The following is a 72,089-nucleotide window of genomic DNA, read 5'->3' as shown; positions in this document are numbered from 1 at the left end:
TCCAAAATGTCGAGGGTCATCCCATGCCATGTAGCATGATCTAAGACTCTTCACCATGTCATACTTGTACTTATTCTTGCTGCCAGGCTGAGCAGCTTGTTGTTTAAAAGGAACCACTGCTGTACACCATTTCATATGTGTTATGATTATACAAAGGCACCACTTGCTCATAAGGAATTGTTCAAACAAACATTGCAGACAAAACTGGGGTCAATAGGAATTAGAGGAAAAACTCTCTGCTGGTTGGAGTCATGCCTAGCACAATGGAAGATGGTTGTGGTTATTGGAGGTCAATCATCTCAGTTCCAGGACATCACTGCTGGAGTTTCTCAGGGTAGTGCCCTAGGCCCAATCATCTTCAGCTGCTTCATTAATGGCCTTCCTTCCATTATAAGATCAGAAGTGGGGATGTTCGCTGATGATTACACAATGTTCAGCACCATTCATGACTCCACAGATATTGAAGCAGTCCATGTCCAAATGCAGCAAAACCTGGACAATATCCAGCTTGGGCTGACAGGTACAAGTAGCATTCACGCCACACAAGTGCCAGGTAATGATCATCTCCATTTATTAATTCCAGGCACATGTGAACAGATATACATGGACAGAAAGCTTGAGAACATTAGAGCTGCAGAGCTGTGTGCTGTGTCCTGCTCCAGGCCAAAGTGAAACTGAGTCTGGATCACCTGACACCCTTCCCTTAAAGTGATGGCATGCTGCAATCCCTTAAAGGCACATTACAACACTTTTAACCTCACATGGCTAAAATGATGCTAAATGGCTTGAAGGCCATCCTCTCCATCCTCCACAAGCAATATTTAAAGGGACAATTAACTTACAGGTTAGCTGTTGGATTATTCCTTTTGTCTGGTGATGCAATTCTATGTGTTTTCTATACTTGTGAAATGCTTCAATAGTCTGGAGGCCTGACTGATGCTGAAATGCTTTTTTGGTCCTTTAAAGCTTGTACGCAAACCAGTTGCTTCCAGACATGGCTGGCTTGGTAAAGTTTCCTCTCGGCATTCAGCATCTTTGGAAGAATGAGCAGAGGTCACATAGAGTAGGTGAATCTGCTAGAAGAAAGAGGAGGGGAGAAGGGGTCTCAGCAGCATGTCATATTTAAAGGGTTCTTAGGAAGCAATTCTTCTACCTGAACTTCAGCAATAGCAAATACTTAAGGTATTTGCGCTTTACTAAAGAGGTTTTGACTGGAATCTGCCACTGCTGCAGCCACAGCTACAGCCTGAAAGAAAAGGAAGGACTGCATTTGTCTATGGTTGTGAAAGTGACCATGGCTCTGAATTGTTTTGCATATGGTTCATTTCGTGCAGATGCTGGAATGCTAAGCAACATCTCTCAGTTAGCAGTCCACTGCTGTATAAAGGAGGTCACTAAGGCTCTCTGTGGAAAGAAAGATTTCAGCTCATTCTCTCCTGCCAGTGACAAGCAGGCACAGTGAACATGAGGATTTGACTGAATTGTAGGATTTCCCATGGTGTAGGGTGCCAGTGACTGCACAGACATTGTTTTTCATGCACCTCTTGTGAACTTAACCATGTACCTGAACCAAAAGGGATTCCACTCCCTCAATGTGCAGCTGGTCTGTGGCCAAAAGCTGTGCATTACGCAGGTCAATGTCTGGCACTTTGGCAGTAGTCACAATAAGCTCATTCTGCAGCAGTGTTCTGTGCCTGCTATATTTCAACTACCACAGCAAACAAAAGGGTAGCTACTGACCAACCAGGGATATTCACCCATGACATAGCTTATGACTCTGGTCCGGAATGCATGTGCAGCAGGCATGCAATGAGAGCCATGCTGTAACAAAGGATCTTATACAGCAGAGCACTGGCATCCTCAAGCAATCCTTTTACTACCTCAACTGCTATGGAGGATCCCTGCAGAGCTCAGCTGAATAGCTCTCAAGGTTCATCATGGTATGCTGGATGCGAAACTACTTTGCCATCATGAAGGAACAGCCCTTGTCTTCAGGTGAGAAGTCAGGAGCAGGTGGGAAGAAGCAGAAGAGGAAGGCTGCAACCTAGGCAGCCCCTTTCTTCCCAGGTTATATGTAAACCAATACTTCATGAGCAATACCAGTAACCTCAACCCCAATTTCCCATTCACCAGCAGGCCCACGTTCCTTACTCTTTCCTCTCTCACTGACCATCGCATCATCTTTTAACCGACAATGCAAAAATAAAAGCCGACACAAAATAAACATTACAATACAAATTTATAATTAAATCAAGCCATCATGCAGACAAATATAATCACCTTTGTGCATTTACTTACCTCCAAATCGCCCAATTCTGCCGGTGCCTAAGCTGATCTGCTGCTGAAATCCTATCCATGCTTTTGTTACTTCTGTAGTTGTTCCAATACACTCCTGGCAGGCTTCCCATATTCTATCCTCCATAAACTTGAGGTCATCCAAAAGTCTGCTGCCTCTGTCTTTACTTGCACCAAGCCTGTTATTTAAATGGAGAGAGAAGGCAGCATTGTATGGTATAGGGGATTCATGTTCTTGCACATGAATCATAAGTTAGCATACAGGTACAACAAATAATTAGGAAGTCAAATTAAATGTTGGCCTTTATTACAAGGGGATGGCGTATAAAAGTAGGGACGTCTTGCTACAACTGTACAGGGCATTGGTGAGATCACACTTCGAATACTTAGTACAGATTTGGTCTCCTTATTTAAGGAGAGATATTCTTGCCCTGGGGAAATTTCAGAGATGGTTCACGATGTTGATTCTTGGGATGAAGGGGTTTTCTTATCAGGAAAGTTTGAGTAGGTTGGACCTATTGGAGTTAGAAAAATGAGAGGTGATCTTGTGGAAACATGAGATTTTGAGAGCTTGACAGGGTAGATGATTACGGGATGATTCCTCTCATGGGGGGAACAAGAACTAGAGAGCATAATTTCAGCATAAAGGATCACCCATGTAAGGAGAGATGAAGAGGAATTTCTTCTCTGAAAATCTCTGAATATTTGGAATTCTCTACCCCAGAGAATCGTCCTTGTCCTTCTAGGTAGTAGAGGTCACAGGTTTGGAAGGACTTTAGAAAGAGCCTTGGTGAGGTGCTGCAGTGCTGCTTACATATGATACACACTGCTATCACTGTGCGCCGGTGGTGGAGGGGAATGAATGCTTAAGGTGGTAGATGGGGTGCCGACCAAGCAACCTACTTTGTCCTGGATGGTACTGAGATTCTTGAGTGTTGTTGTGCCTTGTGGATGGCTTTGGGAAGTTGAGACGTGAGTTACTCACCACAGAATTCCCAGCCTCTGACCTGCTCTTGTAGCCACAATATTTAAATGGCCAGTCCAGTTAAGTCTCTGGTCAATGCTAACCCCCAGGACGTTGATGGTGGGGGATTCCATTGAATGTCATTGAAAATCAAGAGGAGATGGTTAGATTCTCTCCTGTTGGAGATTGAAATTGCCCGGCACCTGTGTGGCATGAATGTTACTTACTACTTATCAGCCCAAGCCAGAATGTTGTTCACATCTTGCTGCACATGGGCAGAAACAGCTTCAGTATCTGAGGAGCCATGAATGGTACTAAACACGGCAATTATCAGTGAACATCCCCACTTCTGACCTTAGGATGGAGGGAAGGTCATTGCTGGAGCAGCTGAAGATGGTTGGGCCCAGGATACTACCCTGAGGAACTCATGCAGTGATGTTCTAGGGCTGAAATGATTGGCTTCCAACAACCACAACCATCTTCTTTTATCGTAGGTATGATTCCAACCAATGGAAAGTTTTTCCCCTGATTGCCATTGAATTCAATTTTGCTAGAGTTCCTTGATGCCACACTTAGTCAAATGCTGCCTTGATGTCAAGGGCAGTCACTCTCACCTTACCTCTTGTTTTCATTTCTTTTGTCCATGTTTTGACCAAGGCTGTAATGAGATCAGGAACTGAGTGGCCCTGATGGAACTCAAACTGAGCATCAGTGAGCAGACCATTGCTGTGTAAGTGCCACTTGACAGCACTGTCAATGACCCCTTCCATCACTTTGCTGATTGAGAGTAGACTGATGGGACTGTAAGTTGCCAGGTTGGATTTGTCCTGCATTTTGTGGACAGGACATATCTGGGCAATTTTGCACATTATGGGATAGATGCCAGTGTTGTGGTCATATTGGAACAGCTTTGCTAGGAGCGTGGCTAGTTCTGGAGCACAAATCTTCAGTATCACCGCTGGGGTTGTCAAAGTTGTTGTGAAACCATGCTTAATATCAAAAAATGATTTTTAAATTTACTTGCTGGAAACCCTCATTTTTTTTTAAAAGACTAAATCCACATTTCATTGACTTGGGAATGTTGTCAAAGATGGCTACTCAATTGTATCAATGTACCTTCTACATTCCAAAACTGTTGAAATTGAGACAACCTATCTGTAAAGCCGCACTAGGAACAATTGCCTTGATAGAGATGAACGGGAGTAATTTTTTTTTAATTCAATCATGGGATGTGGGCATCGCTGGCTAGGCCATCATTTATTGCCTGTCCCTAATTGCCCCTGAGAAGGTGGTGGTGAGCTGCCACCTTGAACCGGTGCAGTCCATGTGGTGTAGCTACACTCACACAGTGCTGTTAGGAAGGGACTTCCAGAATTTTGACCCAACAACAGTGAAGGAACGGCGAGATAGTTCCAAGTCAGGATAGTGTTTGACTTGAAGGGGAACTTGCAGGTGATTGTGCTCGCATGTATTTGCTGCCCTTGTCCTTCTAGGTGGTAGAGGTTGTGGGAATGGAATGAGGGAGGAAGAGAATCTAATTCAAAGGAGCCTTGGTGAACCACTGCAGTGCATCTTGTAGATGGTACACACTGCTGCCACTGTGCATCAGTGGTGGAGAGAGTGAATGCTGAAGGTGATGGATGGCATGCCAGTGAAGCAGGCTGTTTTGTCCTGGATGCTGTTGAGTTTCTTGAATGTTGTTGGAATTGCACACAAGTGGGTGTCCCTTGGCAAAGTATCCAGACAATCTCCTGAGTACTCGACTAGATGGAGGCAAACTATTGGACATAATCACTTGGACAATGGGACCTTGGCTGATAGAGGAACTTCCAGCCAAGATCTAATCAGGTTACAATTGGAATACACTAGCCATGGCCATATTTGAGTCACTGGACAATAGGAGAGAGATAATCATGTGACAAGCCAACCCTTTGTGTGTTTAAGTACCATTTTCTGTCTGCAGAACAGGACAAACAACTGAGACACTGAAGGAACAAGACGCTGAGTGGGTTCCTTCCTTCTCTCTCTCTCTTTCCATCCAAATAACAAGTTTTGAACTCTACTGATTTTGTCTATGCAAATGCCACAGACACATGTTTTAAAAAGAACTCAACACAGCGCTATTGTCTCAAGAAGAACGGATAAATTGTCACTCTACATCTTTAATCCGCCTCTACGCCGAAAGCAGCAGAACCACCGAGTGAAAGCTGCAGGATTGCTGAATTCAGCCTGAAGCCAGCCAAGTCACCAACCTTCAATGTATACCCCATTAATTTTGCTGGGCTCTAAATTACGTAGGCCTGTAACTTCTGCGCTCCCCCGTCGGATTTGGGGGTACCCCAAAGATGCGCTGGGGAATCCCTCTGGCAAGTTCTCGGGCAAGGGTTTGCACAGCAATTGTCCAGAAGTGCCAACTTCCTCTGGACAATTGCGCTGTGCTGGGAACTATCCGAAAATGCAATTTAAATCTCAAACTTCGATGCTTCCACCAGAGTTATACCAATAATTACCCAGAAAAGGTTTCGAGAATTAAAACCTCTTCTAACTTCTAGGTAACTACTGTAAACACCCAGGCCGACCACATGGGGCTCCCCTCACCCCTACCCTCCTCCCACGGGACTCCCCCCATATACCCCCGACCTCCGACAACCCCACTTCCCCCTCTCCACTGACCTCGGACACCGACACACCCCTGGCCTCGGACGCCGACCTCCCCACCCACCTCGGACCCCACAGCCTCTGAACGCCCCCATTTCCCCGCCTACCTCCGGACCCCAACCGACCGCCGGACCCCTCTGATCTCCAGACACCTGACCTCTGGACCCTTCCACCCGACCTCTGGACCGCCCCCCCCCCCCCCCTCCGCCCGATGACCTCCAGAGCCACCTACCCATCTGACATCCAGAACACCCTCCCCCGATGTCTGGAAGTGACTCACCCTCCAGGCCCCCCCACCACCCAACCTCCGAACCCTCCCCCCACCGACTTCTGGACCCTCCCGACCTCTAGACCCGCCCCCCCCCCAGATCTCAGGGCACCCACCACCCCCCCACCTCACCGATGATTACACAGAGTTCAGCGACAATCATAATTCCTCAGATACTGAAGCAGTCCATGTCCAAATGCAGCAAGACCTGGACAATATCTGGGCTTGGGCTGACAAGTGGCAAGTAACATTCACTCCACATAAGTGCCAGGCAATGATCATCTCTAGATCAAGAGAGAATCCAACTATTGCTCCTTTACATTCAATGGCATTACCATTGCTGAATGCCCCAATATCAACACCCTGGGGGGTTACCATTGACCAGAAACTGAACTGGACTAGCCACATAAATACTGTGGCTACAAGAACAAGTCAGAGGCTAGGAATCCTGCGACGAGTAACTCACCTCCTGACCCCGTCCCCCCAAAGCCTGTCCACCATCTACAAGGCACACCGCAGATGAAGGGACTTGAGGAAGGAAGGGAATGGGTGACCACCAGGAGTTCCAAGACAAACAGGCAAGTAGTTCAGGAGTCCCCTGGGATCCCGCTCACAAATCAGTATTCCATTTTGGAGGCTGATGTGGGCACTGGTTCCTCTAGGGAGTGCAGACAAAGCCAAGCTTCTGGCACCACAAACAGCCTGTCTGTACAGGAGGGGAGGAAGAGAGGGAGAGCAATAGTAATAGGGGATTCTATAGTCAGGGGAACAGACAGGCGCTACTGTGGCCATCAACGTGACTCCAGGATGGTGTGTTACCTGCCTGGTGCCAGGAATCAGATGTCACTGAACGGCTGCAGGGCATCCTGAAGGGGGAGGGTGATAAGGCAGAGGTCATGGTACATGTTGGTACCAATGACATAGGTAAAAAGAGGGATGAGATCTTGCATCAAGAATTCAGGGAGTTAGGCAGTAGACTAAAAAGCAAGACCTCTCGGATTGTAATCTCTGGATTACTCCCAGTGCCACGTGCTAGCGAGCTCAGAAATAAGAGAATAGCACAGATGAATACGTGGCTTAAGAGTTGGTGCAGGAAGGAGGGTTTTAGATTCCTGGATCACTGGGAACGTTTATGGGGAAGGTGAGACCTGTAAAAGCGGGACAGTCTACATCTGAACCACAGCGGGACTAACATCCTTGTGGGCGGGTTTGCTAGTGCTGTTGGGAGGGGTTTAAACTAATTTGGCAGGGGGAGGAGGCACAGAATGTTAGCAGAATAGGGACACATCATAATACAGTAAAACAATCAAGTCAGAGGGAGCACAGCTACATTAAGTTTCAAGGGAGAAAGGCAAGGCTGGGTGGCCGCTACTTTAAGGCCAGGAGTATTACAGGTAAAACGGATGAGTTAAGGGTGAGGATTGACATGTGGAATTGTGATATAGTAGTCATCACTGAGACATGGCTGAAGGAGCAGCAGGATTGGCAGCTCAACATTCCGGGATATAGAATCTTCAGGCGAGACAGGGGAGGGGGTAAAAGAGGAGGAGGTATTGCATTATTAGTTAAGGAGTCAGTTACTAAAGTAAGGAGAGATGATATCTTGGAGGGGGCAAAGTTTATTATGGACAAAGAATTGGATAAGTTGCAAAAAATATTTTGGATTGGGGGAGAGTGGATTTTAATAAAATAAGGCAGTATCTGGCCAAGGTAGACTGGGAACAGCTCCTTGTGGGGAAATCTACAGAGGAGCAGTGGGAGGCGTTCAAAAACGAAATGGGGAGGGTACAGGCTTAACATGTTCCCTTTAGGGTGATAGGAAGGAGTAACAAGCCCAGAGGACCATGGATGACCAGAGATATTAAGGATACGGAGAGAAGGAAAAGAGAGGCTTTTAGCAGGTACAAGGGGAGCAAATCAGCGGAGGCGTTAGTGGAGTACAGAAGGTGCAGGGTGGAGCTTAAGAAAGCAATTAAGAGTGCAAAGAGGGGATATTAGAAAGCTCTGGCTGGTAAAAGTAGGGAAAATCCCAAGATATTCCATAAGTAAATCAATGGGAAGAGGATAACCAGGGAAAGAATAGGGCCCATTAGGGACCAAAGGGGTAATCTATGGGTGGAGCCAGAAGACATCGGTAGAGTGTTGAACAAATACTTCACATCTGTCTTCACCCAAGAGAATGAGGATGAAGGTATCGAACTTGGGGAGAGAGACTGCGAGATTCTTGAGCAAATTGATATAGGGAGTGACAAGGTATTGGAGGTGCTGGCAGGCTTAAAAGTGAACAAATCTCCAGGTCCGGATGATTTGTGTCCCAGGATGCTGAGGGAGGCAAGGGAGGAGATCGCAGGGGCTCTGACCCAAATTTTTAATTCCTCTCTGGCCACGGGGGAGGTGCCAGAGGACCAGGAGAACAGCTAATGTGGTTCCGCTATTTAAGAAGGGTTGTAGAAATAAGCCAGGGAACTATAGGCCAGTGAGTCTCATGTCAGCGCTAGGGAAACTATTGGAGAAAATTCTGAAGGAGAGAATCTATCTCCACTTGGAGAGGCAAGGTTTGATCAGGGATAGTCAGCATGGCTTTGTCAGAGGGAGGTCATGCCTAACAAATTTGATTGAATTTTTTGAGGAGGTGACCAGGTGTGTAGATGAGGCAAGTGCAGTTGATGTAGCTTATATGGATTTCAGCAAAGCCTTTGACAAGGTCCCACATGGGAGACTTATAAAGAAGGCAAATGCACATGGGATACAGGGTAATTTGATGAGGTGGATTCAAAATTGGCTTACTTGTAGGAGACGGAGGGTGATGACAGGAGGATGCTTTAGTTACTGGAAGCCGTGTCCAGTGGCGTACCACAGGGACCTGTGCTGGGTCCCCTATTATTCATCATTTATATAAACGACATAGATGACTATGTGGGGGATAGGATTAGTAAGTTTGCAGATGACACAAAGTTTGGCCGGGTGGTTAACAGTGAGGTTGAGTGTCTTGGCTACAGGAAGATATAGGCGGGATGGCCAAATGGGCAGATAAGTGGCAGATGAAATTTAACCCTGAAAAGTGTGAAGTGATACACTTTCGAAGGAGTAATTTGACCAGAGGACCATGGATGACCAGAGATATTAAGGATACGGAGAGAAGGAAAAGAGAGGCTTTTAGCAGGTACAAGGGGAGCAAATCAGCGGAGGCGTTAGTGGAGTACAGAAGGTGCAGGGTGGAGCTTAAGAAAGCAATTAAGAGTGCAAAGAGGGGATATTAGAAAGCTCTGGCTGGTAAAAGTAGGGAAAATCCCAAGATATTCCATAAGTAAATCAATGGGAAGAGGATAACCAGGGAAAGAAATGAAATTAAATGAACGGCATGACACTAGGAAGTTCTGAGGAACAAAGGGGCCTTGGCATGTGTGTCCATAGATCTCTGAAGGCTGAGGGGCATGTTAGTGGAGTGGTGAAAAAGGCATATGGGACACTTACCTTTATCAATCGAGGCATAGATTACAAAAGTAGGGAGGTCATGTTGAAGTTGTATAGAACCTTGGTGAGGTCACAGCTGGAGTACTGTGTTCAGTTCTGGTCGCTACATTATAGGAAGGATGTGATTGCACTGGAGGGGCTGCAGAGGAGATTCATCAGGATGTTGCCTGGGATGAAACATTTAAGTTATGAAGAGTGATTGGATAGACTTGGGTTGTTTTCATTGCAGCAGAGAAATCTGAGGGGCGACCTGATCGAGGTGTACAAGATTATGAGGGGCATGGACAGAGTGGATAGGGAGCACCTGTTCCCCTTAGTTGAAGGGTCAGTCACGGGGGGACACAAGTTCAAGGTGAGGGGTAGGAGGTTTAGGGGGGATGTGAGGAAAAACTTTTTTACCCGGAGGGTGGTGACGGTCTGGAATGTGCTGCCTGGGAGGGTGGGTGGAGGCAAGTTGCCTCACATCCTTTAAAAAGGACCTGGATGAGCACTTGGCACGTCATAACATTCAAGGCTTTGGGCCAAGTGCTGGTAAATGGGATTAGGTAGGTAGGTCATGTGTTTCTCGTGTCGGTGCAGACTCGATGGGCCAAAGGGCCTCTTCTGCACTGTATGATTCTGTGAAGTCAGTAGTGTGATGGAATACTCCTGCTTGTCTGTGGAGCTCCCACAACACACAAAAAGCTTGACACCTTCCAGGACATAACAGTTCGCTTGATTGGCACCACATCCACAAACATTCACTCCCTCCACCACCGACATACAGTAGCAGCAGTGTCTACCATCTGCAAGATGCACTGCAGGAATTCACCAAGGCTCCTTCGACAGCACCTTCTAAGCCCACAACCACTACCATCTAGAAGGACAAGGGCAGCAGATAGATGGGAACACCACCACCTGGAAGTTCCCCTCCAAGCCACTCTCTATCCTGACTTGGAAATATATCACCATTCCTTCATTGTCATTGGGTCAAAATCCTGGAACTCCCTTCCTAACAGTACTGTGGGTGTACCTACAACACATGGATTGCAGCAATTCAAGAAGGCAGCTCACCACCACCTTCTCAAGGGCAACTAGGGATGGGCAATAAATGCTGGCCCAGCCAGAGACACCCACATCCTGTGAATGAATAAAAAAAAATGTTGCTTGTCTCACCGCCTGCTATTTGAAAATTTCTATCATGCCTACCCCTATAAAATTAATTTGCAGCAACTCAGTTTTTGTCATTGTCACATGCCTTAGGTTTGCGGGGACCTCTGTTGAAACATAGTGTTATTGCAGCTTAAATAAATAGTCAAATGTAGAATATATATAAAGTGGTAAACCTAGAAGCTAAATGAGGATTATTTCTAAAACATTCCATGTGACCGCTCAAAACAGTAGCAGTCAAGTCTCATTATCACAATTTACTTTTGGTGAGCCAGCACTCTCCAAAGTAAGTAGAATAATTTAAATTACAATATTAAGTCTTCCCCTAGCAATTGTTCCCACGGAGTTTGAGTGTATTTTGATGATTTAAGTGTGAGTATTCAGTATAATAAAATATTGACTCTGGGTTACATTTTAAGATTAGGATCATTAGTGCACCAGAACTACTCCAGTAGTAATCACTGATCAGTCACCACAGACTTCAGCAGCAGTTTACTGAATTGTAGAGGGGGCTAAAGAGTTCTAAATGCAAAAGTAAATGGTTGAGTGCACAATCAAATTGTTACATACCTATAATCAAGATAAGGATTCTAAAGGTATCTGACTAAGGTATGCTAATAATGTTGTTCATACTGTAATTGCCTGCAGTGAGATAAAGAGGTAGATTTTCCATGGGGGCACTCCCAATCTCCTGCTATATCCTTACTGGCTGACAAGGAGAGCTTCGATGGAAATCCCAGCTGAAAAAGAAAAATTGAACATGCTGGAAATGAGAAAAGCAGAAAATACTGGAAATGCAAAGCAAATGATTCAAAATCTGAAAGATAGGGGAACATTTTGGGTGGGACCTCTCAGATCTGTGAGCTTGAGTTACTAAATTCCTAAACTGGCTGATCTAATCCAGGAAGCACTTTTGGTCCTTACAGCTACTGTACGAAGTGAAATATCCAATTTCTTGTTCTGTCAATAAGAAAAAGGACACTATGAGAGCAATTTCTATTGTTTTAAAAGATGTAAAAAGAAGCAAGTGTGTTGTAAACTGCTAGTGTAGCCAAGAACTCAGTGAACTTTGTGATATGCACAATTATAACCAGTCCCACAAGTTCTACAGTTAAGATCCTTAAGAAAAATATAAAAGGAGCCTTCATTGCAAACAGTTTTTTTTTCATTTTATATCTTTCATGCTATTTTCAGAGTATAGCGAACAGTGGATCTCCTATAGTGTTGTTCATGGTGTGTTGGATGATATATTCAGTGGCCCACTAAGCGAAAACAGTAATGTGATGCCTCTCCTATTTTTTAATCCCACCTCTATCTCATCTGAAAACCCTGTAACCAGGAATGCTGAGCTGCCATTCCTGTCCTTCTTTAAATCATGTTTCAGTAGTAGCTATGATACTTCCCAGTGTTTATCTGTGCCCTCAGTTCATCTGCCTTATTCACTACGCTTTGTGCATTGAATTATATACCATAATCACTAAACAGCTCCTTTGTTGTCCATTGTTTCCTCTATTTCCATACTTGCTTACTCAGTTTCTGTCTACCATTTCAGTTTTACTTCTCTTCTTTCCAAATCCATGCAAAGGATCCCATCCCACTGACAAGCTAGTTTAAGCCCTCCCCAGCAGGACCAGCAAACCTCCCTATGACGGTGTCAGTCCTGGCTCTGTTGAGGCACAACCTATATGGCTTGTACAGGTCCCCAAACCCCAAGAATCAGTCTCAATGTCAGAGGAAGTTCATACCCTCCCTCCTGAGTCTTTTCTCCAGCCACACACCCCTCTGCAGTATACTCCTGTTTTTGCACTCACCAGCACATGGCACCAAGAGTAATCAGAGATTATTAACTTAAAGGCTCTGCTTTTTAACATCTTAGTCCATAAAATCTGCCTGCAGGGCCTCACCCTCTTTCTACGTATGCCATTGGTAGCGGTATGGACCAGGGTCTCTGAATGCTCACCACCCCACCTCCCCATCCACCCTAACTCCAGTATGTCCTGCAGCCACTCAGTGATATTCTTGACTCCGGCACCAGAGAAGAAACCTGGAGTCATATCTGTAGCCAGAGAAATGCCTATATGTTCCCCTATTACTGAATAACCTATCACCACTGCTTTCCTGACCTTCCTTCTCCCCCACCCACCCACCCCTCCACCACTATTCCTCAGTGGAACCATCAACCTTACCAATATTCAGGATTGAATATTGTTCAGGAAACAGACTCCTGCACTACTTGCTTTGTCTTTCACTCCTTGCTTGTCTGGCAATCACCCATTCCTCTCTGTCTGCACTTTTAAGCTGCGGGTGAGCACCTCCTACAAAGTATAGTTCTCGGCCTTGCAGATGCACTGCAGTAAAGCCAGTTGTTGCCGAGCTCTGAAAGCTGGAGTTTGAGCTCCTCCAACTGATGATACTTCCTGCATATGCGATCAGCTCCATGCTGATTCCACTTGCTGAAGTCAGAATTATACAACCTCAGAGCAGGGAGAGGACTAGGCATCTGTAGTGGACTCATCCAGCTTTGATTCCAGCAATTGCAAATCCAATTCCCATTCACCAACAGTTCCACACCTTATCCTCCCTCTGGTACTGATATTGCCAGTGGCTGTGAAGATGACTATGGCCCTGAGCTTTTCATCTGGCCCCTGTAGTATTCCATTGTTACATTGTTCTGCATTTAATTGTGTGAGTCTGGTAACTGATCTATGCTCACTGTGCTTGATTGGTTAAACCTGGTGTTAACTCAGCAAAGTAAACATACACCACAAGAACTACTGGTAGATGAGCTGTAAGCATGACTGCAGGCGTTTTCTGATTGCTAAGATATTTTAAAACTCTTGTAAGTAAACCTGTTGCACACCATCTCTGCATTGCTCTGAGATACATAAAATATACAATTCCATTCAGGCTGGAGCTGACAATATCTACAACATCACCCACTTTGCCATCCAGTACTGTATGAGGTCACTGAAGCTCTGTATCTCAAGAGAGGTCAATATACTTCATTCTCTCTTGCCAAAAGCAAGCACATGGCTTCATCAGGATTGCAAGCTTCTCTATGACTGCATTTATATCGCTTTGCAAGTAACACATGTCAAGTCTGAGTTTACTGCAACCAAAAGAGATTCCACTCTCTCAACACCCAGTTGGTGTGTGACCATATTGCAGTAACATGCAGGTCTATGCCTAGTATCCTGGCAGCAGTCATGATGCAATACAGTTTACTGTGCCATCAGCATTTGAGCCACTAGGAAAAACCAGGGAGTGGCTACTGGGCAATAGGGGCAATCCTTTGACGACATGGCTCATGCCTCTAGTACAGAATTCACACAGACAAGGGCAGCATGTATACAACAAAACCCATGCTGCCACGTGAAATGTGAAAAAACAGACCATTGGTATGTTTGTACAATGCTTCCACTGTCTGGATCACTCTGGTGAATCCCTGCAGTACTCGGCAGAGCCTGTGCCAAAACATGCTGTATGCTGCAGAACTTTGCCCATGCCACCAGCTATATGGCAACAAACTAAGGAGCATGAAGAGGAAACAAAAAAGGAAGATGAAGAATTAAGGCAACCAATACAGGTTCTTTCTGACAAGGCAGTCTACAGTCAACTCATCTGACTGTGACAAAGCAAAAAGCTGCAGATGCTTGAAAACAGAAAATGCTGGAAAAACTCAGCAGGTCTGACAGCATCTGTGGAGAGAAATAGAGTTAACATTTCGAGTATGACTCTTCTTCAGAGCACTCATTTGACTGTGATACCAGTAGCCATAACCCCAATTCCCCATTCACCAACAGACCCACACCTTACCTTCCCTGTCGTGGATAATCACAGTGTCTGCTTGGTTACATTGCTAAAAGGAGCCAAAAAATAAAGGTTCTAAACCAAATTTATAAATCAAACCATGTCATATTCCATACAAGTGTCAACTAATCACCTTTGTGCATTTCCATAATGCCTGTGTTTGTGTGTCTTTGCTTGTCTTAGTGCTACAGCATTGCTGATAGAAGGCTGCTGACTTTCAGTTGGTGGAAACAGCAGATGGCATGGCAGGATTGCTTTGAGAAACTCTGAGAAGGACCAGCTTCAGAATGCACCATGTTGGCATGGGTGGCACTAGTAGGAAGAGAAATGTCATCCTGAGAGAGAACAGTAGCTTAAAGCTCCACAGAGCCACTGCCACTCCCCAGGTGGCACCTTGGCAATTTTAGTAATCTGTTGGAAAACAGATTATGAGACTGGTGTAACACTCTGTAAGCCCCTTTCAGCACTGGTATCCACAATCATAATGGCAGCAGTCTGAGCTTGTGGCAGCAAACTGACCTTGCATACTTTAGTTTGAGTTTCCACTGCAGCACCACTGAGCGGCTTCTCTTTGTGCTGCAATGGAAGTTGAGGCACCACCATCAGATGCTGCACCATCATTATAGGGTCCGCAACTACATTATTGGAGTTGGCTACCACTTACACATTGGAAAGGATAGGCTTTAAGCTCTCCGCAAAACCCTGTTCCAAGTTAGTGCTTTGCTCCCTCATGCTGCTTGACATTGGCTGTGGGCTTTCGGGCAGACCTGTATTTCATTATTCTGTATGCCACTCCGTTATAGACCTCTGCAGCAGAATGCATGTGTAGCTTTCCCTTAAGTGAACTGCTCAAAACTTGTCCCTTGCCCTGGCTACAGGCCACTCTTGCCTGCATTATCTCACCATGTGCAAATCCTGCCTCTAAGCTAACTTCTAAAGTATGAGTTGTCAGAATCTGAGCTGGTGGTTGCGAGTGTGGGAGCGAGCGACGATGTTTCTTCTCCATCACTGTCTTATTGCTCTTCCACCACTGCCTAGCCAGTTTGCAGTTTTTGGGTAACTGAAAAAGAGAAAGGCACAAAGATAGGCTTGTGTGGAGACGAGGGAAGGAGAGCAAGGGGTGCATGCTTACAACATCTGCAGCTTGTAAATCAGACGAGGTTGTAGAATGAGGGGTGTTAGGAAATAGAGATAATTTAAGTTATATTTGTATTTGTGGGTGTTAGGAATAAGTTTTAGCTTTAAAGTTTGTTGATTTGTATTTCTGTACTTGTGTGTTAAGAAAGGTCAAATGGAGATTTCGTTTCACTTTAAAAAGGTGCTTGCATTTCTAATGAGTTTTATGACTCCTATAAAGAGATAAACACACAAGGGTAGAAGGATTGGATTTTTGCCTAGCAACAAGGTCGAGAGAGGCAAGTCCCTCCCACAGACACACACACGCAGAAGAGTTGTTTTGGAAGCTATTTGAGTGCAGCTGGTTCTGAAAGTTACTGCCAGGAGAGACTGGAGCAAAGGGAACAGAGAACCAGTCCCATGCTAAAGAAAAACCCCAAAAATCCATGGGAGTGGAAGAGGGGAAAGTCCAAAGAAGACTTTCTAGTCAAGGAAGGACAAGAAACTGGGAAGATTCTATTCAGTGAAGTTAAGAGTGAAGGGCAGAGCGAAAGGCTCCAAGCTTCAGATTTAAAGAGACAAAAGCTACAGAAGATAGATTTAAAGATTGCAAGAAGGTCCAAAGAGACAACTGAAGTCTGTTACTCTTTGATATGGGCATATGAAGCAGTGGTATACTGTCGACGGCTGAGTCAGAGCACAAAGTTTGTGGAAGACAGCTTGAATGCATGTGGTGACCCAGGGAAGAGGAACATCAGGAGAGTTTTGAACTCTGGAGGTGAACCCTTGGGGAAGGCGTCTAAGAGAAAGCATAGGTTTGGGAGAAGATTCCAAGGCAAGGTCTTGGAGAATGGAGATTGGAAACCCTCGTGTGAAGGACGGAATTCAGTGAGACTGGTTGGCTCACAGTCAGACAAGCGTCTGGGGGAGTTGAGGAGAGATCCATAGCATCCATTTGAGGTGGCATCTGTCACTTGGTTTCAGAGTGTGGTGTGTCTGACCACAGGATGCCATAGATTTCCATAGACTGGGTACTTATTGTGTACATTAGAGTGTAAGATAGCTTTTGTAATCTGTGTTCTCCTTATAAATCTGTATACATCTGTAAAGGTATAGTTGTGGGTGAAGGTGTATTGTAATATAGTTAATCTTTACTTGTTGAATAAATGTTTTATTCTTTTGTTAAAAGTTCATCAGTTGACTCCTATGCCTCTGTTCAGTAGGGACTCTCCACATATTTAAACAAACAAATAAAAGTTAGGATCTATCAAGCTGGGTTCCACTCTGGGATCAGGCTTGTCCAGGGGTAACCTCAGACGGGATCATAACAAGGGGGCAGCAGGATATGAGGAGAATCAGGTATGAGGGTACCATCACCATACATGGTTTCAGCCCCACGGTTGGCCATAGCCTTAGCCTGGCTGCTCCAATGATGGCAAACACCATCTCCTCCATTGGGGTAAGGACATGAAGCCAAGCCTGCCCTCTGCTAGTTATGTACTGCAGCCTCCAATTATGTGCCACCTTGGTCTAAAAGAGAGAGAGGTGTGTCAATGTATGATGCAATCTGTTTGGGTGATGTGGCTATCATGTTGTTAGTGGTGGTAATGTGCAAGATGAGAGATCTGAGTGACAGTTGCAGCAATGCGAAGTACGCAGTGAAGTTATGAATGCTGTCTATAAGTTATGATAGATTTTTGGTAGGTGAGTGATGGAGTGTGGTGCATTGAACAGTGTATGAGGCTAGTAGTACAGTTTGTGGGATATGTCACTTAAAGATATATTCATTCACTGACCTTCACCATGCTTGGAAGGTCATTGAACATTCTGCTGCACTACCTCCAGGTCTTCGACAATAAACCTGTAGCATTGATCACCTGGGCTATCTGGTCCAACTGCCATTGTAAAATTTGTATGGAGTGCCTTCAAGGTAGATCACATCTCTTCACTTCTCTACCTCCTGCACCAAGGAGTGTGTACGTACCTGCAGCAGAAGCAATGGGCATGGGATAATCTTGCATTACGATCCTATTTGGTGCCCTATCTAATTTTGCAGCCAAAACGTCTTCCATAGCCAAAAAAAAATTTCAAGTTACCCAATGCAGATAGTAAGATGAAGAATATCAAGCAGGCAAATAACCAAACTCTTACTACAGGACAAAGTGGTTTTAAGTGTCCAGCAATCTTCTGGTTATTGCTCTTTAGCAGCAGTTAGAAGGCCCCAACTTTAGTAGCCAGACTCAGTTGCAGGCAGCTGAAGTTTGAATCCTGGTGCAAGGCCCTTCCATGAGTTGGGCCTGGCCCACCAAATTCAAGCAGTCTGGACAAATGGATCACAATGGATTCACTCTACTTATCCTGTGCCTGGATAATAGCAAGGAAATTATTATTCGGGCTATAGTTAATGAATCACTGATTAGTAGAATTAGTTTTTTTCTTAATTACTTTATGAAAGGCCACTCATAATTTTGAATAGCTCTAGTAGATCTCCTCTTAACTTTCTCTGTTCTAGTGAATAAAGTCCCAGTTTTTCTGTTTCATCCTAATGAAATTTATTCCTGCAATTATTACTGCAGAGGTTTCCAATACTGTTTGGACAGGAAAATAAAGCCATGTAGATATAGAGCAAAGGATTATTGCTGATTTCATGATGCAGCACCTGGGAGTGCATTATGAGACTTTCATTATCATGTAATGCATTTTAATACGTTATTGGAATAATCCTTATCTGGCATACATTATAGAAATCTACCCTGTTAACAATTAACCCAGCAATTAATATTCTGCTTCCCTTCAAATAAAGCTTCTCTCCAGATGAAAATTCTGGCCTATGTAATCAACGTATTGACCTGGACCTGATGAGGCACACTATGACTAACATTAACTATAATGGAAATTAAATTACTGTATGAGAAATTTATATTGTCAGCCGAATTCATCAGCAATGTTAAATATATAAACAGTTAATTATTTTCCCTTCATTCTTCTTCATTGAATTTTCTATCCTCCTGTTTTTCCTGAATGAACTGATTCTTTGCTGATGTATAGTTTTGCATTCACCAATCCTAATCAAGTGATCATTCATTGTGTGTGAACAGTAAGCATCAAACTGAAAGGCATTGGGGTAAGCAAACAGGACAAGTGAATCTGACCTGTCCACAGCTGATATCCACAACCATGCACCTTCCAACAAGGGTTGCCAAATAGCAATCATGAGTGGGCAACAAGCCAATTCTGCATATTTTAATCTTTTCTAGCTAACTCGGTTCACAATAGGGTCTGAACTTGCAGCCTCTGTAGCTCAGCAGCTTGGTTGATTAAATCCACTCTGCCATTGAAGAGATGATGTTAACTAAGTGGATCACTCCTAAGTTGAAGGGTGTAGGCATACAAAAAACAGAAACAGACCAGCCAGTCCATCAATCCTGTGTAAAACCTACAAACTCCACACCATACATCCCTCCAACAATCATCTCAATCTCCTGGAACTGGCAATTTTTTTACGGAAAAAGCTGCTGGTACGTGAATTTATAATAGCGATATTATACCATGAAATGAAATATACCTTTATGGCATTAGTCACTTTCTCTTGGCATTGCACATGGGGAGTCCAGACAAGTGCAGCATTTAGCTGAAATGGGGTTAGAAAACAGGGAATAATTAAGCTAGAGATAAAAACAAAAAACTGCGGATGCTGGAAGTATGTACAGACTCAATTCAGTCTGCATTTTAAAGTCACACATACCATTCTTTTCTCACCATTTGTTCTCAGAACATAAGATCGGCAGGTCCCATTTTATTCTCCATCCCTGGATACCCTAAGAAGGTAGTGTGGGTTTTCTGCTTATGTGCTGCCAACCTTGAATGGATATTGCTCCCAAAATGGTGTTTGGGAGAAAATTCCAGCATTTTAACCCAGCAACAAAACAGGAAGTGATGGATGTCCACATAGGAACAAGAGGGGGCCATTTATACCTTCAAGCACTGTTCTACCATTCAATTAGATTAGGAGTGTGTGACTTGGAAGTGATATTCTCAAAGTAATACTGTTTTTATCTTATAGTTATAGAGGTCAACAGGCTGGGAGGTGCTGTCAAAGTAAGCTTGGTAAGTTGCTGTAGTGCATCCTGTACTTAATGTTTACTGAATGCAGACTGTGGTATCACTGATATCCCTTGTCCATGGGGTGGGGGTGAAATGTTGGGGAGGTGGGACAGGTTCCTGACATTGATGGACATGTAGTGGAGGGAGGGTCTAGAAATGATATTGAACATGTGGTTGCAGAAGCTTGAGATCCGTATGTAAGGAAATTAAATTTGGTTGGAACCTTACTCTCAATTCTTTAGCCTAGATATAACTTACAGAAAAGCCATCATGGTATGGTCGTTGTCAACAGTGGCTACATACATCCAGGGTTGGTCACTGTGGATGGGCTGAGGGTTTGGGGCAAAAAAAGTGAAACGCTGATGGCTGGATCTCTTTCAGAGCAAGTGTTGCAATTTCTAGAAGCTGCATTTACAGGAAGATTGCAAGTTTCTAAATAGAAAATCCAGGTGAGTGAAGTATTCAGCACAAACAGATATATGGACAATTGGACCAAGGTACAGAATACATAGATGCATATAAGTGGGAGAGGAGAGGGAGAGTCAAGAAGCAGAGAGGAAGGTTGGGAAGAGAGAAAGGGAGGAAGATGTGGAAGGGGACAATGAAAAGAGAAGGTGGCTGCCAAAAGAATGCATTTGCAGGACTTAACAATGAGTATGTTAACGTTGAACAGAAAAAGAAGATAACAGGTGGGGCATCGGCCAGGAGTCTGGTCAAAGGCACCAAAAAACTCTCCATGCGCGGAGGTAAAGGGCAATTGTCAGGGTTAAGGCTTCAAAGCTGCAACTATGCTTATGTTGGGAGATACAAAGGAACATAGGACTTAGAAGTAGGATTTAGGCCAGTCAGTCCTTCGAGCCTTCTCCACCATTCGATAAGATCATGGCTGATCTGGTTGTGGTCTCAACTCCACTTAGCCATCTGTCCCCCATTATCCTTGACTCCTTTGTCTATTAAAGGAGGCATAGTGGTTTTGTCTCTGGACTGATATTCTAGAGATCCAGGGTAATGGTAATGCTCTGGGGACCTGGGTTCAAATCTCACCATGGCAGATGGTGAAATTTGAATTCAATAAAAATGTGGAATTAAAAGTCTGTTAATGACCACAAAACCATTGCCAATTGTCGTTAAAACCCAACTGGTTCACCAATGTCCTTTAGGGAAAGAAATCTGCTATCCTTATCTGGTCTGGTCTGGCCTACATGTACTCCAGACCCACAGCAATGTGGTTGACTCTTAATTGCCCTTGTTCAAAGGACATTTAGGGATGGGCAATAAATGCTGGCCTAGCCAGTGACACCCACAACCCATGAATGAATAAAATAAATCTGTCTAACTCTAAAAGGGAGAAGATTGGGAGACCTAAGAACTACAGGTGGAGGAGGCAACAAGTAACCATTGCTCAGGCAGAATTTTAAATTAATTAACATTTGCAATTTATTCCCTTGCCTCTTCATTTTACCTTTATTTTTCTTTAGGAATGTGGCTGATGCCACTGCAGACTCAGATGCTATTTCAATTAAGATGTAAAACTACTTTCTCTTCCATTACAAGAGTGACTATATCTCTAAAGTGCTTAATTGGCTGTACTCTGGAACATCCTAAGGTTGTGAAAGGAGTTATACAGATGCAAGTTTTTCCTTTGGTAGCTAAAACTTTAAAGGTGTATAAAAAAAAGTCTATCACAATGTCACCTACAGGCATAATAGGCAGTGCAGGTAAATTCAATGGAAATATATCATTTAGTTAACAGGGATTTTCAATGCGTTTTGAAATGACAGTGATAGGTTAGATATTTAGTTGATCTCACATGATGCTTCTTTCAAGCACATAATTCAGGTTGGCACTTATGCCATATGCTGGACTGGTGCAGTGTTTTCCTTTATATGAAGGCATTAAACTAAGGAACCTTCTGCCTTTTCAGGTACTTCAGATGGATGGTACCATCCCAAAAACGTCTCTTTATGGCTTGGCCAACTTTTCACACTCAAACCATATCACAAAAAGCACAGATTAATTGAAAATTCATTTAATTGTTGTTTGTGAGAACACAGGAAATAGAAACTGAAGTAGACCATATAGCCCATCAAAGCCTGCTCTGCCATTCAATGCAATCATGGCTGATCTTGGACTTCAACCCCTTTCCAGCTCACTCCCATGATTCCACAAGAGGCCAAAAATCTGTCTGTCCCAGCTTGAATGTATTCAATAACAGAGCATCCACAACCCTCTGGGGCAGAGAATTCCAATGATTCACAACCTGTTGAGTGATGCAGAATACATGCTGTGTTTAACCATGCAACAATTAGTGGCCATCAAAAGTAATTGTGCTTTGAGATGTTGTGACTTGATAAAGTGATACAAGTATAATTCTGCAACTGATTTCCTTCTACTTCTTTGTGTTCTTCAAAGAGAAGTTCACAGAACAGAGGCCATTTAGCTCATTGTGTCTGGGCTTTTGTTTAGAACAATACAAAACTAATCTGGCAGCATCTGCAGAGAGGGGCACAGTTAATGTTTCGAGTCCAAATGACGCTTCAACAGAACTAAGTAAAAATAGAAGAGAGGTGAAATATAAACTAGTTTAAGGGGGGGTGGGACAAGTAGAGCCGGATACAGGGCCAGTGATAGGTGGAGATAACCAAAAGGTATCACAGACAAAAGGACAAAGAGATGTTGAAGGCGGTGATATTACCTGAGGAATGTGCTAATTAAGGGTAGAAAGCAGGACAAACAAGGTACAGATAGCCCTAGTGGGGGTGGGGTGAAGGAATCAAAAAAGGCTAAAAGGTAGAGATAAAACAATGGATGGAAATACATTTAAAAATAATGGAAGTAGGTGGGAAAAGAAAAATCTATATAAATTATTGGAAAAAAAGGGGGGGAATCGGAAAGGGGGTGGGGATGGAGGCGAGAGTTCATGATCTAAAATTGTTGAACTCAATATTCAGTCCGGAAGGCTGTAAAGTGCCTAATCATAAGATGAGGTGCTGTTCCTCCAGTATGGGTTGAGCTTCACTGGAACAATGCAGCAAGCCAAGGATGGACATGTGGGCATGAGAGCAGGGTGGAGTGTTGAAATGGTAAGTGACAGGGAGGTCTGGATAATGCTTGCGGACAGACCGAAGGTGTTCTGCAAAGCGGTCACCCGGTCTGTGTTTGGTATCTCCAATGTAGAGGAAACTGCATTGGGAGCAACGAATGCAGTAGACTAAATTGAGGGAAGTGCAAGTGAAATGCTGCTTCACTTGAAAGGAGTGTTTGGGCCCTTGGTCGGTGAGGAGAGGAGAAGTAAAGGGGCAGGTGTTGCACCTTCTGCGGTTGCATGGGAAGGTGCCGTGGGAGGGGTTTGAAGTATAGGGGGTGATGGAGGAGTGGACCAGGGTGTCCTGGAGGGAACGATCCCTGCAAATGCCGCAGGGGGTGTGGGGGGGGGTGAAGGGAAGATGTGTTTGGTGGTGACATCATGCTGGAGTAGGCAGAAATGGCGGAGGATGATCCTTTGAATGCGGAGGCTGGTGAGGTGATAAGTGAGGACAAGGGGGACCCTATCATGTTTCTGGGAGGGAGAAGAAGGTGTGAGGTCGGATGCACGGGAGATGGGCCGGACACGGTTAAGGGCCCTGTCAACCACCGTGGGTGGAAAACCTCGGTTAAGGAAGAAGGACACGTCAGAGGAACTGTTTTTGAAAGTGGCATCATCAGAACAGATGCGACGGAGGCGAAGGAACTGAGAGAATGGGATGGAGTCCTTACAGGAAGCGGAGTGTGAGGAGCTGTAGTCGAGGTAGCTGTGGGAGTCGGCAGGCTTGTAATGGATATTGGTGGACAGTCTATCACCAGAAATTGAGACAGAGAGGTCAAGGAAGGGAAGGGAAGTGTCAGAGATGGACCATGTGAAAATGATGGAGGGGTGGAAATTGGAAGCAAACTTAATAAATTTTCGGGCCCTTAACCGTGTCCGGCCCATCTCCCGCACATCCACCCTCATACCTTCTTCTCCCTCCCAGAAACATGATAGGGACCCCTTGTCCTCACTTATCACCCCACCAGCTTCCGCATTCAAAGGATCATCCTCCACATTTCCGCCAACTCCAGCATGATGCCACCACCAAACACATCTTCCCTTCACCCCCCTGGCGGCATTCCACAGGGATCGTTCCCTCCGGGACACCCTGGTCCACTCCTCCATCACCCCAACACCTCAAACCCCTCCCACGGCACCTTCCCATGCAACCGCAGAAGGTGCAAAACCTGACCCTTTACTTCCCCTCTCCTCACCATCCAAGGGCCCAAACACTCCTTTCAAGTGAAGCAGCAATTCAGTTGCACTTCCCTCAATTTAGTCTACTGCATTCGTTGCTCCCAATGTGGTTTCCTCTACATTGGAGAGACCATACGCAGAATGGGTGACCGCTTTGCAGAACACCTTCAGTCTGTCCACAAGCATTACCCAGACCTTCCTGTCGCTTGGCATTTCAATACTCCACCCTGCTTTCATGCCCACATGTCCATCCTTGGCTTGCTGCATTGTTCCAGTGAAGCTCAATGCAAACTGGAAGAACAGCACCTCATTTTCCAACTAGGCACTTTACAGCCTTCCGTACTGAATATTGAGTTCAACAATCTTAGATCATGAACTCTCTCCTTCATCTCCACCCCCTTTCTGATTCCCTACCCCCCCCCTTTTTTTTCCAATAACTTACATAGATTTTTCTTTTCCCACCTACTTCCATTATTTTTAAATGTATTTCCATCCATTGTTTTATCTCTACCTTTTAGCCTTTTTTGATTCCTTCACCCCACCCCACATCCACTAGAGCTATCTGTACCTTGCTTGTCCTGCTTTCTACCCTTAATTAGCACATTCCTCAGATAATATCACCACCAACACCTCGTTGTCCTTTTGTCTGTGATATCTTTTGATTATCTCCACCTATCACTGGCCCTGTTTCCAGCTCTACTTGTCCCACCCACCCCACCCACACCCCCCTTAAACTAGCTTATATTTCACCTCTCTTCTATTTTTACTTAGTTCTAGTTGAAGGATCATTCGGACTTGAAACGTTAACTGTGCTCCTCTCCGCAGATGCTGCCAGACCTGCCGAGTTTTTCCAGGTATTTTTGTTTTGGATTTCCAGCATCCGCAGTTTTTTGCTTTTAACAAAACTAATCTGACTGCCCTATTCTTTCCCCATAGGCTTATATCATCCTATTTCAAATGCTCACCACTCTTCCCTTAAAACGTACAATTGTCTTTTTCCTTATCAAAATCTTTCCTCATTTTAAAATTCTCTATTGAATCTTCTCAGTTTTCTGCTCCCATGTTGGTTAAGGGCAAGGGCTGGAATTTGATACCGAATTTTAAGTATCTTGAGTCCCCTTTCATAACTGCAATTATTCCTGGTATCTTCCCAATGAATCTACATTATGTGTTATGGTTTTAATGTCCTTTCTATGACATACAGTGCAATTATGGCCTATTCAGTACAGTGTATTAAAAAATTGCTCTTGCACTCTGTGCCCCTAATCATAAAGCCAAAAGAATACTGTCAGGCCATTTTCATGGCATTGTCTATCTGCACTTGTAGGAAGTTCTGTATTTGCAAATCAAAGTCTGTTAGCATATGTTTATATTATGTTTCCTATACCCAAGTTCAAGCCATTTATTACAGATATCTACAGCACTGACCACTCCAATCCTTTTTTTTATTATTTCACGGATGTGGGTGTCGCTGGCTGGGCCAGCATTTATTGTCTATGCCTAATCCCCTTGAGAAGTTGGTGGTGAGCTGCCTTCTTGAACCACTGCAATCCATGTGGTGTAGGTACACCCACAGTGCTGTTAAGAAGGGCATTCCAGGGTTTTAACCCAGCAACAGTGAAGGAACAGCGATATGGTTCTAAGCCGAGATGGTGTGACTTGGAGGGGTACTTGCAGATGATGGCGTTCCCATGCATCTGCTGGTCTTGTCCTTCTAGGTGGTAAAGGTTGTGGGCTTGGAAGGTGCTGTCAAAGGAGCCCTGGTGAGTTGCTGCAGTGCATCTTGTAGATTGTACACACTGCTGCCACAGTGCTTTGATGGTGACGGAGTAAATGTTGAACGTGCTGAATCAGGTGTCAATCAAATGGGCTGCTTTGTCCTGGATGGTGGCTTCTTGAGGGTTGGAGCTACATCCTCATGATGGAGAGTATTCCATCACATTCCTGACTTGTGTCTTGTAGATTGTGAACAGGCTTTGGAGAGTCAGGTGAGTTATCTGCCACCGAATTCCCAGGCTCCCAGCTACTCTTGCAACCACAATATTTATATGGCTGGTCCAGTTCAGTTTCTGGTCAATGGTAACCCCCAGAATTTTAATACTGGGGGATTCAGTGATGTTAATGCCATTAAATATCAAGGGAGATGGTTGGATTCTCTCTTGTTGAAGGTGGTCATTGCCTGCACTTGTGTGCCACAAACGCAATTTGCCACTTATCAGCCTAAGCCTGAATGTTGTCCAGGTTTCACTGCATCTGGACACCAATTGCTTCAGTATCCGAGGAATCATGAATGGTGTTGAACATTGTGCAATCATCAGTGAATATCCTCACTTCTGACCTTATGAATGGAGCAAAGTTATTGATGAAGCAGCTGAAGATGGTTGGGCCTAGGACAGAACCCTGAGGAGGTCTTGCAGCGATGTCCTGGAACTGACATGATCGACCTCTAACAAACAAAACAATCTTCTTTTCTACTACATATTATTCCAACCAGTGGAGAGTTTTCCCCCGATTCCTATTGACTAGTTTTGCTAGGGCTCTTTGATGCCACACTCAATGAAATGTCAAGGGCAGACACTCTCACTTCACCTCTTGAGTTTAACTCTTTTGTCCATGCTTGGGCTAAGGATGTAGAGAGGTCAGGAGCTCAGTGGCCCTGGCAGAACCAAAACTGAGCGTCAGCGAGCAGGCTGTTGCTGAGTAATGCTGCTTGATAGTACTGTGCTACGAGGCAATGCCCCGTTCTTTTTGGAAATATGATTTTTCAACTCTCAACTGATTGGAACTTTTGCAATTTAAACTGAGAAAGAGCAAACTGCTTAAAAATGCAAGGTCACATTCCAAGGTGGAGGTGAGAAACTTAAAAAAAAAAATCACTCTCAGGGGAGTGTGAAGATGGATGTTATTTATTTTAATATTTTCAGGAATATGGTGGTATTCTATAAAGAAGGCTTTGTGTGTGTCCATGATTAATTAAACTGAGGGAAAGTTAGTAAAGACAGCTTGTCTGTGGGAATTGAGATTTGAAAGGTAAAGGTGTGGGATGCATGCATTTGTAATGAAAGGTTATAGTGAAGTTGGATTTCAAGTAAATAGATTGTGTTTTAAATTTGCATGAGATAAGTAGGGATTTGACTTTTCAGCTGTTAAATTTCAAGGGGGAGTTTATAAGTGATATGGAACTTTTACAACTTACAAAGGTTTCATAAGTAAACAAGAGGTTATTAAATTTTATTTGACCCGAAAGAGGAGGCAATAGGAAAACATGAAAGGTTTTTATATTTTGGAAAAATTGAATTCAAAGAAATGCTTAGGAAATTGTAATCTAAGATGAAAGGGGAAAAAGATATTTAAGGAAGGAGGTTTAGCTAAGTTGAGGGAAGATGTTCTGAGACCAGATCTGTGCTGGGAGCTGGTGTGAAAGTTGTGAATTTGAAGCAGCCATCGAGTTTTCAAGCCAGAGAAGTCTTTGCTTTCAGAAAGCAGTCTGTTTCTGAACCTCTCTTTTGGATTTCTCTTTTGGAATGTGCGAGTCACCCAGATGGAGAAGCCAATTCTACCAGAAACCGAGATCTCGTAACAAATGTAACATTTTCTTCATCTAAGGAACCAGCTAACCTAAATCAGCCATATTGTTTAAAATCTACACCTCAAGGACAATCAAAGGACACTTAACCATATATTCTTTTTACCTTTTTTTTGTTGGACTCTAACTACTCTTATTTCTATTACATGACTGCATGAAGGCCAAATGCTTGATGTCACGTTTTTATTATTTCTCTCAGATTTAATGGTTAATAAATTTGTTCTTTGACTCAAGAAAACATTGTTTGATCGGCTCCTTATTGCTTAAATAGTTAAATACATTCTGCTTTGGAAAAGGTATATTCTCGTGAAAAAGAAACTTAAATCTTTGTTGTGACCAGCCAAGGAGGGTGAATAGTTCTCCCTCTCATATTCAACTCATTCCTTCTCACTTGGTCATAACAACTGTCGACAAAGCCTTCCATAATTTTGATGATTGAGAGTAGTGTTGGGGCGGTAATTGGTTGCATTTGTCTGCTTTTTGTGGACAGGACATGTCTGGGCAATTTTCCATATTGCCAGTTAGATGCCAGTATTACAGCTGTACTGAAATAGCTTGGCTAGGAGCACAGCTAGTTCTGGAGCACAAGTCTTCAATACTTTTGCCAAAACATTGTCAGGGCCAACAGCGAAAGCTGCCTTCAGCAGTTTCTTGACATCACATGGAGTGAATCAAATTGGCTGAAGACTGGCATCTGTGATGCTGGAGACCTCAGGAGGATGCCACTCATAAGCACAGGTACTAACTCTAAATCTTTGATCCATGTCTGCCAACTTTCATTCATGCCACTCCATTTCTAATGTTCCTTATTGGCATGTGTGGTAGAAGTCATCTAGTTGCTCAATCCTGTTCCATCATTCATTGAGAAAGTTGAGTGGATGTATAGAGTGATGTGATGGAGAAGGAAGGGGGAGGAAGGGTGGGGGTTGGGTTTTATAACAGAGTGCAGATGAATTAGCAAACGTACTCACATTTCCCAGACCAGATTAGGTCAATATATCATATCCTACAATGCATTCAAAACCTGGACACCACAATTCTGTTATTCACCTCTTCAGCTATTTTCTACCTTCTTAGTGACAGTTGCAGTTTCTTCCTCTCGTCGCAAAACAAAATCTGTCCCTCATGCTCCTGACTGCACTAATTCCAATGGTGCATTATTAACCTTGGGTACCGCCTTCGGTCCATGTCCGCCATCCATTCTGAACTCCTCCAATTTCAAAATATTCACTACCCTTTAGAAATGAAAATGCATTATCCATGTGAGATGTGAAACTGGAAATCAAAACTCATTGGTACAATTAGGTTGAGATTACACTCCTGCCTGTTCATTCAACTTCCATGTTTCACCCATACAAATCCACCATCCATTTGGCCTGGATTTTGCGGTGGTAATGACAGCAAAACTATCAACTGTCATTACTCCATGAAACCAGTACCAACTTCAGGAGTTTACACATGCACAAAAATCCAGAAGTTACTGTCAGTGATTTTATGCTCCTTCAGAGGATGCATTCCTGAGGTCTACCCAGCATGCAATTATTAAAACATCCGCGTTTATCCCATTACTCTTGTTGCATAAACCCTTGAGAAAGTTATGCCTTGTTGAATGAGACACTACTGGGTTTCAAAGATGTACTAAGTTTATATTTACTGCTAAACAACCTCACTGGCCCCAAAAAACTAATTTTGTTTATGGAATGCCAAATTTCTCCATTATGAAAATATTAAAACTGCTGCATTTTTAAAATAAATTTATGATATTTTAACTTCTATCTTAATCCAATCATAATCATTTATTTCACTATCTGTAAAGTTAAATTGAAAGTGAAGGTTACCACTGCTTTTAACTTTCCAGTTTGCTATCTATGAGTGTACTTCAATGAAATTGTATGCTTACCCTTCTTGCTGATATCACTGCTGTGGAATACCTGGAGATCCCCTAGACTTAGCACCACATTTAAAATAATGTTGAAGAGAAAATCAATACCGAAGAGATCGCTAATTCTTAGAGGTCAGCAATGAGAGCCACTGTTTCACTGCTGATTGCAAAATCCAGCCCATTAATATTGGGCCCAGAGTTTCTGGAATTGGAACAATAATACAGTGGAAAAGATATACTAGTGAGATTAGAAAAGGAAAAATTCAACGCTTTCAAAATTAGGTTTATTGTAAAGAATTACATTACATTATTGTAAAGAATTAGGTTTATTGTAATTATAGTTTGGTTACTGCTTTAGTGACTGAATAGGTCAATTAAATGGGATTCCAAAATTTTTACTGTTGTATTAGGAATTGTTTTCTGTAATTCCATCATTTTTTCTGTGAAAACTACACTACAACTAGTTAATTAAAACTACAACACAATCTTGTTCCAGGGAAATAAAACATGCTTTATTGAAAATTTCAAAAAAAATGACAACTTATATAAACAAAACTACATATTTCAGTATAGGCTTGTGTAAAAAAAAAACTTATATGCTCTTTTATGTTAAACCAGGACAAACTTAATTTGGGCAGATTATTTTCTTACTGCATGTAACGTAACTGTTATCAAGGTCTGAGAAGGATGCAGCTACCACAAAAAAGAAACTGAAGGAACCAGTTCGCACTTTACCAGTGTTTTTTTTTCCCCCTACACTGCCATGGAGTTTCATGCTCTTCTTCCTTCAAGTCTCAGCCTTTTATTTATCATCAGCTCGGGTAGGCAAACGTAAGTATTATACAGCCATTTCCATCTTAATAGTAGGATGTGGATCATAACCTTCTAACTTGAAGTCTTCTGCTTTGAAGTCATTGATATTTTCCACATTGCGCAAGATTTCCAATTTTGGAAAAGGTCTAGGCTTACGCAGGAGCTGTGTCAAAGTAGAACAGTTGAACTTTTACAAAACCTTGCTTTAAATACACTTAAATTATAAACACTACAAGCTTGTGTCTGTAACAATGCAATTTTGTTTAAATGGGAGAAAAGCAAAAAAATCCAGCTAGATGAAAAAATATTTTTTTTAAAAAGGAAACAGAATAGTGTTATATTCCCACAAAACTTTCATAAAGAAGTCCCTTGAATTTGGATGCAAGGCTGTATTATGACACATAACTTATCAGTATTAAAAAAAAATCATCTTACTCCCCACAAGTGCTGGGCACATGGAATACACTCCTAGTAATTGGCTTGGGAAGTTGTCATATTAAAGGTGCTAAATATATGCAAATAGTCTCAGCTGCTCCCTATAAATGCAGAGACGAGAGAGGTCCAAGACTCACTAATTTAGCAGATTTCACTTGATGCACCAAAGGGAACTACAATAGGCTTTAGAATCCCGTTAAGTAGGAAAGAGGAGATAGAGATAGATAGGGGGAGAGACAGAGAGAGAGAGAGAGAGAGAGAGAATACAAATGGATAGGGTTCAAGTTCTTAATTATCTTTCAACTTGCTTATTGAATATCCTGTTGACATTCCCCATTGACACACATGTGAATAATGTCCCTTAGAGGGGAATGTTGGCACCTGGCAACTGTGGACTTGAAACATAGCTTAAAAACATCAATGATTCTTTGATGTGGAAAGGAGTTAACAATATTTAATAAATGCACCTGCTTAACATAACTGATGGATATAGATGACAGACATATTGAAACAGACACTGGAGTGTGATAGTTAACGTGCTTTTGAGACTATAGATGAGACATCTGCAAAATGAAACACAAGTAAGGATTAATTTCCTTGAGCTGAACATAACCCTTCAAGGGTTAAGTGGAAATCTTCCTCCAGACTACGCCATGCATATAAAAGTGCAAATCAATGGCATTGATTTAGAACTGAATGCCAAAATGTGGCTCCAAAACCCTGGAAAAAATACCAGAAGCCAAAGTTACAAAAACATACACAAGGATTTTCCGGTCGTCGGGCTGGCCCGGGACCAGCCAGGAAATGGTCTGCTGCCCGCGATTGTCCCTCGACCGCGATTTCATGCTAGCTGGCCATAGCTGGCTTGAAACTGGCACTGAGAACCTCAGCACTGCCAGTATGGGGGGCACAAGGAGTGCAAACACAGAAGTCTGCGCGTGCGTGGGAGAGACTGAGCATTGAAAGTTCCCTGAAGGCAGAGATTTGCCTCAGGGAGTTGAATATTTGTAGAAACAGAAATTAAGATTTTAAAAATGAGAGAAACATGTCTCCACATATGACTCAGTCACATGAACAGGAACATATTAAAAATAATGCCTAAATTTTTTTTTACTTTAAAAATTACTGTTGGAAACCTTATCCCACCCGTGGATGAGGTTTCAGGAAAGACCAAAGGCTGCCTGGCTGATTTGCCCACCCATCAACCATAAGGTTGGACGGGAAGCGAAAAATTGCTTTTAATTAATTAAGAGCCCTCTTAATTGTCAGTAGGCACACTGCGACTCTCAAGCGCGCACGCCAACCAAAATATCGTGCAAGTGTACGATGACGTCGGGGCGCTCACTTGACATCATCGTGCACTATTTTACGCCGATCAGGTTGGGCATGTGCCCATCCACGGGACATAAAATCCTGCCCATAATTTGACTTCACATCACCCATCAGAGATTGTGCAGAGTCAGCAGAGTAGAGTGGAACTCTTTCGAGTACAAACACGTTTCCATCTGTTCCTATTCAGATGAAGTTACATTGTTTCATAGTTTGCCATTGTGAGATTTGAACTCTTGATCTTGGGGTTACAAACCCAGTATCATAACCACTTGGCTATTTAGGCCAAGCCCCAGAGTAGAGTAGAGTGTATGTGATCTATGGAACAAACAGGCTTGAATTGGCTTCTCCTTACATACCCAAAGGTCAAATTTTGGTGGGTTTCTCCCAACCATCTGCTTCAAAGTAAGCAATTGAGAGAGCCCTTGTTGGAATTTAGCTCCTTCATTCTTATGACATTAATCAGATACAATATATCCCTCAATGCTAATGCGCTCTGATCCATTTGCGATTAAATGCTAATGTTAAGTGCCATAAATACAGTTTATTCTTTTTAATATGAAGTTGTTTAATTCAAATCTGTTACAGATTTAAAAGATTTAACCTTATTTAATTCAAATTTAATATTTTGTTAAAATCAAGGATTTTCAGTAATATCTTCTAATTCATATAAAATGAAGGATACTTCATTTCCAACTCAAGTTTTTAATCCCGCAGTTCCTTGTGATATGACTGGACTTCATATTTCATAAGAAATTAAACTGTGAATGACAAAACAGTTGGGTCAGTTTTCTGCCATAACGACTGACAACGTTTAGTGGTTTCAGGTAAATGGTTTGGAATCTATTTGAATTAAATTAAAGCTGCACGTTAGGAACACTTGCATGTTTTAGCACCTATCTTCCCAAATTGTGTATAAAGCACCATTTAAAAAGCTTATCAATTGAGACCTGGGAAAGCAACGCTAAAATTACCCAATGGGCCACTCTTTCCACTGTTCCCCACCCCCACCCCACCCCAATCAAATTGATATCTGACACTGTTATCCCCATAGGGCCTTTGGAGGAAATTTTAAAAACAAAGCAATTTTCAGTCCATATGGAGATTTGAGCTAATGCAGCCAGCAATGCATGGCCTCTATTTAGAGACTGCATGCGACACACGGGAAGTCTTGGAACAACATTCAATGATGCAAGCAATGAGCCTAGGCATTGAAACAGCTATTCTGACACATGGACATGAATTTTACATTTTTGGCACGTTTTTGGCAGCTAACCTGAAAGTGCGCTATCCACCTACTTCTGCCCCCATCCTTTATATACACACCAAATAAAGCATGTTGCAGCCAATTAGAGCATACCTGACAGGAAGCCAACCAATTATAGCTGCATAGGAAGTTTGCTTACCGACCACAAACCCTTCCCCTTGCTCCTTTCCAAGCTTGCGGTTAATATAAAGGCCAGTTTCTCATGCTTGTTTTTAAATGCAACACCATAATAAGCTCGTGACTTGAGTTAATATAACAAATATTGCTTTGAATTTCTGTTGCAGCCACAGCTACATTGTAATATGAATAACACCTTGGCACGAGGGTTCTGAGAATTGGCACTGCAGGCTAGTATGTCCTGTGGCAGAGGGGTAATACTGCGGCCACAGCTAGAAGAGCTTAAATCAGCCTTTATTAATAATTTTGAAGGCACAAAAGAGATCTTAAAAATGTCATTAAAGATCATGCAGACACTGGCACATTCCCTAGAAGAATCTGCTGGTAAATTCAACCATGGTCCTGCGCTGTCTGCTGTCCTCGTTTTACCTGGCATGAAAGACTCAAACTTTTTAAAATTCAATATCTGCAAATTCAACGGTCAGTATAAAATTGTGGACGATTGGGTTGTTAACAAGCTTAGGAACATAGGAATTAGAAGCAGGAGTATGCCATTCTGCCCTTTGAGCCTGCTCCTCCATTCAATAAAATCATGGCTGATCTGGTTGTCTCAACTCCACTTTGCTGTCTGCTCCCCAAAATCCTCAACTTTCTTGTCTATCAAAAACCTGTCTAACTCTGCTTTGAATAAATTCAATGCCTCAGCCTCCACTTCTTTCTGGGGAAGAAAACTCCACATACTAATGACCCTATGAGAGAAAATATTTCTTCTCATCTCTGCTTAGACGATAGACCTCTTATTCTTAAACTGTGTCCCCTGGTCCTAGTCACTCCCACAAGTGGTAACATCCTCCCGGTATCTACTCCATCAAATCCACTCAGGATCTTACATATTTCAATTAGATAACCTCTCATTCTTCTAAAGTCTAATGGGTATAGGCCCAAACTGTCCAACATTTCTTTATAAGATAAGCCCGATAGCCAGGAATGAGTCGAGTAAGCCTTTGCTGAACTGTTTTAACACAATACTTTTTTTTCCAAATTAGACTAAAACTGCATACAGTATTCCAGATGTGGTCTCACTAAGGCCCTGTAAAGCTGCAGTAAAACTTCCCTACTTTTATATTCCATTCCCCTTGCAATAAATACCAACATTCCATTTATCTTCCTAAACACCTGCTGTATCTGCATACTAACTTTGTGTGATTCATGTACCAGAACACAAGGATCCCTCTGTACCAGAATTCTACAATCTCTCTCCATTTAAATGTGTACTACTTTTCTCTTCTTCCTGCCAAAGTGAACAAGTTCACATTTTCCCAGATATACACCATCTGCCAAATTTCTGCCCACTCACTTGTTTATATCCCTGTTCAAACTCTCTACCTCCTTTGACAGTTACTTTCCTACTTATCTTGGTGGTCTTGGCAAATTTAGTTTCCACACAATTGGTCCTTTCATCCAAATCATTGATGTGGATTACAAATAGTTGAGGCCCCAGCATTGATCACAACTCCACTTGTCACAACTTGCCAATCTGAAAAGGACCCATTTATCTCTAGTCTCTACTTCCTGTTAGCCAATCAATCCTTTATCCATTCCTACATGATGTAATCTTATTTTATGCAGTAACCTTTGATGTGGCACCTTATCAGATGACCTCTGGAAATCCAAGTACACCACATCTACAGGTTCCCCTTTATCCATCTTGTTAGTTATTCAAAAACTCTAGTAAGTTAAACATGATTTCCCTTTCACAAACCCTGATCAAATTATGATTTTTTAAGTATTTTCTAAGCATCCTTAATAATGGATTCTAGTAATTTCCCTATGGTAGATGCCTGCAGTTTCCTATTTTCTGCCTCCCTCCTTTCTTGAATAAAGGTGTTACATTAGCAATTTTCCAATCCATGGGACAATTCCAGATTCAAAGGAATTTTGGAAGATCGTAACCAATGCAACTACCATCTCTGTAGTCACTCCTTTGACACCTTAGGGTGCATGCCAACTGGTCCTGCGGACTGGTCAGACTTTAGGTCTAATCGTTTTCCAAACAGCTTTCCCGAGTGATAGGGATTGTTTTAAGTTCCTCCCTCCAGCTCACTTCTTGATTTTCAAGTATCATTGTGAGGTTTTCCAAGGCCAGGATTTTTACTTTGTCGGGTGAGTGCAGCAGGCAAGCCCTGGAACGATCGCGAAGCCAGCCTCGATTGGACCCCGACATCGATTTCACACTTGCTGACCAATTAACAGCCAGCCAGCATAAATTGTGCGCTGCAGCGCTGCCAAGGTGGGGGCGGGAGGAAGACGAGCGCGCAACTTCACACATGCACACGAGTGCATGAAATGAAAGCTCCCTGAGGCACAGAGCTGCCTCAGCAAGCTGAAGATTTATAATATTTCTGCCCTAAATCTTCTGCAGTGAATATAGATGCAAAATACCTGTGCAACACCTCTGCCATTTCTTTGTTCGCCATTACCAATTCCCCAAATTCACTCTCTAGAGGGCCAGCCATAGCTTTAGTTACATTTTTCCTTAGACCATAAGACGTAGGAACAGAAATAGGCCATTCGGCCCATCAAGCCTTCTGCGCCATTCAATGAGTTTATGGCTGATTTGATAATCCTTAACTCCTTTCCTGCCTTTCCCCTCGATTCCCTTGTTGATTAAAAATCTGTCTATCTCAGCCTTAACTATACTTAATGACCCAGCCTTTACAGCCCTCTGCAGTAAAGAATTCCACAGATTCACTACCCTCTGAGAGAAAAATTCCTCCTCATCTCGGTCTTAAATGGGAAACCCCTTAATATGAGATGACGCCCTCTGGTCCTGGACTATCCCACAAGGGGAAACAACCTCTCACCATCTACCCTGTCAAGCCCCCTAAGAGTCTTATGTTTCAATAAAGTCGCCTCTCATTCTTCTAAACTCTAATGAAACAGGCCTACTCAACCTCTTATAAGAAAATCCGTCCATACCCAGGATCAACCTAGTGAACCTTTCCTGGATTGCCTTCAATGCCAATATATCTTTCCTTAGATAACGGGACCAAAACTGTTCACAGTATTCCATGTATGGTCTAACTAGCGCCTTGCATAGTTTTCCTATTTTCATACCCTTTGAAATAAAGGCCAATATTCCATTTGCCTTCCCTTTTACCTGCTGAACTTGTATGCTAGTTTTTTGGGATTCATGCATGAGGACCCCCAAATACCTCTGTGCTGCAGCTTTCTCCATGTGAATAATATTCGGCTCCTCTATTCTTCCTGCCAAAGTGCATAACCTCACATTTTCCTACATTACATTCCATCTGCCAAGATTTTACCCACTCACAAGCTGTCTATATCCCTCTGTAGACTCCTTGTGTCATCCTCAACACTTGCCTTCACACCTATTTTTGTGTCATCTGCAAACTTGGCGATAGTACATTTACTTCCCTCATCCAAGTTATTAATATATATTGTAAATAATTGTGGCCCCATCATTGATCCCTGTGGCACTCCACTAATGACAGGTTACCATCCTGAAAATGGCTCCCTTATCCCAATTCTGTCTTCAATTAGTTAGCCAATCCTCTACCATGCTAATATACTACCCCCAACACCATGGGCTCTTATCTTGTTAAGTAGCCTTATCGAACGCCTTGTGGAAATCCAAATATATTACATCTACTGGTTCCCCTTTATCTATCCTGCTTGTTACCTCCTCAAAGAATTGTAATAAATTTCTCAGACATGATTTTCCCTTCACGAAGTCTTGCTGACTTTGCTTGATTATATTATGCATTTCTAAATGCTCTGCTATTACATCTTTTAAAATAGACTCTAATTTAAAGCCCTTTCTATTCAAATACTTGTAGAAGCTCTTACTACCTGCTTTTATGTCACGAGCCAGCTTTCTCTCATACTCTTCTTTCTCTTTCTTAAAACACAAGTTCATAAGAGTGTATTTGGGACAATTTCTTAAGAGCAGTACATTCCAGAGCCAATCAGGGAGCAGGTACACCTGGTAATGATTAATGAGATAGGATTAATCAATAACCTCATAGTAATGGAGCCTTTAGGTAACAGCAATCATAACATGATTGAATTTCATGTTCAGTTTGAAGGGTAGAAATGTGAGTCCAAGAAATAGTTGGTTCCTAAAAATTCCTTGCTAGTTCTTAAAATTTGACCAATCTCTGGCCTACCAATAATCTTTGCAAATTTATACAGTGTTTCTTTCAAATTGATACTATCCTTAGCTTCCTTATTCAGCCATGGATGATAGATTCTTTGAGAACGATGTACCTTTCTCACTGGGATAAATTTTTGCTGAGAGTTACTACGTATCTCCTTAAAAGTCTGCCACTGCATTTCTACTGTCCTTGCTTTTAACATAGTTTCCAAATTCTTTCTTCGCTAGATCTGCTTTCATGCCCTGGCCGGGATTTTCTAGCCCCGCCGTGGCAGGACCCACTGCAGGGGGATGTGGCGAGTCAACCAAAAGTTCATCCACTTCAGCAGAACTGGACAATCCCGGCAGTGGGCGGACCCAGAAAATCCTGCCCCCTCATAAATTACCTTTACTCAGGCTTAAAGCACTAGTCTTAAAACTCTCACTTCTACCCTTCAAACTGAACATGAAATTCTATCATGTTATGATCGCTGTCACCTAGAGGCTCCTTTATTATGAGGTTATTGATTAATCCTGTCTCCTGCTCCCTGGTTGGCTCTAGAATGTACTGCACTTAAGAAATTGTCCCAAATACACACTCTTATGAGTTCATGTTCTAGGTTACCTCTGCCAAACTGATTCACCCAATCTATGTGTAAAGCCAGCCATGATTATTGCCATACCTTTCTTTAATGCCCCATTTATTTCTTCTTGTATACCCTGCCCTTCCCTGTAACTACTGTTCAGGGGCCTATAGACTACTCCCACAATTGACCTCTTCCCTTTACCATTTCTTATCTCTACCCAAACTGATTCTACACCTTGCTCTTGAGCCAAGGTCATCTCTCACTACTGTCCTACAGTATTGCAGCAGTTCTAGGCTGCAGCTCACCACTACCTTCTCAAAGGCAACTAGGGATGGGCAATAAATGCTGGCCCAGCCAATGAAGTTCACATCCCGTGAATGAATAAGAAAAAATTAATGACAATCTTGATAACAGAGCTACCCCACCACCTTTTCCTAGCTCTCTTTCTTTTCGAAATGTCAAATACCCTTCAATATTGAGGTCCCAGCCTTGGTCACCCTGCACCCATGTCTCTGTAATGGCTATCAGGTCATTCTTATTTATTTAGTTGTTGATTTGTCCACCACCATTCAGCTCTGCAGTCCTACCACATCCAGCCATGAATGGTGGTGGGCAATTAAACTACTCACTGGAGGAGACTCCACAAATATCCCCATCGTCGATGACAGAGGAGCCCAGGTCATCAGCGCAAAAGATAAGGCTGAAGCATTCGCAACAATCTTCAGCCAGAAGTGCCGAGTGGATGATCCATCTTGGCCTCCTCTGAAGGACCCCAGCATCACAGATGCCAGTCTTCAGCCAATTCGATTCACTTCACGTGATATCAAGAAAGGCTGAAGGCACTGGATACCGCAAAGGCTATGGGCCATGACAATATTCCGGCAATAGTACTGAGGACTTGTGCTCCAGAACTTGCCGCAGCCCCAGCCAAGCTGTTCCAGTACAACTACAACACTGCCATCTACCCGACTTATGTGGAAAAATGCCTTGGCATGTCCTGCACACAAAGAGCAGGATAAATCCAATCCGGCCAATTACCACTCCATCAGTCTACTCTCGATCATCAGTAAAGTAATGGAAGGAGTCATCAAGGAGATGGTCATTGTCTGACACTTGAGACACGAATGTTACTTGCCACTTGTCAGCACAAGCCTGGATATTGTCCAGGTCTTGCTGCGTTTGGACATAGACTGCATTAGTATCCCAGGTCAAAATGGCATGGTTTTGCCGATGGTCAAGAACTATTCTTCAAATTGCACTTAACTATTGTAAACTGGTATCTTTGGACCAACACATCCTTCAAAAAACATAGTTTTTTCATTTTTACAACCAAAGTGAATAACCTCTCATTTTCCCACACTATCTATCCCACTTGCCACCTTGTTGCCCACCCACTTAACCTGTCTATAACCCTTTGTAGCTTCTGTGTCTTTCTCACAGCTTAGAGTTTTATACAGTACCAGCATAAACTCCCTGCTCATATGCTTTAGGCTTTGACCGTTAAAGAAAATTATCCCATGTGCCTTCTCGCCCACCTCGTCTACCTGCCCTGTTACTTTCAGGGAGTTAGAGACATAAACTGCAATGTCCCTTCATTTCCCTTCACATTTCCAAACTGTTCTATTTATTATGTATGCCCTTGTCCTGTCATCATAAATGCACTGCCTCATACTTCTTTGGATTAAATACCATTTGCATAATTATTTCAGGCAGAAAATTTGGTAATAAAACATAATTCTCTGCCATGCAGGTTTAACTCCAAACTAGATTCTATACACTGCAGTTCAAATACAGCAAGCACTTACCTGTTTGAATGCACTCAAAGTAGTGCAGTCGAAAATCATGGGGAATATTAAAACTCTCATGGTTTATTTAAATTGCATCAAAACAAAAAAACTGGACAACTTTTTAAAAATAGAGCTCAGTGAACTTTTTAAAATTTTAACAAAGGAGACACAGGCATTTTATTACATGTGCGCACACAAAACTGAAGTTCCAATGTACAAAATTGAGGGAAATAACACACAATGATTTACATTTAACCCTTTGTAAGTTTAGACAGGAACTAAGAAGGCATTCATTAAATGAGAGAATTAAAAAGGCAGAATAACATTTATCAGAGCACTTCCATTTGGCAGTGACTTACACTCTTACTTTTCCTAAAATTAATAAATGATTTAAAACAAACTGCTTTAAAAGAAGTAACGTTCAACACCAGTCTCGGTGTCTCTCAGACCTCGCTCTCATCACAGGGGAAGTGGACAGTGGTGATCTACAGCAAGCAGCGATGCAGTGATTGACACGGGCCTTGCTCCCTGCCTCGCCCTCCACCCCAAGGGAAGCAACTTCACCATGAAACCTGCTTCTAGTATCCAGTGAGCACTTACTACCTCGTGTCCAGAAAGGAATGCTGCCAACACTGTGCAATAGGCATGGCCCCTTGAAATTGTACTTACACTCAAAGTCCTGGTGGCCAGATTGGCAGCCAAGGCAGGCCGGCTGACAGCCTGGAACAGTTGCAAGAGCCAGCAGCTGGTAACCTTTGCCAGCACAGCCATCTTAGCAATGAAGCGGCTCAAGCCGTGAACACAGATTGCAGCCATGTCCAAGCTGGTGCAAGGCTGATTGGCGACAGCCAGGTCTGGGTGCAAGTCTGAGTGGCATCTGCCCCAGGACTGCTCCCACCCTCATTACTGGCAGAGATTTTCTGGGCTGAGACTCTCTCCTCCTGGCTTTCACTTCTTTAGAAGCGGCAGTTGCCAAGAGAAGGCGGGAGTCAGGAAAAAAATTGAAAGAGTAGAATTCCACAATCCAGTTAGTTTCCACTGTTTGTTTAAAAGTAGGCAAAGTTTAAGATCCCAGCTACTTACTAAGAGAATAAAGCCAGGATTCCAGTTCTTAAACAAGCAAAATAAACTTTACTACAAAAGAGTCAGAAAAGTAAAACAATTTACAATATCTATCTTTCTCTAACATTCAGAATTAACCTTATATACATGTGAATTAACAGGCAAACTGTGGTCGAACACACTACACTGCATAATAAATGGCAGATGCAACCAAGACAGATCCCACTGATTTCTCAGTAACCCACTGAGATTTTAATGTCCACTGTGAGTTACACAATCTTGTTAAAACTCTGTCTCCTTCTTGAGGGAGATTTTAAGTCTTTACTTTCAAAGATCTAGCCTCTGATTTGCCTCCAAATGTTGCTCTGACTCAGACTGCCTCAATGACTGCTCACCTCCTGATCGTTTAATCTCTTCTCCTGAGACTATGTTCCACTAGCTTCCTGAGGCTGCACTCCAGCACCAATTCTCAAGCACAGCTCCAGCTCTACAGCCACACTGAACAGAACATCACTGCTCCAAAAGGTTACCTATCCTCAATGGCCCACAGCATGAAGTCACCAACCTTCTGCTGCTTTCTCAGCTCTCCAGGGCTTCTCCCGAGCCCTCACTACCTGGAGCCTCGTTCTTTGCTCCTCATCCCAGCGGTTTTTCTCCCTGGTGGTTCCCATTGGTGGTCTCCTCCCAATGACTCCTTCCACAGTGGTCTCCCTCCCTGGGTTCCCATCCTCAGTCCCAGGACTCCCTTTGTTATGGTTACAAACCTGGGTCCCGTTTCTGCACATCTTGAGCGCAGCCCTTATGGCCAAACACTTTAACCAAAAAAAAAAAACAAGAATAGAGTGCTACCAGCCTGTCATCTTCTCGTGCTCTGCACATGCGCCAGGCCTCTTAGGCCTGCCAAGAAATGGAGTCCTCAACCTCTGCCCATAGCAAGGCAAGTTCACGTTTACTGACAATCCAAAAGTCCTCTATCAAATGGCAAAAAATTTTCTTCACGGATTATGCTGCCACATTGCTCTGTTTCATAGAAGATTTTAAGTTTGTGATTATAAAAATGATTTTTTTCCCCGAAACTTGAACTGTAACCTAATGTGCACAATTTCAAGGACATTTTGGGTGCAAATTCCTGATTTCACCCAAACAGAAACCCTTGGTACTTGTATTTGGGTGGCCCACTTACAGCAAGAGAATGTTCATTGACACTCCATTAAGATAGGCGTGCAATAATTCTATCAAAAACAAAGTGATTAGAATTCACATTTGTTTTCTGTATCCAGAGGCAACTTAGCAGTAGAGATTTAACTTATTTTAAATTAACTCAGATTGGAGAATGTACAAAAGGAAAAGTGAAATTGCTGGAACAATTATTCTGCTTTTTAGTGTGTAGTGTTAAAATGGTTGTGATATTGAGCATTCCTTTTCAGATAGCCAATGTACTTTGCACCCATACCCTTAGGAATAACAGATTAAACACTAATTCATCTCCATTTGAGTTTTTGTCCTTGTAGGAACTTGCAAGTAGAAATGGTATTAAGGTTACTTCAGGCGATTGAAAGTATATTTACCTGAATCTTCAATGCCTCAATATGGTTCTTGTAAATATGAGCATCACCCAAAGTATGTACAAAATCACCAGGCTGAAAGGAGAGCAAACTGTCATTAGGAGACTATCTGGACACCTGACCAGCATCTAACACTTATCTAGTCAAAGAGTATTGTTACATTTGTTAAACCTTACGAAAAAGTCAGTAAACTGATTATGGAGAAGGAAGAACAAGTGGTCTGACACCTCTGCAACTGACCACTACCATTTTATAGTGACCCAGAAGTTGCAATTAGTTAACTGCAAGGCCATGAGGGTGCACTGTTAGAATGCAGGAAATGACAGCAATTTCTGGAGTATGCACACGTAAAATTAAACATGAAAAGCTAGAGGTTGCTGAAACATGGAAATCCAGAGGTGGCCAAGAGAGATAACCTACTCTTCCACATGGTGCAGGGTTCCAGTTCTTGCCGATAAAATTGGCATCAAAATGACTGAAAAGGCTTGAACTTGCTCTACTTGCCCACTAGCATTACATTAAAAATGGTTGAAAAAGTGAAGTGCTAGTGTTTTCAAGAATACAGAAGTTTTAAAAAGCATGATAATTACTGAACAACCCCAACCTGAAAAATTAATTAGGTGTTACTCTTTCAGAAGAGCATGTTGGAAAATTTTAAAGTTTAAAATAGTTTTTAAAAACTGTGTCTTATTTCTTTTACCTCTCTCCCTTAATTCCATCTGTATTTTCCAAAGCTTATTTTGCTTGAGCATAGAATCATTAAGAGTACTGCACTGTCCCAGATGCTGTATTTTGTACATTTAACATTTCATCCAATCAGTTGGTCCAGGTGGACATAAAAATGTCCACAGTGCACTATTCAAAGAGGAACAGGGAGTTCTTTCAGTAGCTTGGCTAACATGCCTTCTTCAATCAATACCACCAGAAATACTGATTAACCGGCCACTTATCTTATTTGCTGTCTGCAGGATATTGATGTGCTATAATTGCCTACATAATAACAATTACTCTTCAAGAGTAACAAATGCTTTGGTATGGAAAACATATTATATAAATACAAAACAAGCTTAAAATACCTTTAGTCCTGTGATATGTGCAATCATGTATGTCAGCAATGAGTAGCTGGCAATATTGAATGGGACACCAAGGCCCATATCTCCTGACCTCTGATACAGCTGACAAGAGAGCTCTCCATTTACCACATAGAACTGGCACAGAGCATGGCAGGGAGGCAGTGCCATCTGAGGAAGATCTACAGAAACAATAAATTAGGAAATAACGCAACCACTAATTATAGGAGAACACAGCTGGAATTTACTTAATTGCACTGAAACTAAAGTAGAAAGCTTGTACATTCACTGAAATTCAAACTAGTATCTGGCACTCAATGTTAAATGTTTTAGTAAACTCCATTTAGCTTTGTTGCCATGTTTCCAAATTGTTTGACATGGTGACAAATTGCAATTTGATTCAGCTAGTGGAGCTAAGAACAAAAGCTTCATCTCTCCACTAATCTAGCATGATATTGCTTGCACAGTGACCATAGAAGTGAACGGTAACAAAACCATAAAAACTTCAGCACAAAAGGCAGCCAGTAAGTAGAGGCCACATTCATGCATCTACTGGCTCTAATAGCGAGCTATATCCTCTCACACTTACGTATTTTTCTTCATTCGCCAATTTCATCCTAATGCTGCAATTTCCTTTGTTTCAGTTGCTACTTGTGTACACATACCAGCCCAACAACTTTGAACTGGAAGTTGTACATTTGACAAGGGTAGTGGGGAGAGGAAGAACATTGAAATCAGAACTTGACCCATTCTTACTAGACAGCCACACTTGTGTTTTCCAACAGGAGTCACTGGATTGCAAACAACAATCTAATGCCTTTATAACAGGACACTGAGGTCAATGGGAATATCCCAGTGCGACCCCAGCTGAAACTGGCTAATTTAGACGGAATCAAGTCTGGGACCATCTAGCATTCACAGCTCAGCTACATCTTTGCCTTCAACAAGTGAACTCTTGGAGACTCCACCCTCAGAGTTTCTCAGCTTTTTTTACCTTTAGGGTTCCAAGCGCACATAATGATTCTACGATCCTCTGGGTTGTTTTTGATGGTATCAATTACATTCTGGAGCTGATCGACTCCTTGACCAGAGTAATCTACAATCATAAAGTAAGGAACTTAATAAAATTTTAAAAATGCACCCAAAACAGTTCACCAGTTTAAGCTAGGTTTATATTTGTCTATTTGATCCCAACAGAAATACCAATATCCTGGAATCCCAAAATTAATTATCCGAGATATACTATAGCACAATTTCCTAACCTGTATGCATGTCCTTATATTCAGCCCCAAAGTGCCTCCACTGGAAGCCATAAACAGGCCCCAAATCGCCTTCCTCTCGATTTACGAATCCTTGCTTGTCCAGAAAGTCTCGGGATCCATTGGCATCCCAAATTCTAACTCCTTTTTTCGACAACTCGTTAGAATTGGTAGAGCCCTGAAATAAAATTGAAGATAAAGACTGCCAGAAAAGTGAACCTGCAGGAAAACTTATTCTTAGCCAAAGGATTAAAGTTTCTCCTCTGTGGCAGCCTTTCAGTATCTTATCAACCTGGTCATTCTGCACATAAGAGCCATCAAATACTGTCTGGTATCCAAAAAAAGTTGCCAAGCTGTTCCAGATCATGCTTTCATTTAACCTCCTACACCTGCGCTTTCCTATAGGTAACACTGGAGAGTGCACAAGCAGCAGCAGGAATTCTGGTCACTTTCTGCTCTGCAGCCAATTTTGGCACCTCAATTGTTATCCTGACTGAGATTATGGCACAAAACCAAAAAGCACTAAGGTCCTAGATTTAACTCTGACTTTGTGCTAAGTTGGCTAATTAGATATTGTTGTGATACACTTCTTTCAGGTTATTTGACGGTCAAATAACCTGAAAGAACTGATAATCATTCTTCATATGAGACGAGACAAATTCTGAAGTCCAAAGAAAGCATGCACAGGAAAGAAGTTTTCGAAAGTAAAGTTTATATTGTTTACTAAATGAAGAAAATATCCAGGATAACATCTGGATTCTCTTGGCTCCCACACCTGGTTATCAGTTCATCACTGACTCAATTCTACCTGTGTCAATTTTATCCCACCATAGGACACCTGACTTTAACTTTGGACTCACTCCTATTTCCTGGTTTTGAATGTGGACATATAACTTAATCTTGCATTTAACCACAAGTGGCATTTGCTGTGTCTATGCTGATTGCATTTTTGGCTACTGCTCATCACTTCTATTTCGCCTTTTCTCTTCCTTTATTTTTAAAACCTATTTTCTCTTTACCCCCTCTATCCAGTTGTCATGCCTCCCTTCACTTCACCCCTCTCTGGTATTCTGTCTTCCAAATTCCTGTTTCAACCCTTCAGTATTCCTCAACCTTCCTGCTCTCCTGCTGCTGTCCCAGGTTTGACTCCTTCTTAGCAAAGTCTATAGTTTTCCTCTGTGGCTCTTTGGTCAAACTCCAAAAGATCCATAGAATGTCATCATTGCCTCCTTAGGAGCAGCTATCCCAAACGCCCCATCCTGTTCCCTCACCGAACTTCCCATTCAGCACACCTGATTGTTGATAATCTTATCAACCTCATTCCCACCCCGCTCACTATTGGACTTCGGCAGTGGATCAGCTAACACAGTCACACTCCATATATCCCTCCAAGCATTTATTCACTTTTGAATAAGGCCCTTGCCATCAATGAGCTTATTGTGAATGATTACATCAACTTCATAACTTTGACAGAATCCTGGCTGAGGGGTGATGACAACTTCCATCTTAATGAAGCTCCCCTTTTGGCTATACCTTCCAACACTTGCCTTGCCCAATAGCACCATGAAGGCAACACAGCCTTATCACCAGATCACACTGTGATTTGTCCCCCTACTCCTCTGCAACTTTTCCTCCTTTGAGTATCTAACCTTATTCCACCCATCTTAGCTTCATCAAAAATCTTATCTCTACCATCCAACCAAGTAGCACACCAAGTTTATTGTTTTCTCTTTGTGTTTGTACCGAGACACTTCTCATCCTTGCTGATTTCAACCTTCATCTCAACTCATCATGGTCGCTTCTCTGAATTCACTGCCCTTTCTACTCCAAATTTTTCTGTTCACATAACGTCCCCTATTCATATTCTCAACCATCCCTTCGACCTTACCATCTCACATTGACACGATTGAAATAATGAGGCTGAGATTAGGCCAGCTCTGATAATTTCCTTATACGCTCCATATTTACATCTTCTTCCCAACCCCACTTCCCCTGTGTCTGCCACTGGGGAAAAAAAACTAAGTCAATTACACCAGCACTCAAATTCCCAACTCTCTTCCCTTTGGCTCTCTATTCATCATGACATTTCTGTAGCCACCAATCTAGTCAATCATATCTTTCCTTCCATTGTGATGCCCTCAACCCCAGTAAAACCATTACTCTCTCTCTCTCTCTCTCTCTCACACACTTGTATGGCCCTCATCCCCACTCAAGTACTAAAGGCTCAGACTGAACATCTATGGCAGACAATTGATTTAGCCATTCACCGCCAGGTCTGGCTGGTCTACATAGAGTAAAATTGCAAGATCCCGTTCTAGTCCGTCAAAACTGCTCACTATTCCAGGATCATCCTGGAATGAAAAGATAGCCCCCAGCTTCTTTTCTCTATTTCAAACTGGCTTCTTTAAGCCTCTCTCCCTGATCTCCTCCACCCTTACCTTCAACAACTTCTTTGTCATTAAGATGGAGACCTACCACATAACTGCCTCTGCCACTTTCTTCCCTGCCCCTAGCCCACCAAGCCAAACTTCCTCTAAAAATTCCTCCTGCCCTAACCCTGAACTCGCATCCAACTTTCCCGCTAAGCTCCACAGGCACAGGCGCACAGCAGCCTGGAATGTATCCCACAACTCTTGTTCCATATTAAACGTAAAAGCAGTCTGCAAGACATCAGTTTTAAAATTCTTATTCTTGTTTTCAAATTCCTCCATGGCAATGCCCCTCCTTTTCTCTGTAACCTCCTCTTCCAGCCCAAAAGCCTTTTAATATCTGGACTACTGCACATCTGGTCTCTTAAGCATCCTCAATTTTAAAAGCTCTCCACCATTGGTAGCCATGCCTTCAGCTACCTAGGCCCCTAGCTCTGGAACACTCTACCTTGCTCTCTCCTCCTCCTTTAAGACGCTGCTTAAAACCCCAAGATACCCTTTAAAACCACCCTCTTTGACCAAACTTTTGGTGGTCTGTCCTCATACCACCTTATATGGCTCGACATCAAATTTTGTTTACCGATGTTAACACTCAATAGCAGTCTTGGGATATTTTACTACATCAAAAAGGTTCTACATAAATGTTACTTGTTCTATTCATTGCTTTCACGTAACAAGCATTAGTTTTGCAATGAATTTTCAATTACAACCATACAACAATAATTACACTTCCGTGCATTTTTTTCTATTTTTGAATGTGTGCAAAGTATTCAAGGATACAAACATGCGCTAAATAAAAATATTAGTTACTTTGATACATCTAATTAAAGGATGTCACAAAGTGATGCTACTCATCCTGTTATTGCTGCAGCATTTTAGGAACTTTTGTAAAATCTATCACAAATCTACAATGTGTACCTTGATAAACCACAACAGCTCTTCCAGAATTCCTTTCCAGAACACTCGTTTAGTAGTGAGGAGGGGAAAAGAATCTGAAACACAAAATTTAATGACTTTAATTAATAACTTTGTTAACAGCATGCAGAAAAATATAACTTGGTGATTGCACTCTTGTGTCTTGGGTTGAACAGCAAAGGCATTTGCTATGTTGCTCACTGATCGTTAGGTGGCTTCAGTGCAAATTTAGCAAACTCCTTACTTTTTAAAAAAATTTCTTTCACGGGATGTGGGCATCACTGGCTAAGCCAGCATTTATTGGCCTTCAATAAATGCCCTTGAGAAGATGGCGGTGAGTCACCTTCTTAAACCGCCACAGTCCATGTGGTGTTAGGAAAGGAGTTCCAGGATTTTGATCCAGTGACAATGAAGGAATGATGATATGGTTCCAAGTCAAGGTGGTGTGTGGCTTAGAGGAGAACTTGCAGGTGGTGGTGTTCCCATGCATCTGCTGCCTTTGCCCTTCTAGGTGGTAGAGGTCATAGGTTTGGCTGGCAAAGCAACCTTGGTGAATTGCTGCAGTGCATCTTGTAGATGGTACACATTGCTATGCCACTGTGTATCAGTAATGGAGGGAGCAAATATTTAAGATGGTGCATGGGGTGCCAATCAAGTGGGCTGCTTTGTGCTGGATGGTGTTGAGTCTCAAGTATTGTTGCAGCTACACTCATCCAGTCAAGTGGAGAGTATTCCATCACGCTCATGACTTGTGCCTTCTAGATGGTGGGCAGATTTTGGGAGTCAGGAGTTGAGTTACTCGCCACAGAATTACCAGCTCCACTGATCTTGCAGCCATAGTATTTATTTGGCTGGTCCAGTTCAGTTTCTGGTCAATTCCCCCTCCAGATGTTGCTGGAGGAGGATTGAGCAGTGTGAGTGCCATCGAATGTTATGGGGAGATGATTCTCTTTGCTTGGCAATTGTGTGGGGTGAAAAGGATGGTTAGCACTGTTAATAAGGGATGAGATCAGTACATTAGTAAGAAAGGATCTTAGATCAAAGGATCAAGATATAGAATGTTTTGATGGAGCTAAGAAACAGTAAGGGGCAACAAACATTGCTGTTGTTTACCACTATAGTTTGGTGGCATGTAATGTTGGACATGGTAACCTGGGCAATACAGGAATAATGGGAGACCTCAATTTGCTTGAGACTGGGTAAACATAATTACCAGTAATTCTGTGGAGGATGACTTCCAGAGTGTGTACACAATAGGTTTCTGGAGCAGTATGTTGAGGAACCAACTAGGGATCAGGCTATTTTAGATTTAGTATTATCTAATGAGAAAGGCTTAATTAATAACCTTGCTGTAAAGGAGCCATTAGGATATGATAATGTAAAACTCTTAAATTTGAAAGTGATTTAGTTCATTCTGAAACTAGGGTCTTAAATTTGAGCAAAGGAAATTATGAAGGTATGAGGGGCAAATTGGCTATGGTTAATTGGGAAAATACATTAAAAGTTTTGACGGTGGACAGGCAACGGTTAGTATTTAAACTATTACATGGCCTATAGCAAGTATACATTCCTCTAAGACACAAAAATCCAACTGAATCAACTGTGGCTAACAAAAAAGGTTAAAGATTTTTTTATGGGCGTCACTGGCGAGGCCAGCATTTATTGCCCATCCCTAATTGCCCATGATAAGCTGCATGGCTTGCTAGACCATTTCAGAGGGCATTTAATCCACATTGCTGTGCATCTAAAATCACATGTCGGAAAGGACAGCAAATTTCCTTCCCTAAAAGAAATTAATGAACCAGGTGGGTTTTTATGACAATTGACAATGGTTTCATGATCATTAAGACTTTTAACTCTAGATTTTTATTGAATTCAAATTCTCCCATCTGCAATGGTGGGATTCGAACCCTGGTCCCCAGTCCCCAGGTCTCTGGATTATTAGTCCAGTGACAATACCACTACGCCACTGGCTCCCCTTATAAGGTTGCCAAAAAAAGGGTTAAGCCCAAGGACTGGGGGCAATTCAGAATCCAACAAAGGATGACCAAAAAACTGATAAAGAATGAAAAATAGAATATGAATGCAAGCTAGTGAGTAACATACAAGGAGGTCTATAAAAGCTTCTTTAAGTATGTGGAAAGGAAAAAAAGATTAGCAAGGACAAGTATGGGTCCATTACAGGCAGAGACAAGAAAACTTATAATGGATAGGGAAATGGCAACGAAACAACAATTACTTTGTGTCTGTCTTCACATGGGACGATACAGAAAATCTCCCAGAAATACTAGGGGACCAAGAAACTAGTGAAAACGAGGAACTGAAAGAAATCCATATTAATAAAGAGGCAGTACTTGAAAAATTGGACGAGAGGTTGATAAATCCCTTGAACCAGATGAGCTGCATCGCAGACTGTTGGAGGAGGTGGCTACAGAGATAGTGGATGCAAGGATGCAAGAACTGTTATCTTTCAAAATTCTATAGATTCTGGAAAGGTTCTTGCAGACTGAAAAGTAGCAAATGTAACCCCACTATTTAAGAAGGTGGCGGGGGGAGTTGGGGGAAGGGAGGGGCTAACTGAAAACTAAAGATCTGTTAGTTTGACATCAATAGCAGGGAAAATGTTAGAATATATAATAAAGGATGTGATAACTGGACATTTGAAAAATAACAATATGATTGGGCAGAATCAACATGGATTCTTGAAAAGGAAATCATGTTTGATAAACCTGTTGGAGCTTTTTGAGGACGTTACTTGTAGTTTAGATAAAGGAGAACCAGTGGATGTGGTGTATCTGGATTTTTGGATGGGCTTTCGATAAGGTCCCACACAGGAGATTAGTAAACAAAATGAGAACACATGGGATTGGGGGTAATATACTGCTATGGGTTGAGAATTTGTTAACAGACAGAAAACAGAGTAGGAATAAACAAGTCATTCTCAGGATGGCAGGCTGTTACTAGAATGGTACTGCAAGGTTAAGGGCTTGGGCCTATATAATCTATATAAATAATTTAGATGTGGGGACTAAATGTATCTCCAATATTGCTGATGACAAAACTAGATGGGAATATGGGCTGAGGAGGATGCAAGGAGGATCCAAGGGGATTTGGACAGGCTAAGTGAGTGGGCAAGAACATGGCAGATGGAATATAAAGGTGAATAAGTGTGAAGTTATCCACTTCTTTGGAAAAAATAAAGGCAAAGTATTTATTAAATGGTGAGAAGTTGAAACTGTTGATGTCCAAAAGGGACCTAGGTATTCTTCTTCATGAGTCACTAGAAGCTAACATGCAAGTGAGGCAAGCATCTAGGAAGGCAAATAGTATGTTGGCCTTCATCACAAGGGGATTTGAGTACAGGAGTAAAGATGTTTTGCTGCAGTTGTATAGAGCCTTCGGAAGACTACATCTGGAACATTGTGTAGAATTTTGGTTTCATCTGGGGAAGGATGTATTTGCCATGGAGGGAGTGCAACAGAGGTTCACCAGACTAATCCCTGGGATGGTGGGATTATTTGATGAGGAGAGATTGAGGAAACTGGGCCTGTATTCTCTACAGTTTCAAAGAGGGCAGCGGTCAGGAACTCCAAGTCCCAGCAGGCCTCAAAGCTTTTGCACAATGCAGGTACCGGCCAGAGGCAAGAGACAGGGACATGTCCCTGTCAAGTTAAAGAGAGGAGCAGAGAAAGAGGCTCTAATTAAAGAAAGTGCTGCAGGTAGTAGCTTAAGCGAAGAAGGCTCAAGGGAAGTCTTGATAATCAAAGAGGGCTCAGGAGGAGCCCTAAAGATGCAAGAAGGCATGGTGACTCCATGTTGTGAACCGTTGGGGTAAAGGTACCTCTTTAGAGCAGTACAGTTCTGTTCAGCATGGCTGAAGAGCTGAGGTTGTGCTGTGAGTTGATGCTTGAGTGCATAGTTGGAAATCCAGGGGAAAAGAATCTCAGGATACGAGACTGAAACCCTGCAAGGTTGACCGCTGCTGATGCCATCCGAGCTGGACCGACTTGTGGGGAGAATTCCAAGGTTAGATCTTCGAAGATGAAGACTGGAATCCCTCATGAGAAAGACAATTTCAGTGAGATTGGTTGACTCAAGTGTTACTGACGTCTGGATGGGTTGTTGAGAAATCTGTGGACTGTGTTTTGGTCACATCTGTGTAGCGTAGGATGTTCAATCACGGTTTGCTTGTTAATTCACAAGTACCTCATATTTACCCCAAATATTAGGAGTATAAGATAGATATTGTAAATTGTTTTATCTTTCTGACCTTATACAATAAAGTTTATTTTTGTTTGTTCAAAACCCCTGGAATCTTGTGGATTTATTCTATTAGCAAGTGTCTTGAATCTCAAACTTGGTCTACTTGATTTTACCAACAACTTGCAGGTCTAGTCAAGGATCATAATAGCAGCATTTAGCTTTTATGTTGCCCAGCTCTTGTTGTATATGAGAACAGGCTGAGGAGTTGCAAAAGACTTTGCAGGTAATGCATGTTAATTTTGACACATATCGAAACCAGACGGTATTTCACTCCCTTGACGTATAACTGGTGGGCAATCATACTCAGCACAGCATGCAGTTCATTGCCTGGTATCTTAACAAAAGGCATTATGCCTTCATTCTAGGGCAGTCTGCTGTGCCATCTGCATTTGAACCACTGCAACAAATCAGGTGGTAACAAGGTGACTGACCACCTGGCTCATGACTCCAGTGGTCAGCACTGACTCAACAAAAGCCATGCTGCCATAGAAAATGCCATCAACTAGACTAAAGGGATTCCACCGTCTGAACTGCTCGAGGAGCCAGAGCATGAGTCATAATTTGATACTATCCGCTACATGTTCTGCGCAACCACCATTTGGGAACAGCCCTTTTTGGTCAGGCTGTGGTCAGCTCATCTGACTGCAGCATCAGAAAAACACAATGTTTTCCTCCATTCATCACAGTCCCACACCTTATCCTCCCTCTGTTACTGACTGTCACAACAGCTGCTTGACAACAATGCTGAAATAAAAACCAGCACAGAACAAACATTCCAAACCAGCTTTATAAATCAAACCATCCAATATCCCACACAAAAGTCAACTAATCACCCATGTGCATTCCCTTGGTACCATTACCTTTGCGTTGCTACCACAGCAGTTGCAGTACAGTTGGTGGAAGGGTGGGCTTGCAGCATGACTTTAAGTAACTTTGGCCCTAGAAGGCCCTGCTTCAAATCACACCATCTTGATAAGGGCAGCAACAGTCTGGGCTGGCTGGCAGACAACAGCAAGGGCAGTGACTTTAACAATCCTAGGAGGCCAGATTGTTGGACTGCTGTGAAACCCTGCAAATCCATGAAAGCTGGAGTACAGCTGGCATGGCAGCTAACGGAACTTGCATAACTTCAGTCTGAGCTTCCGTTGCAGCAGCCAAGGGTTGGGTGGCTTCTGTTTCTATACAAGCTAAGACAACAGATGCTGCATGATGCTTAGGTCTGTAACGATACTAACGGAGTTGGCTGCGCTTCCATATTGAAAAGGATGACTCTGTGCAAAGCACTGTGCCAAGCTAGTGCTGGGATCCTCCAAGCTCCTCAACACTAACTGCAGGTATTCTACCAATATGTCAAGAATTTCAGTGTACATTCCAAGGCCTTAGTCCTTTTCTATAGATTGCCCCATCAAAGTTGTCATCCAAGTCCTCTTCAGTAGGGCTTGTATGCGACCTCACTCTCCAAGTAAGCTGGTACAGCAAGCTTGTCCCCCATCATGGCAGGACCCACTTGTACCCAGTATCTCACCACTAGATCCAGTCTCTAAGTTAACTCCTGAAGTATGTGCAGTGTCAGCATGTGAAATTGAGTAATGTTGCTTCTTCCTCATCACAATCCTCCTGCCCTTTCAGCACTGCCTGGCCAGTTGCGAATCTTGTCTACCTAAAAAGAGAAAGGCACAAAGGGTAAGATTGTAGTGAATAGGGGAGGGGTTGAAGGGGAGAAAAAGAGTTGCAAGCTTATAACTCAGAAAAGATCATCAGACGAGAAGGAAGTGGGATGTGAGGAGGATCTTCAACGGTTTCCGCCCCACTACTGGTCACAGCCTCAGTCATTGATGCTCCAATGATAGCAAGTACTGTCTCCCTCCAAGGGTAGAGGGAAGCACCACCATGCTTGTCCCCTACCAGTTGGCTCCTGCTGGCTCTGGTTATGCATCAACTTGTCTTATAAGGGGAAACTGTAACAATGAGTGTGATACAAATCAGTTTGGGTAATGGGGCTGCCATGATTGAATAGCTGGCAATGTGTGCAAACTTTGAGATGTGACTGAGAGGCTTGCAGCAGTACCAAGTGCGTGAGAGTGAGGTGTGTAAACCGAATGTTAGGTTTGAAGAATTTATACATTTACTGACCTTGACCACTCCTGGAAGTCAGTGCACTTTTACTGCACTGTGCCCAGGTCCTCTGGGCTGCTCTCCTGACGTAGATCACCATAGCTATCTGCTCCCACTGCCTTCTGAGTCAGTCTAGAGGGCCTCCTGTGGACAGATAATATCTCTTCTCCTCTGCACCTCTTCGAACAAGACTATCTGGTCCAACGGCAAAAAAATCTGAGTCCACTCTCTGCCTTCTTGTGTCATCGTTCAGTGCTCTTCTTGCTCACACTCCCTTCTACAACTAGTTCTAGCACTTGCTCCAGCCAGAATTACCGTTCCTTTGAGAGATTACTCTGAGCGGTTTCCAAGTTAAGCTTATGTTCTACAACGGAGTCAAGAGTTACGGTGGGTGCAGGCAGGAAAGTGGAGTTAAGACTACAATCAGATCAGCCGTGATCTTATTGAATGGTGGAGCAGCTCAAGGGGCCAAATGGCCTATTTTTGCTCCTATTTCCTATGTTCTTATGCAGGTGCAAGCTGGCTATAAATAATACAGGCTAGGTTTATGGTGCTAGGTGCTAGCCTTACAATTTTGCATCTTGTTCATGCAGGCAGTCGCTCAACAGCAACTGCAGATGGTTGTCACACTGGAGGTTGGGTGGCAGGCATCTCCATCAGATGCATCATGTGGACCCATGACTGGTGGACTTAGAGGCTGCCAGTCTGTTCCTAGGAGCAATATGACCTCGTGGAAGCTCAACCTTTAACTGAACGTGAGACACCAAGAATTGGCTAAGCATTGTGTAGGCCCTCAAAACATAATGCCCCACATAATGATGTTTGAGGAACGTCTGCAGAATATGCATCATTTGTCAGCAAAGTTTCCTCAGGACAGATTTCATGGCATTTCACCCATTTGCTTATTGCCCCATGTTTCAAGTAGCCCTCCCTGAATGCCACAGGCTGCTGCATCCAATGGTACAGAAGGTCCTTGGGTATACGGTCAAAGAACATAGTGGAGATGTCATTGGCTGCATTCTGACAGAAAAAGCATTTCCTAGGACCTCCGAGTTGGTGATCTTATCCTGCCCCTACAGAGGATACTTCAGAGGCAGCAAAGGTGAAACCGTTCAGCCTTTTCTCTTGTGTAGCATATGTTGTCCAGGTTTCACTACTATTACCTAAAAAGAATTGCACAGCAACGTGCAAAAGGCAGGGGAGTGGCACTGGGTGAATTGCTCTTGCAGAGAGCCAGCACCAACACAAGGGGTTGAATGGCATCCTTCTGTGCTGTAACCATTCTATGGTTCCATATGATTGGACCATTTCAGTCCGGCAATGGATTTGCGCGAGCTGCAATTGGGAATGGCACTAATGCTACTAAATTGGCAACTAAAGCGTTCAGGATCGAATTTCGTGAACCCCAGACTCTTACGGGGATCTTGATCGCTGGGAAGACTACAGCAGTCCCCAGAAATGGAGGAAGGTGGTCACCCTACTGTAAAATATCTCATGGCACAATTCAGAAAGTGGGCATGTTTTATCCCTTAAATAACAATACTGTTTAATTTTCTCATTTCGATACGCATCTGCCGTATTTCCCACAATTATAAACGTTAATTAACTACACTTCAGAAATCTTTGGATGTGAAGAATTATGAGGTGGTGAAATATAAATGCTGAACGTTGTTTTCTTTATTCGTTTAAAAAGTAAGAATTGGCGCCGAATTGGCGCCAAATTTCCGCTTTAACTCAGCACTCGTTCTGCCTAAAAACAGTATTTCTTAAAGAACTGCTCCCGGGCCGCGGTACCGAGGCCCAGCTCGGTCTGTCACCCCCGGTTACTCACCTCTCAGATTGTACCGAGCCTGCATCCCAAACACCGACACGGTACCTGTACCCGTACGGTCATCCTTCTGGAATCCTGTTTCTAGAATGTTCCTGATGTGCTGCAAATACTGACATTCATCACTCATTCCCTCCATCCCCGCACCTGACTAACTGATTCCTCGCAAACCCTTTCCCGCCTCCTGCTTGCTGCAAACTCCAGCAGGCTCGCTTCCATTGGTTATTTCTTGTTGTTGAGGCGGCATCCAATCCGCCGCCGGCTTTCCACGCGGTGTCCAATCCGCTGCCGGGTTTCCGCGCAACGTCCAATCCGCTGCCGGATTTCTATACGGCGTCCAATCCGCTGACGGCTTTCCCACCGAATCAGAGGTGCGTGGAAGGACCCCGGAACTAGAGATAAAAACAAAAAACTGCGGATGCTGGAAATCCAAAACGAAAACAGAATTACCTGGAAAAACTCAGCAGATCCGGCAGCATCGGCGGAGAAGAAAAGAGTTGAAGTTTCGAGTCCTCATCTGCCAGACCTGCTGAGTTTTTCCAGGTAATTCTGTTTTTGTCCCGGAACTAGAGAGGCGCTCGCGCAATTGTTATCAAGGACCAATCACAATCCTGGGTAGGAATTCTCTGAAGGATAAATCTGTCTCCAAATAACACATTTCAAATCCGAAAGTGCGCTACAGCCAATGAAGTATGGCTTTTAGTATTCTTTTGTAGGATGGTGAGTATCCCTGGCAGGGTCCGCATTTTACAGAATTAGAATTTTAACGACACAGAACAAAGCCATTTGGCCCATTGTGTCTGCACTGGCTCTCCAGATGAGCATTATTACCTAGTACCCTTGCGCTGCCTTTTTCCTGTACACTTGCACATTGTTTCTTTTCAAATAATTAACTAATGCCCTCTTAAATGCCTCAATTGAAGCTGCCTCCATCACACTTCCAGGCAGTGCATTCCAGACCTGAAAAGATTTTTTCTCACATCACATTTGCTTCTTTTGCAAATCGCTTTAAGCTTGTGCCCTCCGGTTCTTGATTCTTTTACAAGCGGGAACAGCTTCTCTATCTACTCTGTCCAGCCCCCTCATGATTTTGAACATCTCTATCAAATCTCTTAGCCTTCTCTCCAAGAACAGTGCCAACCCCTCCAATCTATCATCATTGCTGAATTTTTTCATCCCTGGAGCCATTCTTGTAAACCTGCACACTCTCCAATGAGTTCACATCCTTCTTATAACGTGGTGCCCAGAACTGTACACAATATTCCAGCTGAGGTCTAACAAGTGTCTTATATAAATTCAGCATAACCTCCCTGCTCTTGTATTCTATGCCCCTATTAGTAAAGCCTATGATACTATGTGCTTTATTAACTGCTCTCTCCACCTGTCCTGCCACCTTCAATGATCAATGTATATATACACCGAAGTCTTTCTGCTCCTGCCCCCCCCCCTTCAAAATTTCACCCCTTAACTTACCTTGTCTGTCCATGTTCTTCCCACCAAAATGCATCACCTCACACTTCTCTGCATTGAAAGTCATCTGCCACCTATCTGACCACTCCATCAACTTGTCTATGTCCTCTTGAAGTTCCACGCGGCCCTTCTCACAGCTCACAACACTCCCAAGCTTTGTATCATCCGCAAACTTTGAAATTGTCATCTGCACAACAAGATCCAGATCATTAATATGTATCAAGAAAAGCATAGATCCCAATACCAACCCCTGGGGAACTCCACTACAAACTTTCCTCCAGCCCAAAAAATATCAGTTGATCCTGCTTCCTATTTTTCAGCCAATTTTGTATTCACATTGCTACTGTGCCTTTTATTCCATGGGCAATAACTTTTCTCACAAGTTGGTTGCGTGGTACTGTCAAATGCCTTTTCAAAGTCCATGTACACCACATCAACAGCATTACCCTCATCGACCTTTTCTGTTACCTCTTCAAAAAACTCCAGCAAGTTAGTTAAACACGATTTCCCCTTTAAAAATCCATGCTAGCTCTTCCTTATCAACCCATATGTTTTCATATGACTATTAATTCTATCCCGAATAATTGTTTCTAAAGTCTTGCCCACCACTGAAGTTAAACTGACTGTAATTGCTGGGTTTATCCTTAAAACCTTTTTTGAACAAGGGGGTAATGTTTGCAATTCTCCAGTCCTCTGGTGCCATCCCTGAGTCTAGGGAAGGCTGAAAGATATGGCCAGTGCCCCTGCAATTTCTACTCTCACTTCCTTCATTATCCTTGGATGCATCTCATCCAGTCCCGGTGTCAACTTTAAGCACCAACAGTCTATTCAACACTTCCTCCTTATCAATTTTGAACACTACTAGTGACAGAATTTCCTCATCTGTCATCATGGCCTGGGTAACATCTACCTCCTTGGTAAAGACGGATGCAAAATATTCATTTAATGCCTCAGCCATGGCCCCTTCATCTATGTGTAAGTTCCCTTTTAGGTGCCTAATCATCCCTACTCCTTTTACCACCCTTTTACTATTTATCTGTCTATAGAAGACTTTGGGATTCCCCTTTATGTTGGCTGCCAGTCGTTTCTCATAATCCCTTTTCGCTTCTCTAATATGCTTTTTCACCTCCCTTCTGAACCTTCTGTATTCCTCTTGGCTCTCAATTGTATTTTCCAGCTGACACCTGTCATAAGCCCACTTTTGCTTCTTTTTCTTAATTTCTATCTCCTTTTTTATCCAGGAAGCTCTGGATTTGTTTGCCCTATCTTTCCTTTTCAATGGAATATACCTTGACTGTGCCCGAATCAATTCTTTTTTGAAGGTAGCCCATTGTTCAACTACAGTTTTTCCTGTTTCGTTCCAGTCTATCTGGCTCAGCTCTGTTCTTGCCCCATCAATGTCAGCTCTTGTCCAGTTAATTATTTTTCCTCTGGATTGCCTATTATGCTTTTCTATCATCAACCTAAAATGTACAATACAATGAACTGTCTCCTAAGTGTTCACCCACTGACACCTAGGTCCCGAAATTCTGATTGCAGAACTACATCCGCCTTCCTACTGACGTCATTGGTACCAATGTGGACTATGACCTCTGGCTGATCACCCTCCCCCAGAAGAATTTCCTGCGTTCATGTTCCTTGATCATCCCTAATTGCCTATGAAATAGTAGTGAGCGACCTTCTTGAGCCAACTTTTGGATAAGTAAGGAAAATGAGACAATCTCCTCAATTATGGGACAGTCCTGTAAATTTTGGTCACCCTGACTGCAGTCCATGTATAGGTATGCCCACAGTAAAGATATGAGGTAATTTGAGAATTTTTTATCCAGTGGCAGTGAAGGAACAGAGATAGTTCCAAGTGTATGGCTTGCAGGGAAACTTGCAGGTGGTGGTGTTCCCATGCATCTGCTCCCATTGTCGGTGGTGGAGGTCACAGGTTTGGAAAATACTGTCAAAGAAGCCTTTACATGTTTCTCCAGTGCATCTTATAGATGGTGCACCCTGCAGCTACTGTATGCTGGTGGTGGAGGGAGTGAATTTTTAAGCTGGTTGATGAAGCGCCAATCAAGTGGGCTACTTTGTCGTAGATGGTGGAAGTTTCTTGAGTGTTGTTGGAGCTGCACTCATCCAGGCAAGTAGAGTGTATTACATCACAGTCCTTACTTGTGCCTTCCAGATGTTAGGAATACAAGAACACAAGAGATAGGAGCATGAATAGACTGTATGGCTCACTGAGCCTGATTTGCCATTCAATATGATAATGGCTGATCCAATCTGTGGGAACTGTTCCTGAATCTAGGGAATTTTGGAAAATCATAGCCAGCACATCCACTTTCTCTGCACCATTCTATTTTAGAACCTTGGATGTAAGACATCAGGCCCTGAGGATTTGTCAGATTTTAGCCCCTTAAGCTTCTCCAGTGCTTTATCTCTTCTGATACTAATCACCCTAATTTCCTCACTCTTTTTAGCACCTAGGTTACCCTCTATTTCTGGTATGCAACTTGTGTTTTCTATGGTGAACAGATACAAAATATTTCCTCAGTCTCTCTACCATTTCCTCATTCGCCATAATCATTTCTACTTTCTCTGCTTCTAAGAGGCCAACATATACTTTTGCTACTCTCTTCCTTTTTATATACTTGTAAAAGCATTTACCATTTGTTTTTATATTCCTGGCTAGTTTACCTTTTTTTAGTGAACCTTTTTTCCTTTTTATCAATTTTTTGTGGCCTTTTGCTGGTTTCTAAAATACTCCCAATCCTCAGACTTGCTACTATTCTTTGCAATATTATACACCTCTTCTTTTAATCTAATATAATCTTTAACTTCCTGAGTTAGCCATGGATGGATCTTTCTTGCTGAGTTTTTTTTTGTAGTACAGAGCTGGAGTGCTGCTGAAAAACAAGATATGTTGTCGAAGATTTTCATCTTGCATTCATCAGGACAGATACACAAGAATTGTAAAGGGAACAACAATTTACACTGCATGAGAAGAGAGTGCTGATTGGTTGGCAAGTGAACTCTTACTGGTAGAGGCATTGCCATAGAGAATGCACCAGGTGATAGTTAACTGCCAAGGTTTTGTTTAAATTCAAACTCTGATTGGACAAGGGAATGACTGTCCTCCAAGCTTTTGTATGGTTGAGAAAGACGCAATGCGTGGATGTGCGTCTTCTGTCTGCAAAGGACAGGGTCCTGTGTGTGAACCTATGTGGTTTCTAGCACACGTAAGTGAGCTATGCTGCAAGCCTGACTGACAATCTTAAATTGATTGTCAGTATAATTCTTAGCACAATCAGGATTGTTATGTTCTGAGTTTTGGTTTGTAATGGTCAGTATTTTGCCTGTTGTGAACACCTGATGGGACGTGTTGTTTGATATAATCCACCAGCCATTGGGATGTACGGCCTGCATGCCTGGTATCACACTGGCACTGGAATTCATATACCACGTTACTCATTTGTGTGAAAGGTAGAATGTCTTTTTGGCATGAAGGCAGCATCTTGTTAGTAGATGCTACTCGTGTTGCTACTCCATAGCAGCAATGTGAAACATCCAGTTTTGCCTATTGCTCAAATTTTTGAGACTCGTTACACTTCCAGGGTAATCTGAGGTAGATTAGGCACTTTTCAGGACCGAAAGTGGCGGCCTTAGGCACATTCCTGAGTTTCGCGATATACAGTAAGCAATGATCTTATCAGGTTAGCCATTATCCCACAGGATGGCTTTGATATGCCCTATTTCAGCACCAGGCTTGCACAGTGAGCAAATGACTCGGGCCCTATTTATGATGTTGCCAATAAGGCCAATCTTAAAGCTTGGGGAACTGTAAAAACCCCAACATGAATTACAACCAGTGAAGGTAGGCTTGTGGCAGACAGTACTGGAGAATCTATTGGCAGATTTCTCAACTAGCACATTCAGGAAAGGGAGCTCATTTGACTGCACCATTTCAAAGGTGATCTTGAGTGCAGGATAGAGCCCATTAAGGTGTGTAAGGAAAGTCTTACATGCAGCTGCAGATACAATTATAGCAAACATATCATCTACGTATCAGAAATTTGCAAAGGATATGGTGTCAGGTGCCATTCCTTTGAAAACTCATTTCTCATGGAAACCGACAAAGATATTTATGAGAGCTGGGCCTAGAGGGCACCTCATGGCCACACTATCTATTTGGGCATACATGCTGTCATTAAAATTGAACTCAACTGCGCAAGTTGTTGAGTTCATAAGTTCAATGGATACAGATTCAGACAATGGCGGTGCATCTAGATTGCCATGATATAGTGACACGGTGCAAATATCTCCCTCAAGCAGTACATTGGTGAATAGGCTAGCAATGTTGAATGAGCACATGGACACGGCACTGCTATCAATATGCACTTTAGGATTGGCCTTATCGGCAACCTCATAAATAGAGCCCGAGTCATTTGCTCAGCGTGAAAGCTTGATGCTGAAATACGGCTCATCAAAGCCATCCTGTGGGGTAATGGCCATCTTGGTCTGATCATTGCTTGCTGTATATCATACAAACTCATGAATGGACCTAAGGCTGCCACTTTTGGTCCTGAGAAGTGCCCAGCCTACCTGGAATGGTAGGTATCTCAAAAACTTGAGTAATAGGCAAAGCTAGCAGTTTCACGCTGCTACCATGCAGTAGCAACATGAGTGGTATTCGCCACGAACAGGATGCTGCCGTCAAGCCAAAAAGACATTCTGCCTATCACACAAATAAGTAATGTGGAATATGAAATTCAGTGCGGGTGTGATGCCAGGTATATAGGCTGTACGTCCCAATGGCTGGTGGATCATATCAAACAGCACGTGCCTTTGGCTGTTCACAACAAGCAAAGTACTGACCGTAACCAACCAGCCCATGCTTGCAAAACTCAAAACATAGTGTCTAATATTAGATGTGATTCCATGATTGGACAGCACTTGCTTAACAATCCTGATTGTGCTAAGAATTACACTGACAACCAATTTAAAATTATCAGTCGAGCTCGCAGTGTGGCTCACTTACGTGTGCTAGAAGCTAAATGTATTCACACACAGGGCTCTGCCTTTTGCAGTCATTGTGCCTTTTTTAACTAAACAAAAACTTAGAGGGCAGCCATTCCCTAGTTCATTCTTCATGGCAATGCCTTAATCAATCAAAGTTGATCTGCCTGGCTTGAATTTAAACAAAAGTTTGGCAGTTAACTGGTCCCTGGATGCCTTCTCTATGGCAACACCTCTATCAATAAGAGTTCACTTGCCAACTAGTCAGCACTCTTTTTCATGCAGTATAAATTGTTGTTCTCTTTATAGTTGGTTACCTCATGTATCTCTCCTGATATGTGAAAGACAAAAAGCTTTGACAGCATTTCTCTTTTTTCAGCAATGCTGAGTTTTTATTTTTTCAAACGTATATTTGTTGAACATTTTGAATTGTTTCTTTAAATTGTTCCCACTTTTTATTTATGGTTGTACCTTTTCATCTGTTTACCTAATTAACCTTAGTCAGTGCTTCCATCATACCCATGTAATTGGCTCTGTTTAAGTTTAAGGTTCGTGTTTGTGTTTGGAGCTTTCAAACTTGACTTTCAAACTTAACATGGAATTCAGTTGCATTATGATCACTAGTTCCCAGTGAATGTTTTATTAAGATATTACTAATTAACCCTGCCACATTACACATTACTAGATCCAAAATAGCTTTGTCCCTAGTTGGTTCCATGATGTATTGCTCCAGGAAACTGTCATAAAAATATTCTAAATATTCTATGAATTTATCTTCTAGACCACTCTACCAATTTGATTGTCCCAGTCTATATGAAAATTAAAGTCCCCCCACGATTATTACACAGCCTTTGTTACGCAATCCAATAATTCCTTGTTTAATGCTCTGTTGTATGTCATGTAGTGTAAATATGGTTAGGTGGCCTATAAACTAGTTCCACCAGCTTTTTCTGACTGTTGCTATTCCTAATCTACACCCAAACTGATTCTACTTCATGATCTTCTGAGCCAAAGTCCTTCCTCACTAATGTCCTTATGTCATGCTTTACTATCAGGGCTACCCCTTCTTTTCCATTCTGTCTCTCTTTTCTAAATACCCTGGAATATTTATTTCCCAACTTTGGTCGCCATGTAATCATGTCTCTGTAATGGTGATTAGACAAAACCCATTTATCACTGTTTGTGCCACTAGTTCATCTATCTTATTGTGGCTGCTTCACACAGTCAGGTAAAGAGCCTTTAATTTATTTTTTTATTACTATTCCCCGGATGGACCTTACTCTGATGCACAATTACTGTTAAACTCTCTGTCCATTCCTGTTGCCTGTCTTTATCTGCATTGCTACAATGTTCTGAAGCCTCGACTTTTCTCTTTGGATTTCCAAGTCTCCCTTCACCTGAACCTCACTCCCTGCCTCTGTTAGTTTAAAGCCTTATCTATAGCCCTAGTTATGCGTTTCACCAGGACACTGGTCCAAGGCAGGCTTAAGTGGAGCCATCCCAACAGGACAGCTTCCCCTCACCTGAGTACTAGTGCCAGCGCCCCATGAATTGAAACCCTACTTCCCACACCCGCTCCTTGAACCATGCATTTAATTCTCTAATCCGCTTGACTGTTTGGCATGTGGCTCACATAACAATCTAGAGATGATTACCTTCGATGTTCTGCATTTTAACTTGAAACCAAACTCCTCATATTCTCTCAGAAGAACATCATTCCTAGTTCTGGCTATGTTGTTAGTTCCTAAACAAAAACAGAAAATGCTGGAAAAACTCAGCAGGTCTGACAGCATCTATGGAGAGAGAAAAACAAAGTTAACGTTTTAAATCCATATAACCCCTCTTCAGAGCTGAAGAGAAGTGGCAATGTGATGAAATTTATATTACTTAAGGGGGTGGGGCGGTAGGAGCTGGATAGAAGGGCAGCGATAGGTGGGGACAAAAATGTCATGAACTAAAGGACAAAGGGATTGTTAATGATAGTGCTTAGTGCTAAAAAAGGGCTAATAGTGGCGTAAAGGTAAGAAAGTAGAATGTGATTATAGCAGAACAAGTGTAGTATTGTGTGAAAGAACAACATGAAACAAGTGACAGATGGACCTGAAGGAGATAGGGTGGGGGGAGGGGATGGTGGTGGGGGAAAAAAAGGATAGAAAATGGGATAAAAAATGGGATAAAACTACAGATAAATGAACAAAAATAAAAACAAAACAAGTGGATAAAAGATAAGAATGAATGTAGAAGAAAGGGGATAAAAAGGAAGCTGAGGATGGAGGAGACAGTTCATGGTGTGAAACTGCCTAATCGGAAGATGAGGTGCTGTTCCTCCAGTTTGTGCTGGGCTTCACTGGAACATTGCAGCAGGCCAAGGATGGACGTGTGGGCATGAGAGTAGGGTGGTGTGTTGAAACGGCAAGTGACCAGAAGCTCTGGGTCATGCTTGCGCACAGACCAGAGGTGTTCCGCAAAGCAGTCACCCAGTCTGCGTTTGGTCTCCCCAATGTAGAAGAGACCACAATTGGGAGTAGCAGTGCAGTAGATCAAGCTGAAGGAGATACAAGTGAAGCGCTGCTTCACCTGAAAGTTAAAAACAAAAAAACTGCTGATGCTGGAAATCAAAAACAGAAACAGAAATACCTGGAAAAACTCAGCAGGTCTGGCAGCATCGGCGGAGAAGCGTACAGTTGACGTTTCGAGTCCTCATGACCCTTTAACAGAACTGTCGAGGTAGCTGTGGGAGTTGGTGGGCTTGTAATGAATATTGGTGGACAGTCTATCACCAGAAATGGAGACAGAGAGGTCAAGGAAGGGAAGGGAAGTGTTCGAGATGGACCATGTGAAGTTGATAGAGGGGTGGAAATTGGAAGCAAAATTGATAAATCTTTCCAGGTACAGACCAGAGCATGAAGCGGCACTGAAACAGTCATCAATGTACTGAAAAAAAGAGTTGTGGGAGGGGGCCTGAGTAGGATTGGAACAAGGAATGTTCCACATTTCCCATAAAGAGACAGGCATAACTGGGACCCATGCGGGTACCCATAGTCACTCCTTTTATTTGGAGGAAGTGGGACAAGTTTTGGGAGCAATTGACCAGTTAGAGAGCCAGTTCAGCGAGGTGGAGGAGAATGGTGGTGGATGGGGATTGTTCAGGCCTCTGTTCAAGGAAGAAACGGAGAGCCCTCAGACCATCCTGGTGGGGGATGGAGGTGTAGATGGATTGGATGTGCATAGTGAAGAGGAGGCGGTTCAGGCCAGGGAACTGGAAATTGTTGATATAACGTAGGGCTTCAGAGGAATTGTGGATGTAGGTGGGAAGAGACTGGACAAGGGGAGAGAGAACGGGGTCAAGGTAAGAAAAAATGAGTTCCGTGGGGCAGGAACAGACTGACATGATCAGTCTACTGGGACAGTCCTGCTTGTGGCTTTTGGGAAGAAGGTTTGTTTTGCTTGTTCCACTTGGTTATTTTTGTTTTTATTCATTTATCCATAGTTTCCTCCCCTTTTTTATCCCATTTTCTATCCTTTTTTCCCCCACACCGCCCCCTCCCCCCACCCCATCCCCTATAGGGCCATCTGTTACTTATGCCATGTTGTTCTTTCACACAATGCTACACTTGTTCTGCTATAATCACATTCTACTTTCTTACCTTTACGTCACTATTAGCACCTTTTTTTACCACTAACCACTACCATTAACAAATCCTTTGTCCTTTAGTTCATGACATCTTTGTCAATCCCTCCTTTGTCCCCACCTATCACTGGCCTCCTATTCAGCTCCATCTGCCCCACCTTCCTTAAACAGTATAAATTTCATCACATTTCCATTTTTCTGCAGCTCTGAACAAGGGTCATATGGACTAGAAATGTTAACTTTATTTTTCTCTCTCCATGGATGCTATCAGACCTGCTGAATTACTCTAGCATTTTCTGTTTTTGTTTCAGATTTCCAGCACCCGCAGTATTTTGATTTTATCTTAGTATTTAATTCTTTCCCACTTCTCATCCAGGAATGCCTACATCGAAGAAGTACTGCTCTTCTCTTTGACAGGATTTCCGCTTGTCTCTTTTGCCCTGTTCACCATCATTGCTTTCCATTTAACCCTCCTGTTGTTTGACAAGGTTTTTACCAAAACTTGCTTTCACAGCCATATTTCCTTCCTCAGCGACCGTCTCCATCTCTGATTTACCCCACATGGATTCCAACTGAAGTTCCATCCCTCATGTTTCGAATCCACCCAGGATTACAGATATCTCTGGGACATACAACGTTCCTCAGACTGCTGTTCTCGACATATTCTGAGATCCATACCCAGTGCCATGCGCTGCCATATTAATACACTCGACCTCTCTCTCCAGCAGCACCAAATCATCCTATCTTAAAGCTGTCCTTGTCCCCAGTTTCATTTTATTTGTTTGTCTCCTCCGACACCTTAACAAGAAACTTTTCCTCTTCCTTTCAGTTGCTTAAGGAATGTAAGCTCCAGCAACTTATTGATACCAACGACTATCCAGTGCCCTCCACCCCTTCCCATCCCTCTGATCACATCCCATCTTCTAATTCCAGCCCTTGCTGTGTATTCACCATAGCCTCTGACCTTCCCCTTTCTGATACTGAACATTCTGTACTCAGCAAATGACTCAGTTTCACACCCTTACACCCTCATCTCAATGAATTTCGGACTCAGCATGATGCTGAATTTTTTTTCGCCGCCTTCGTCTCTGTGTTCACTTCTTTGGGCAGGAGTCCTCTCCCTGTTCAACGGATCCTTTCACCCACCTCCAGTATTCTCCCTCCACCTGGACCCCTCCCTCTGGCCTCTTACCTGCTCTTGATCTTTTCATTGAGGACTGTTGACACAACATTGGCCATCTCAATTTCTCTGCCCCACTCACCCACTCTAACCTGTCTCCTTCTGAACTTGCCGCACTCCGTTCCCTTAGGTCCAACCCTGACTTTGTTATCCAACCTGCCGACAAGGGTGGTGCTGTTGTTATCTGGCGCACTGACCTCTACCTCTCAGAGGCTGAGTGCCAACTCTCACACACTTCTTCCTATCTCCCCCTGGACCATGACCTCACCACCAAACATCAAGTCATTATTTCCAGGACTGTAACTGACCTCATCTCCTCTGGAGATCTTCTCTCCACAGCTTCCAACCTCATAGTCTCCCATCCCCGGACACCCCATTTCTACCTCCTTCCCAAAACCAACAAACAGGACTGTCCCAGTAGACCGATCATGTCAGTCTGTTCCTGCCCCACGGAACTCATTTCTTCCTATCTTGACTCCGTTCTTTCTCCCATTGTCCAGTCTCTTCCCACCTACATCCACAATTCTTCTGATGCCCTACATCATATCAGCAATTTCCAGTTCCCTGGCCCTAACTGCCTCCTCTTCACCATGGATGTCCAATCTGTCTATACCTCCATCCCCCACCAGGATGGCCTGAGGGCTCTCCGCTTCTTCCTTGAACAGAGGCCGGAACAGTCACCATCCACCACCACTCTCCTCCCCCTCACTGAATTTGATCCCTCACTGAACAATTTCTCCCTAAACTTGTCTTACTTCCTCCAAGTAAAAGGTGTGGCTATGGGTACCCGCATGGATCCCAGTTATGCCTGTCTCTTTACGGGGTATGTGAAACATTCCTTGTTCCAGTCCTACTCAGGCCCCCTCCCACAACTCTTTTTTCGGTATGTTGATGACTGTTTCAATGCCGCTTCATGCTCTGGTCTAGACATGGAAACATTTTGCTTCCAATTTCCACCCCTCTAACACCTATACATTGTCCATCTCCGACACTTCCCTTCCCTTCCTTGACCACTCTGTCTCTATTTCTAGTGTTAGACTGTCCACCAATATTCATTACAAGCCCACCAACTCCCACAGCTACCTCAACTACAGCTCCTCACACCCTGCTTCCTGTGAGGGCTCCATCCCATTCTCTCAGTTCCTTTGCCTCTGACGCATCTGTCCTGATGATGCCACTTTCCAAAACAGTGTTTCTGGCATGTCTTCCTTCTTCCTTAACCGAGGTTTCCCACCCACGGTGGTTGACGGGCCCTCAGCCGTGCCCGACCCATCTCCCACGCCTCTGCCCTCACACCTTCCCCTCCCTCCCAGCACAATGATAGGGTCCCCCTTGTCCTCTCTTTTTACCCCACCAGCTCCACATTCAGAGGATCATCCTCTGCAATTTCCGTCAATTGTAGCATGATGCCACCACCAAACACATCTTCCCCTCACCGCCCCCCCGTCAGCATTCTGTAGGGACCGTTCCCTCCATGGCACCCTGGTCCGCTCCTCTACCACCCCCAACACCTCATCCCCTTCCCATGGCAGCTCCCATGCAATCACAGAAGGTGCAACACCTGCCCCTTTACCTCCTCCCTCCTCACCGTCCAAGGGCCCAAACACTGCTTTCAGGTGAAGCAGCGCTTCACTTGTATCTCCTTCAGCTTGGTCTACTGCATCTGCTACTCCCAATGTGGTCTCCTCTACATCGGGGATACTAAATGCAGACTGGGTGGCCACTTTGCGGAACACCTCTGGTCTGTCCGCAAGCATGACCCAGACCTTCTGGTCGCTTGCCATTTCAACACACCACCCTGCTCTCATGTCCACCCTGGGCCTGCTGCAATGTTCCAGTGAAGCCCAATGCAAACTGGAGGAACAGCACCTCTTCTTTCGATTAGGCACCTTACAGCCTTCTGGACTTAACATTGAGTTCAACAACTTTAGAACATGAACTCTCTACTCCATCTTCACATTTTTTTTATCCCCTTTCTTCTATATTCATTTTTGATTTTTATCCACTTGTTTTATTTTTATTTTTGTTCATTTATCTGTAGTTTTATCCCATTTCTTATCCCATTTTCTATCCTTTTTCCCCACTGCTGCCCCCTCCCCCACCGAGCCATCTGTCACTTGTTCCATGTTGTTCTTTCACACAATGCTACACTTGTTCTGCTATAATCACATTCTTCTTTCTTACCTTTACGCCACTATGAGCACCTTTTTTTACCACTAACCACTACCATTAACAAATCCTTTGTCCTTTTGTTCATGACATCTTTGTCAATCTCTCCTTTGTCCCCACCTATCACTGGCCTTCTATCCAGCTCCACCTATTCCACCCCCTTAAATAGTATACATTTCATCACATTTCCACTTCCCTTCAGCTCTGAAGAAGGGTCATATGGACTCGAAACGTTAACTTTGTTTTTCTCTCTCCACAGATGCTGTCAGACCTGCTGAGTTTTTCCAGCATTTTCTGTTTTTGTTTCAGATTTCCAGCATCCACAGTATTTTGCTTTTGTTAGTTCCTACCTGGATCTCAATAACTGGCTCCTCCTCCTTGCACTCCAAGTTCGTCTGGAGCCAGGAGGATAGGTCCTTAAGCCTGGCACCAGGTAGGCAACATGACTTTCAGAGGTCCCAGTAGTAGCTGCAGAAATCACTATCTACCCCCCTGACTATAATCTCCCCTATCACTACCACATTGCTTTTTGCACTCCACTTGAATTGCACCTGTACCATGGTGTCATAGTTTGTTCATCCACTTTGTAGTCCTTCTCCACATCCACATAGGTAGCAAGCTCCTCATACCTGATGGTCAAAGTTGAGGCCTGTCGCTCCTCCATCACTACCAGCTGGCTCCCCATACCTGCCTGAGTTGTAGTCACAACCTCCTAACCATGGTCCCTGACCATTGACCAACTCTAAAGTTCTAACTAAGCTACAGGGTGTGACTGCCTCATGGAACAAAGTTGTCAGGTAACTCTCTCCCTCCTTGATGCTCCACAATGTCTGCAACTCAGACTCCAGCTAATCCAAAATGCTCAGGCTGCAGACACCTACTGCAGATATGATTGTCCAGGACTGCAGTGAATTCCACAGATTGCTACATGCTGCAGTCACGGCACACCACCATCCCTGCCTTGCCTGTCTAACCTTATTTATTTAAGTAGTCAATTAGTTAGTAATTTATAGACTCATAGATGTTTACAGCACAGAAGGAGGCCATTCGGCTCATCATGTCTGCGCCAGTCAACAAAGATCTGACTGCACATTTTCCAGTGCTTGGCCCATAGTCCTGGAGGCTATGGCAATGCAAGTGAATATCTAAATACTTCTTAAATGTTATGAGAGTCACTGACTCAACCACCCTTTCAGGCAGTGAGTTCCAGACGCCCACCATGCTCTGGGTGAAAAAAACATCTCCTCTACCTCCCTCTTAACCTTCTAACTCTTACCCTAAATCTATGCCCCCTGGTTATTGACCCCTCAACTAATGGAAAAAGTGCCTTCCTATCCACCCTATCTATGCCCCTCATAATCTTATACACCTCTATCAGATCCTCTCTCAACCTTCACTGTTCCAAGGAAAACAACCCTAGCCTATCCAATCTTTCCTCATTGCTCAGACCCTCCAGTTCAGGCAACATCCTGGTAAATCTCCTCTGCACCCTCTCCAGTGCAATCACATCCTTCCTATAATGTGGTGTCCAGAACTGCACGCAGTACTCCATTTGTAACCTAACCAACATTTTATACAGTTCCAGCATAACTTCTCTGCTCTTGTTTTCTACACCTCGGCTAATAAAGGCAAGTATCCCATATGCCTTTTTAACTACTTTATCTACTTGCCCTGCTACATGAGTGGATATGCACACCAAGTTCCCTCTGTTCTTCAGCATTTTCCAGGGTCCTACCATTCATAGTATAATCCCTTGTCTTGTTAGCCCTCCCCAAGTGCATTACCTCATACTTTTCCAGGTTGAATTTTAGTTGGCAATGCACTGCCCACCTGACCAGTCCATTGATATCCTCCTGCAGTTTACAGCTATCCTCCTCACTATTTACCACCCTACCAATTTTCATGTCATCCGCGAACTTCTTGATCATACCCCCTACATTTAAGTCCAAATCATTTATGTACACCACAAACAGCAAGGGCTATTTATTCAGGTAAAATAATAACAAATTATAGTCTTCCAGCTTGGAGTCAAAAGAAGACCACCTACCAGCTGGAGGTTAAAAAA

The 72,089-nt window shown here is 43.0% G+C and overlaps 1 protein-coding gene across 1 annotated transcript; it reads right to left on the bottom strand.

Moving 5' to 3' along the window:
- Window positions 1-30,060: 30,060 nt before the first annotated feature.
- tyms (thymidylate synthetase) lies at window positions 30,061-56,787 on the bottom strand. Its single transcript, XM_041190028.1, has 7 exons — window positions 56,571-56,787; window positions 48,365-48,438; window positions 45,021-45,195; window positions 44,753-44,854; window positions 43,765-43,940; window positions 42,692-42,763; window positions 30,061-30,546 (listed from the first exon to the last, which is right to left on the bottom strand). The coding sequence occupies exons 1-7, from the start codon at window positions 56,704-56,706 to the stop codon at window positions 30,409-30,411; spliced, it is 873 nt and encodes a 290-aa protein (XP_041045962.1). The 5' UTR covers window positions 56,707-56,787; the 3' UTR covers window positions 30,061-30,408.
- Window positions 56,788-72,089: the final 15,302 nt, after the last annotated feature.

The sequence above is a fragment of the Carcharodon carcharias genome, chromosome 6 (genome assembly GCF_017639515.1).
Source record: "Carcharodon carcharias isolate sCarCar2 chromosome 6, sCarCar2.pri, whole genome shotgun sequence".
NCBI lineage: Eukaryota > Metazoa > Chordata > Chondrichthyes > Lamniformes > Lamnidae > Carcharodon > Carcharodon carcharias.
Note: the sequence above shows the minus strand (reverse complement) of the source record. Positions and strands in the feature narration are given on the sequence as shown.

Coding starts and splice junctions, on each gene's coding strand:
- tyms (XM_041190028.1), bottom strand. CDS start 56,706: ATGGAGGGAATGAGTGATGAATGTCAGTATTTGCAGCACATCAGGAAC. Junction 48,439..56,570: donor GGCTCGGTACAATCTGAGAG/GTGAGTAACCGG, acceptor TTTGTGTTTCAG/ATTCTTTTCCCCTCCTCACT. Junction 43,941..44,752: donor GTGCGCTTGGAACCCTAAAG/GTAAAAAAAGCT, acceptor TTGTTTCTGTAG/ATCTTCCTCAGATGGCACTG.